This window comes from Vigna unguiculata, chromosome 6 (assembly GCF_037176805.1).
Source record: "Vigna unguiculata cultivar grain cowpea cultivar isolate G323 ecotype 2 chromosome 6, ASM3717680v1, whole genome shotgun sequence".
NCBI classification, from domain to species: Eukaryota; Viridiplantae; Streptophyta; class Magnoliopsida; order Fabales; family Fabaceae; genus Vigna; species Vigna unguiculata.
In genome coordinates this window covers 32,920,493-32,978,042 of record NC_140797.1, presented here as the reverse complement: position 1 = coordinate 32,978,042, position 57,550 = coordinate 32,920,493, and the positions used below count along the sequence as shown (strand labels likewise).

The following is a 57,550-nucleotide window of genomic DNA, read 5'->3' as shown; positions in this document are numbered from 1 at the left end:
TTTTATATAGTTTTTCAGTGTTTTTATTCTAATTTTTGTATAATTTGATTTTATTTTGGAAATTTATTCCATAAAAGTATTTCATGTTATGAAAGTTCTGTTTCGAAAGTCCTGATTCAGAATTTTCCGGAACATGTAATTAGAAGTCACTTTTACACAGGATGAAATAGTCATTTTAGAAATTTTAGGGTGTGCATGAAGAAATTGTGGAAGTGTAGGAAGTAAAAGTCTGATTATGATCAAAGCCTTGCAGAAGCTTCTAAATAAAGAGGGTGTGGATAGCAATATAATGACATTATCTACAGCCACGAGAGTGTGAGAGGTTCACATGTCAAACGCATTTAAAATATTATTTACAATATAATTGCTTTTACTTATCTCTCGTTTTTAAAAAAAATATTAACTATATATATATTTTTTTATCAAATCTTTAACTGGTTTAGATTTATGTATTTATATAAAGTAAAAATGAAAATGGATAGAATAGAAAACATCATAGTTACTATACCAGGATCAAGAAATTTCTTCATAATGACTATAATCTATGTCAAAGTGGAATATATTATTATGATCTTCAAATTTTTTATCTTTGAAATTCTAAATGTTTATTGAAAAAAATGTCTAACATGTTAGACTGTGTTTCGGTAGCTTACCTTTTTCCTACGAAATTAATCAAATTCTTCTCTATTAGAAAAAAAAAAAAAGAAGGTAAGATTGAATGACTTTAATCAACTTCTTCAAATGGTGTTAATTTGATAATTTTTAATTTATGTTTTAATCCAGAAAGAGTTTTAATTAAATTAACTAGCTTAACTATTTAAAGTAGTTCAATCATCACGGGTAAGGCACTAAAAATATTTAATATAAAGGTCTTTCAAACACAATGTGTTTGGAAGTAATTAAGTTTAATTTAAATATGTTTACATACCTTTTAATAAGGGTTACAATAATTAAAACTAAAACAATAACCGTGACGATTTCAAAAATTTTAGAACTCAGTTAATTATATTTGCAAGATTTATGCCTTAATTAATGCTTTTGGTTTTAAAACTTAATTCAGAAATTACAATTGTTCAGAGAGTTATTGATTTATTTATTTTTTTCTTTTTAGTACAGAACTATCACTTTACGTTAAGTGTAAAACAAATTTTATTTTTATCAAAGATTTTTATTTATTTATTAATTAAAATATCCATATACATTACTTATTAATTGATCTTTTTTAATCTATATTTTCTACCATAATTAGTACATTAACATTTTTCTCATAATTAAATTGATTTAGAGATATAATTATTATTTTTTTCTATGAGGATGTTTTGGAATTAGTGTATCCTTTAACATGATTTAGTAGTGCAGTTTTTGATTTGTAAGAAAATTAGGGTCATGTAAAAAACAATGCCACAATTTGGAAAATTAATACATAAGAGGCATATTCTTACATCTTTGTACCCATAAAAAAATCTTAAGATTGTAAAATTTAAAAGTAAAAAGTAAATTTTAGATTATATAATTTAGAGGTTAAACATAACTTCGAGATTTTGTAATATAGAAGTATTTTTTTTCAAAAAAAAAAATCAAATTACATAATTTAGAAATTCAAAATAACTTTAACATTGTATAATCTTAGAAGTCAAATAACTAATTCGAAAACTAAATACCTTTTAAATTATACAATTCGAAAGTTATTTTTATCACAGCACTCTCCCATGTATCAGTCAAATTTAAAATATTAAGATTAATTAAGGTCAAATTTAGAATTTTATTAAATTTTATAAGTTTATGAAAATTAATTGATTTTGTATTAATAAAATGCTTAAACTGTCTCCTCATAAACTGGTATTTCATTCAAATTCAATCTTTTTAAACATCATAGGAATATCATTAAACCTGGATAGAAAATTGGACTGAGTATTGTTAATTTTCTCTTCAATCTTGAAATACATGTTTAATATTAATCATCATTTTTAATTTCTATTTATTAATTTTAACTCTCAAATTCTCGAGTCTAAATCTTTATTTTGATTAATTACTCTGATTATCCTTTAAAACTGGTTTCAATTTTTGAAGGCAGTTAAGAACTGAAAGTCTAGTTATCATCACCATCACACATTATTTATCTTTCATTATTAATTACGTAAAACTATAATAACACGTAAAATATATTTCATTCATTAATAAATGTATATCTAGACAAAATATTAAATAATAAAGGGAAATCCAATGTTAAAAACTAATTAATATTTTATTAAATAACCGATATATATTAATAAAAATTAAATATGATAGTGCTGCATTTTAACTTATTATTTAAAATTTTATATTCAATAAGATTTTCTTTTTCTACGAATATATGGTGAAATTTAAAAAAAAAATGTAAGAAACTTCGTAGCATTTCATACAAATCTCTCTGTAAAAAATCGGCATAATTTATTTTACTAGATATGAAAAATTCGACTCCATTACAAACCAAAATCAACAAATAAAAGAAGTTGTGTAAATTAAAAAAAAAAATCATTATTACGTTCATCTTATTTAAAGAAATCATTTTAAAATTGAAAACCTAGGGATATATAATCATAATACTTTTTTTGCGTTGTTTTCTATAAGATTTGGAGTTTTATTTCCACGTATTAAAAAAATCATTACACAAATTACTAAAGATAAATATTCCAAATCTTGTTGGAAAGTGACACAAAAAACAATTATATGATATTTTCTGTAAATTTTGTTTTATTAAATGCCTTTTGTTAAATTGATATTTCTTGAACCTTTTTTAAAATCAAGAAGAACTAAAATGTAATAGTAGAATTAAATTATATTAAATGACTTTTTTGTATTTTACTCATATTTAAGTTGGTAGGTTGAAACATTTTCTTCCTTTTGCAAAAGGAAAAGAGAGGTATATCCTACATTTTCGGTGGTGAGTTATTGAATTGCAATCAAATAAATGTTGATTCTCAATATTTATGATGGTTAGGTCATTTTGATGCCTTCGAATTATGGTTTTCATAAATATGGCTCCACATTAACTTTTTCACGTTTTGCTGTTCAATCCTTTTCACGTGCTTCCAACAAATATTTTTTAATATTGAAGATGTTGGATATTAGGTTTTTTGTGATAACTTTATTTGCATGCTTTATATCAAACTTTATCTTATCTATTTTATCGTGAGAGTAGAATTACAATTATTTTGGTTTGAAATTGTGATACCTCTCCATTTGAAACATTTCAAAATAGTTAAAATATGAACTCTGAAATATATGGCTACACAATATTCTATATGATAAAAAAAAAATTGATGCCCCATTTTAAAATGTCATTCATTTTTCTATTGCAAAACCGGCAAAAGATTGAACATAAATGTTTTTTTGGTATTATTTCTATTTAAAATTGAAATTATATTTTAAAAGTTTAAGATCAAGACATACTACAAAAATGGAACTTGGAGAGCAACAGTTATATGTTAAAAAGTACATGTAATTTTATTTTTATAGACAAACATTAATAATAACATTAAAGTCAAAGAAAACGGTCCATTCAGTTAGTTGCCTTTAATGACCACATTTATTCTTCCTCTTTTTCTTTTTTCTGTCTGTCATTTTCCTTTGCATCCTCTATTTTCTTTTCTCCCCAACTTTCTTTCGCTCGTGAAAAAACGAAAGCAAAAGGAATGAATTTTATATTTTGATAAGTTTCCTCACGAGAAAAACAAATAAATATATTTTTCTATAAATTAAAATTAGTTTGTACACAAATTAAAATCACTACAATAAAAATAACTTTAGACAACCATATAAAATCGTGATATAAAAATTAGACCACAGTTTCTTAGGCGTAGTATAAGTGAGTGTAGCTATAGGTAATAGATAACGATTTTTAGTACAATACTTTTAAAACCGTTATTTAAAATTCTCACGATAGACAACATATTTTCAAGGTTGATTTTTAGACCTTACCATATAGTTTAAAGTAACAATTATATAATCATAGGCTTTCATGATATTTATACAACATTTATAAAAAATGTAGTTTATTATATGTTTAGGCCACATTTATTCAACCGTTGTCTAATTTAGTGTAGTCTAGTCTAAACTATAAAATGTTATAATGAATTTATTTTAAATTTCTCTGTTCACTTATTTACCTCCAAGAAATTTGTGAAGAAATCTAAATAAACCGTTATTAAAAAGTAAGAAATATATCGTTGGGTATACGTATTCTTAGAAAATACATTCTCGCAATTTAAATGGTTGTATCTCAATAAGAAAAGAAAGTGTGTATTTCATATTGCACTATTATTTACAATAGTTGTACACTTTTACCTTACATTCTTCTACAATTTATCTCTGTTGTCAACTCTTTTTTTTTATTTTTAAATTACTTAGTATTAATAGAACACATATATGGAAATAATATTCCAGATAGATGGATACGGTCTCGAAAGTTTCCAAATAATGTACCAAAAAATTTCATGTATTTCATGTTACAACAACGATTGTGTTTTAAACTATTTTTCTTTATGTACGTTCAAAAGTCTAATCTCATATAGTTTAAGAATTAAGGTTACTTAAGTACTATTTAGGAATTATATACTGAAATTATGTTAGAAGACGTTAATCAAATATATATATATATATATATATATATATATATATATATATATATATATATATATATATAATGGATTTTGTTTTCATTTTCTCTTTTGATTGAGACATATGCATGCAATTTCAGCACTGTGTTTGGTTCCTTCATGAACAAAATAAGAGCAGAAGAAGTAGAAGTGTGGAGAAGACAAACACTGATTAAACAAAAAGTTATTAATATTCGATTTAAGAGTTATTTCCCTTTGACACATAAATGGCTGAAACAAACGACACAATCAACGCAAACATATATTAAAGTTACATTTTATGCTATTAAGCCAAAGATAAGAAGAATAGCCATGTGTGTGTTCATGCAAACTTTTCAACGAAATCCACCTCCGGCACCAGCTCCTCCGCCAAATCCTCCTCCGGCGCCACCGCCAACTCCACCGCCAGCACCACCGCCACCTCCAAACCCTCCTCCGCCACCTCCTCCGAGGCCACCACCAGCACCAGCACCACCTCCAAACCCAGACCCTCCTCCGAAACCAGCTCCTCCACCGGCTCCACCGCCGCCGCCAAATCCTCCACCACCACCGCCCCCGAAGCCTCCTCCGGCTCCACCACCGGCACCTCCACCTGCACCACCACCAGCACCAAAGCCTCCTCCGGAGCCACCACCTAACCCTCCTCCTCCACCACCACCAAAACCACCCCCTCCTCCTCCTCCTACACCTCCTCCAAACCCTGGACGGTGAAAGAAGTTCTTCTCATCCCTAAAACCACCCTTCTCACTCCCAAGCTTCCTTGCATCAATGGTGCAAACAAGCGCACCAAGAACCGCAAAAAGAAGAACCCTAGAAACCATCTTCTTCTCTCTCAAAGCCAAGCAATCACTTGCAAACAAGATGGCTATTATTGGTGAGGACTACAAGTGAAGGAACTAGGGTTTATATAGCAATGCCCCTAAGGCAAATGCTATAGGTCCAAACAATTATCATCATCATTATCATTATTATCACTATTTCATAAAACAATACCTTTCTACGTAGTTTAGTTAGGTTTATGTGTTTTTCTTTTTCGTAAATATTATAAAAAAAAAAGTGAAGGGTGTTGACAATGGAGATGAATTATTGCAGATGTATACGAACATGCTTTAAATTGGATCATCTTCTTAACCATGCAAACGCGTTGTTGTTCATAAATGCTTGCAACTGCCACTGTTTGAAAAAAAGAGAAAAAGCTGAACCACTCATCATCTTGAAGGACCCACTGCCTTGTCAGAGAAGGATATTCACGTTACTCGGACTCTTCTTTTCATCTGTTTCTGCATGGGCCTCCCTGCAACATGCACCTTTTCACTCTCAACATTCTTTATCTATTCAATACAACTCTCTTATCTCAAATTCTATATAAATATATGTATGACATATATATATCATAGGTTTCTAGTGACATCGTTATAATATAATAGTATCAGTTTTTTTGTGATCCACAAATATTGTTGTGTAGCACAAAGTTTTAGGGTTTCAAAGTCTCTCAACTACAAAATATGCTTGAGATTATATGAGGTCATGGACTTGACTGGGAATATACCCTTTTTTTACCCCAAAGAGAGGGTAGGGTAGCTTTTAGTTTTGGAGAAACCTTCAAAAGATATTACAGTTTGAGGGGAAAAAAATGATTAATATGACATTTTGGGGAATGTTTGGAATGTCTCTTTAGATTTTCAACTTGACTTTTTCTTGTTTACATATACTTGTGAAAAATGGAGATTGGGGATTTGTCACTGTTTAGCTCTTGTAGAGAGAAAAAATTATTGTAAAGTTCAAGAAACTTATTATACAAGTTAAAGTTAAATATGTTTTTATCCCTTAACTTTCAATGAATTTTAAAATTAGTCAACTTCAAAACTTTGGACCAATTTAGTCCTTCATCTTTCGAAATACATGACTTAATATTTTTAATTAAATTTTGTTAAGTTTATTTGATATTTCAAATGTATTTCATAATAGTATTTGACTTAATATTAAGACAAAAATGTGTCAAACGGTATAAATAACTCAAATACAATCTTGAAATACGTACAAAACATCAAATAAACCTAACAAAATCTGATTAAAAGAACTAAATTCACGTATTTCAAAAAATGAAAGACTAAATTGGTCCAAAATTTTGAAATAGAATAATTTCAAAATTCACTTAAAATTAAGGGATAAAAACATATTTAATCATATTATATATGAGGAAAAGAATGGATTATCTTGCTGTAAAAAAAGATATTGGTGTAACTTACTCTCTTTATATATATATATATATATATATATATATATATATATATATATATATATATATGAATGATTTTGAAATTGGATCTGATAACGAAAGTTTGTGTGAGATGGATCATGACTTTTGTATATAATATTATTTTTCTCTTATCTTTTATTTTTAAGAATGAGATTCTTTGAATAACTGAGTAATGATATATTCAGTCTCTTACCATTTATATTATCATTTTACAACTATTTAAGAGTATAATAGTTAGGAGTATAAAAGTAAGTCGATCGGTTTAAACCGAATGAATTAAATTTAAGTTATTTAACCTGTTTCATGTAATGAATTAAAAATTTTATAATCTGACTCATCTAACCTCATAGTTTTGTGAATTGATCGACTTAAGAATTTTTTTTTTTTAAGTTATTTTATATATTTATTATAATACAACCAAGGGAATAAATTTGGTTTATCTACGATCAAAATATTCACCTATTTAACCACAAATTATTATAAAAATATTAATTAAAAATTATAATATATAATTTGTCAAAAAAGAAATTAAAATTTAAACTATTAAAATATCATTGAATATCATATCCTTAAAAGGATTGAATTATTAACTTATATAAATATAAAATAGTCATAATAAAAAATTATAAAAATAAAATAAAAATAATAACAAATTATTGTTAATGAATTATATGTTAATTCAGTCCTAATCCGACTCAAAAATATTTAATTCGTAAATTAAGTAATAAAATTCAATTTAACCCATATTTTAATTATTATTATTTTTAATTCAACCCATCTCAAATATGAGATATGTGGTTGACTTTAAACTAATTTTGAGACTTCCAACAACAATTAATGAACAAAGTAACATGTGTATGCTCTTTTATTCAACTGAAACCGTTGTTATTATAACGTTATAAGTGAACAACTAATATCTTATGTTGTTATTTCTGCCAACATAAGCAACATAATTAGTATCTTAGAACAATCCATCTAAAACACATACAAGTAAGAATGGGATTCAGAGTTCTAATCCTTTAAAACTATCGGTTATGCTTTTAAATTTTTTTTAGCTGCTTATTGTTTCCCTTCAAATTACTATTACCAAGTATTGAAATCATGCTAAAAATATGGAGAGAAAACTGATTTTCGACTTGAAAACCCTATTCAAAACTAGGTCAAAATTAGTTTGGTTTGGGAGCTATGACACTTTGATTATTCAAATTTCAAATAAATAAAAAATTGAATTAATTCAATGATTTTTAAATCATGATTTTCATTCTATTTTTTTTTACACATTTAAAAAAAAAATATATATATATATATATAGTGTAATTTTATTTTTGTTTTATTTTGTCAATGAACCTTACTTTGGAATATTTTTATTTTGTTTATGAATTTTAATTTGTAACGTTGTAATTCAATTTTGTATTTTGGACCTTGATGACCTTTTTAGTGTAGGTCACAATTTCCTACACCTAAAGTAACTTGACAAGCAATACCTTTTTAGTGCTGGTTTGAATTTTTTTTTTTTTTTTTTTTAAGTGCATGAAAAAACATCATGATAATAAAAAGATCAACAGATCAGAAAGACTGTGTCACTTTGACTACTCTCGTTATAACTTTATTAAAAAGTAATTTACATTTTTTTCTAATTTTCTTTCTTCTGTTTTTGTGTTTTTATGCTGGATGATCCATGAAAAGTTAAACAGTTTTAGGGAGAGTTAATCAAAGATTAGTGTTGTATTATTGTGGGTTCTAACTATTCTTTAACACTTTCTAACCGTGGTATAAGCACAAGACCCTTTACGCAGTTTATAAATTTGTATACAAGCAAATAAGGTTATAGATTCACAATTGTCTATTAGCTTTAGTAATCGTGTACAAATATAACCTAACATAAATTGCAACTTTGTTTATGTTAATAGGATTGCTTGCCATTAAAAAAAATGTGATCGGTGATAATAAAAAACATAAAGAAATACTTTATCTGATAAGGAAAAATGTATCTTTGAACTCATGATTTAGAAAAATGTATCTAAGGAATTTAGTCTAGTACACCTAAAAAATCAACTCATTTATTTCATTCTACATTCCACATTATCCTTTCATTCCGAAAGAAAGCAATCATTTCCTTGCTGCACCCCATCAATTTTTTGAGTTTCACTTCTACCCTTCTTTGTTTATTTGAAGTTGTGTGTTGTGGTCTAGTTTCTCCGGAAGTTTTTGGTGTAGGTGCTTGTAAGGAGCTAGTGAAGAAGTATTGAGGAAGTGCTGGTGATACAGGCAAAGCCACAACGGGTTGAAATATGGGATGGTTGAAGTATGGAATGTGTTTTCATGATCTCGAGAAATTGAAATTTGAAATATAAATTTACATACAATCCCAAATTCTGAATTGTCTTCCAAATTTTTGTAATCAAATTGTATATCCAAAATATATTTACATTATAAATCATATAATTCACATTTAATATTGTCTTCAAGATTTACATTTCAAATCGTACAATTTGAAATTTCAGTTTATCTTTAAGTTATGGATTGTACAATTTAAATTATAAATTATATAATTTAAAAAATATTTGCGTTCTCAATTATCTTCCAGATTATATAATTTAAAAAACAATTTACTTTCTTAATTATCTTCCAAATTTGAATTACATACCATTAATTTCAATAGAAGTATAATTGTAACTTTAGAAAGTATAAGTGTGCAGGAAGAAGACATGGTGGAGGAAGAAATTTGCAACATGATTTGCAGATGCAACAATGAATAAACACTTTCATTATTTTGACTGATCATCCGTGTACAAGCCCAACCCAAGAAGCAAAACTGAACAAGAAATTGAGTGTGGGTATAATTGGGGCATTTCATAATACATTAAAATTTACTATTTACTAATGAAGACACGGAAAAAGAATAAATTAATTAATGTACAGTTATCCGGCAGGAGGAAAGGGTGGAGAAAAGAAGAAAAGGTGAACTTGGTCTAAATAACTGTCCAATCACTTTCGACAAGGTATAGGTTTCCAGGCTTAGGAGGCTTTTTTGAAAATAAAGATGACTTGCTGTTGTCAAAGAAACTTGAGAAAGAATGTCGAACCAGTTTTATTTCATCGGTTACCTCTTCTTTCCAGACAGACTTGCTCGATGCTTTATCTTTGCCACCAAACATATGGCTAAGTTGCTTTAACCGCTGCTTTGGTTCACCAGTAGACATCCGCCGTTTTGGTACACTACCACTCATACTTGATTCTTCCATCATCTTCACTATCTTCACTGCCTCGTCTGGATTCACCATCATTTTCTCCACCATTTCATACATCTACAGAGGGACATAATTAATATTTTTTATTTCTTGGATTGGAGTTACTATTAAACAATTGCTATCAATATGATCAGTCTACATTCCAAACTAACTAATTTTTCATCCTCGGGTGAACAGATCCGCGTCAACACATTGAACCCAAACACTAAAAAGAGGCAAATTAAATAATCCCATTAGGTCAAGAGTAAGGGTGTAAAGTCTTACAGAACTTTATCAGTCCCAAGTTTCACTTTATCTATAGTTAACGACACCTTCAAATTGATGGATGGAGCAATATTCGAGTTAACTCACCGGATACATTTTGACAATTCCCTTGTGGGGTAAATTTTCGGTACTTATTACCTCAGAAATTCCCAGTACCACCTACTCTTACAACTAATTTATAAGTTTAGAAATTTTCTTCATTTTATTTTAAAAAATAAATCAGGGAAAAATTAACCATATGAAGTCAGGTGAAGTGGGAGGGAGGAGTATGTACTACAGGAAGACTACAAAGAATTCCCTTTTAAAGGTAAGAATATTAGAGATTCTCAAGGATATCGGGAGCTACAACGAAAGTTTATAAATTAGTCACTTTAGTGTATTGGTACCAACCTGAATAAGCTCGTCGAGTTTCTCATCGAATCTGTTGCTTTGACAAGCGGTAACTATGTAGTCCTTGCAGTCATTTAACGATTTTGAAATGTCAAGATCACCAGATAGCATATTTTCAGCAATTGCAAATCCTGAACCGAGCTGTATAGTTAAGACCAGAAATTATTATCAGAAAGGCATGCCAATGTTGTAATCATTGATGAATAGTTTACTTTTTCACTACCATCTGCCCTTGATATCTAGTCAACGAAACACGAGCTGAACTGTATAATTTTTCATTTAATCAATTAGCTGATATATACTACATTTTTTTTAAGTAACGTACAAATTAAGAGCAATTAAATAATTATATCAAAAGGTTATGATAAAGATAAGAGCAAATGGTTTAATCTTTTCATGCACCTCAAATGGGACCATCCAAGTCCATTATAAGAAGCAATTCTGTCTTACTTTAATCACCAACAAAGTTCTGCTAAACGTTGGTCCATTTTTCATGATTTCTACATAACAAAAATAACTCATGTGGGATAAAAGAAACGAGAGGAAGATAGAACTAACAAGAGAAACAAACAGTTGTTCAAAAAGCTCCGAAGGTGGGATGTCTTCAAATGCATCTAGAATACCCTCCCTGCAAATGAATAAAAATCTTAATTGAGTGAGACGGTTTCACAAGGGAGATATCCAAGTTCATAAAAATGGTTTATTTAGACTTACACTGCCAAATCCTCATCATAGAGAGGTGCCTGTTTAACAGCTGGAACTGGTTTAGACGTTTCCCATAATTCACGCCACAAATTACCTACCATCAACATGTAATGGAGAATTCAGCAAAGTTTCTGTAGAACATACAAAAAGAAATAAAGTGGCCAAAAAAATGTTCATGTTTCTTACAAAACGTCATAATGCAACTGCGCTAACGGTCAGGATTCACTTATCTAGACATCTTTTACCCGATATATACGATATTCAAAATAGGCATTATAAACGCTATGAAGATGGAGAGACAGAAACGTGACAATCCATATAAATCTAATGAAAGTATAAAATACTATACATCAAACAACTTTTAAAATTATAAAAGATGGCACAAACACTAACAGTTTTTGAACCTTGTAATCATGATAAGCATGAAGGCAAAAAGAAGTCCAAGAAGAGAAATTAGTGAACCAAAAAAATAAACAGGATTGCATAGCCTTAGAGTACTTGGAGAAAACATGAAGACAAAGAACTACTCTTTCATTTAGATAAGGAGCATTATAGAAGAGTTCAACAGTGGCTCAACCAGACCTCAGCCGTATTCATAAATGCTCAACAGTATATTGTGATTACATATAACAATACGTATGCTTCACTATAGATCCTGGGGTATGAGAGAGATTTTCTTTTTTCTTTATAGGATCTTTTAAATCACAAAAGTTCCCTCACTGCTTAAATAATTTCTGCTATATACAGTTTGGATTTTATTCATTCCTTCCACACACCTCAGAACAGAAAACTACAACCTCAAAATCCAAGTGAATAAACATAAATGATTGGCATTGAAAATTACCAAAAGTTTTTCACAACTGGTTATGAGATACAGGGAATCAATTATTTTTGTTGCAGGCCAAATCAGATCCATGTGGCCAGATAACATAGATATTGATCATAAAAATGAGATGGATTATCAATGACCATTGGCAAGATGCTAGTACACCTACCTTCCTTTTGCATACGTAGACTTAGTTGACCTTTGGTAGACATTGACTCTCCACAATAAGAAGAGTCTTTATCCTCAGTACTTCCCTCACTTTCAGTCCAGTCAGGCGGAGAGTACCATCTCACAAAATCTTCCAAAATGCAACCAGGATTTGCAGCCTAAAACATTATCACAAAAAGAACTAACTTAGAACATCATTACATTAGACGAATTTCAAAAGAATTAAGAACACCAGAAAGGAAAGTTCTCTTGAAGGGAAAGACTGACCTTGAAAGCCTGCATGTCAGAGAGGAGTTGAGAGCATCCAGCACCAACACTGACCATACAAGGTAAAGAAAATTATCAAGAAATGCCAACCCAACTATAATAAGTCTAGAACTTATTAGATCATAGATGCATATATGCAGTAAAATGAAGATGTCATTTTCATATCAGACACGAAGAAAAAAGCAGTCATCAATATATAGCAAAGATAAATTTCGTGAATATTTGTGGATCAACTAGTCCATCAGCTCAAACTCAAGAAAGAGGGGCAGGGGAGGAAGACCACAGTAAACATCTACACCATTAGTGCATGTTTGGAAATCATTCATTCTGGGGAAATAAAAGCTCTCTTAAAAAGCTCACTACAAAAGCAGTTATATCTGGATAGTTTACACACCTTCCTGTCCGGAGCACAAACTCCTCTGTCTCTTTGATCAAATCTTCTGTAAGCAAGGGTCCCTCCTAAACGAAATTGTCAGTACTTATGACACATCAAATACTGAAGCAAGTTCAAATATGTAACACTAAAGGACAAATAGCTATCAAACCTGGGTCACAGGAGAGAATGCAGGCTCGCCTGTTTCAAGTAACATCAGATCTCCAGATGGGCAATCAGCCCCAAGTCGAAGAACAAGCTCTCCAGTTCTTAACCTTGCATGTAATAAAGGGATTGCAGGAATATTGTCCGCGTACTTTGCTGGTTCTAATGTATTTAAATTGGCTTCCACCATCATAGAATTTAGTGATTCAGTGGCAATAATATAGCGCCTTTTCCGAGAAATGCAACAATTAATTACTTGAAATTTTTGATACAGAAGACAATATTTCAGATCTGGAATGTCATCTTGCGGGACTCCAGGTAAGTATTTCTCTTTGGACCAATGTTTTCTCAGCTGCATAAGTAAAAAATTCAATGCACACTCGTTTAGCTAGACATTAAGAAAGAAAATAACTTGCTGACATTACTCTGGCCTACTTCAGTCCTGGTTACAAATTTTTGACTGTAAATTTAAGTAGGATTTCTTTCCATGAACAGGTAATTGTAACATTATAAACTTAGGTAAATAAATGACGATAATTCATAAGTTTTGAAGGACTCTAAAAGTGTTAGGTTTACAAAGGGAGTTTCACTGGGGAGATACAATACCAATAAGACCTGAGCCCAACCACATAAGGAATTGACATCACTCTCAACCCAAAACCTTAAGGCAATGGGTTTATGGGTCTTCATCCTTATATGGTGTTCTACTTTCTCATTTCTACCCAATTTGGGACTTAAACTCACACTTAGATTCCTAACAATAAAGCGTATGAGTAGTTTACAGCTTTTCTATCCTCTTTCTTTTTTGGTTCTTTTAAATTATTTCCTCAATGAAAGAAATTGCATAATATTAAAAATAGAAATTCTTAGTGAGTTAGACTTACTTCAGCAACAACCCTGCACCAAAAAAGAGCCATTTCTTGGAGCGTCTTGAAGTTTCCAATTACTTCAGCTAGCTTAGCAACTAAGCTTTCAGGAGGAGCACCATGAATATCTCTTGGCAAAGATGATATGGAAGTTTCCTCTGGATCAGAGTTGATCTTCCTTCTAAGGAACCTTCCCTCTGCAAATATCTTAAAAGATTACAAAGGATGTGGAAGGTCATCACAGAATAATGCACCCAAAAATTAAAAGTATAGATATAAAAAAAGGTTTGTTCGTGAAATTATATCATCACTGAGCAATCTAAATTTCATATACCTGGATCAAACAATGAATTAATCAAATACAGAACTTTTTCATCACTACTGAACTCAGAGGTAAGTTTGGCTTCCTTTTCACGCAACACTAAAGCCTTCATCGAAGAGAGACTTAAGCCTGCCCTCTCTTTGGCAGGTGATGAACCTCTTGATGAAGCTACAAAATCTTTCATTGAGTTTGTTCTCTTTCCAGCCCTAGTCAAAAGGCCCAAAACTTTAAGAGGCTAGTCGAATTTAAGCTGAAAATCTTTCTGAATAACAAAAACAAGAATCTTAATATTTAAGGTCTCTTGCTTTAGCCATTATGAAGAAAATTTTAACAGCTATTACTGTTAGGTTTAAAAAAATGCATTAAACAACTGAGAGTAAGAAATAGGGCTTTTAGTTTCCAGAATTCGGTTAAAGAATCTAGCCTATTCAAAACAATCTTAAAGCAATCAATGGATTGCCAGGAAAAAGGTGAGCATAACTTACTCAAAAGCTATAGCCAACTGCTTCAGGACAGACGATGGAGGGATGGGGTGTTCAGTCGCAGCAGCTAAGCCTTCAACCTAGGGAATTGATTCAGAAGCCTAAAGTAAATTTTTTTCATCACACGTCATTAAAAATATGTTCAGTTTACTGGAAACAGTTATCGGGCAGTTAACCATGAGATTATCAAGCAGTTAACCATGAGATTATCAAGCATCTAGTAACTTGTCACACACAACTATGTACCATGCATGCATTAAATATTTTCCTAGCTTATGAGCAATCACACTGATGCAGTCGAAAATGTTCGTGGCTGACAACTGGCATACATTATCAGATTTTCCTAATATATTGGACAACTGCTTGGAAACTTCAATTGGAAGATAAAATCATCGAATAACCCAAATCTTCTTACCTTGGCAATAAGATCATTCTGCTCATTGAGAATGTACGAATGTTCATCATAAAACGGAGCGGAGGCCATGTTTATGTTGCCAACTTTATCTGTTACTTCAACTTCTTTTCTCCCTTTTCGAATGTTGTTTATTCTATCTTGCCAATCCTGCTTTGTTCCTATATGCGGAGGTCTCCACTTTATATGCTTCAGTTCATTGAGAAACTACACCATTCAATTACAAAAGTGTCAGTTATGCAGGTAATTTTACACTCATACCAGACATAACACAAGCAAACATGAGATCTTGTGCTGATCATGTCAACGCAAAAAGAAACCTAGAACCATAACACCTGTATGGTTTGAGGACAAAACAGATCCTATCTTTCACAAATAATTACAAAAACATCACTTTATTTTTTATTCTATTTCCTATTTTCAAACAGTTATAAAAAAGTAATTAAAATTAAAATGCTTTCACAAATAACTATTGCAAATTTTCATTTGTTACATAAAGTGACAAACTTCCACATATCAAACATAGAACCTAGTATACGTGTACACTTGGACTAACTTATTTTTTCAGCCCAAAAATAAATCAGAATTACAACCAACAACCTCTAAAATAAGCTAATCCAAACAATCACAGCATCTTAATTTTCATTTCGAAACTTTAGCTTCAATTAAAACGAAAATAAATATAATCCCATTTCATAATTACAAAAAAAAAAACATAACAAATATAGTTCCATTTCATAATTTAAGGAGAAAAAATTTAAGCACCCACAGAAGTGAAATAAATCAGTACTTCACACATTTCACCATGACATCCCGTAAACGCAAATATACAAATTAGATTAAAAAATAAAATTAAACTCAAAATCTATGTTTTCAAAAACACTAATTACACACACAAAAAATACACAATCCACGAATTACAGCAAGGGCACGCATCTTCAAACCTTGGACTCGTGCTCGTTCCGAGCAGATTCATCGCCCTGCCGCCTCCCTAACTCGTCGTGAAACTGCTTATCGGAATCTTCACCGATCAAAATACCGCGTCAATGCTAATTCTCCGAAATTCAAACAAAAAACAGAACAATCGAAAATTCCAAAAAAGAAAAAGAAAAAAACGGATCGCATTCCAACGCAATAACGAAAGAGAAAAGAACGTTCCACACGCACTCACCTCGATCGGTTTTTAAGTCCAACAGAACACGCTCCGCCTTCGCAGCAGCGGAATGGATCGCGATGCGCGCCTTGGACACGAAAGAAGTCGTGTGAGACTCCATTTCCTACACCAGGGGTGCGCACACTAAGTTACAGCACAACAGAACACGGTTTTTTTCTTCTCGGCTACCACAAGAAGAAGCATAGATAAATAGTTAAATAGATCGAGAAAGAGAGTGCAATTGTAGAGTGAATTGTGAAAGAAACAGAACAAGTCTAACTCTAATCCAAAGATAAAGATAAAGAAGAAGAAGAAGACTAAGTACAAGAATAAGAAGAAAGTGATGACCAGGTTAATGCTTAAGCCTGCTTCAAAACTTTCAATTTTTTATCCAGGAATATAAAATGTCATAAAATATTTATTTTATTTTAAAATAATAGTATTTTCAAATTTTCATATGTTAACTAAGAGATTTTTAATTAGTATAAATTTAGTCAAAAAAAAGTATTATTAATTTGTTAACTATTTTGGTTTATTTATGATGTTAATGGTATGGCATTATTGATTAATATTAATAATCATATATAGAAGCATTATTTGAAAAGATAACTTAAGAGAATTATAGTGGCAATATTTTCTGTGATATTTTTGTTTTTTATATTTGGTAAATATGGATATAGTTTTTACTTATTGATCTGGTTTTCCGCACCAAAAAGTCAGAGACTTTTAATTGCTTATTTATATAGAAAAGCGGAAAACGGATAAAGCAGCGTTTGTTGAGGCCCACAGACAAACAAAACGTTAAAATCGTAAATGATATATACGTTCGAGAAAAAATAATTATACTATTTTTTTTTTATGATTTGCTACTTGCTAGCTATAAATTATGTTCATTAAGACGGTGATTAATAAAATAATTAAATATTGTGTAGCTCATTAACAACGTGGTCAGTGACATCTAAATAACTTAAAATATGTTGAGAAGAAACTGTATTGGCCTATTGACACAGAGCCTTCTACTAATGGAATTATTCAATGACTTTGTCTTGAAAGGAGAAGTTTAATTTTAATGCATTATTATTAATATAAAATTTTTTAATTATTATGGTTGTAATATAGTGACAATAATAGCTATTAGGAATAGAGTGTGTACGGTAAATTTACATTTTTTTTAATATTTGTAAAAAAAAATGTACAAAACTAAATGTTAAATTTTGCGTTATTATTACGAATAAATAATGTATCGGATTTATAATATGTATTTTAAAAATTGTTTAATTATTTTGTGATTATTAATAGAATGAAATCTATTTGAAATATTGTAAACTTTTGTATGTAGACAATAAAATATCGATGAAACTCTATTGTTTTAATAATTATATATACATATATTAAGTAATATATTTTATTTATTTATGTTAAATATTATTTTACATTGATTGTGTATTGAAATAAAACTGTATACTGTTAATTAGGATGACAAAAAATAAATATTTAATTTTACAAAAGTCAGTATTCGGTGCCAGTTAATCGTATCTCAGGTTATTATATTATTTAATGAATTTAGCTTACTTACAATAAGGAATATAGATTATCAAAAAAGACAACGGGAAGATACATTTTATAGATAAACGAAATAATAATTATAACAGAAAAAGTAATTTGCTTAATTTAAGAGAATTGCTGGTTAGGGAGTTAAACGTTGTGCCAATTGTCTAATCAAGAATAATAACATTTTTCTTTATTAAAAAAAGTTTGATTCACTTACGTTAGTTTTTCATCACTATTAGAAAAACTCTATGGTGTGTTTGAATAAATCAATTTAAGAAAGTATTAATTTATTTATTTAAATAATTTGAAATTATTTTAATGACATATTATGGGATGAAAAAATTAGAAATAAAATTGAAATTAAAGAATTTTAATAAAGTATTTCAAATAATTAAAATAGTAGAATTTAAAATTGATTCAAAGAAACAAAGAAGAAGAAAATTAGAATTTTCAAGTTATGGAATTGGTTATTGGTTAGGACATAAAAATTCACATATCTTAAAAGTCAAGTCGACTCGGACCAGGACAAGGGTTGAGACAGCTCGGATCGAATCGATGGTCGAGTCGGACTGGGCGGTCCGAAGGTCAAGTCATGTTGGTCTGAGCCGAAACTTTAGTCCGATCGGATCGGGTCAATGGTCGAGTCAAGTCGGCTAATGTTGAAGGTTGGTCGGGTTGGGCCAAACCAAATGTCTAGTTAAGCCAGCGCATGACAAAGGTCGAGATGAGTCGACATTGGACGAAGGTCATGTTAATTCGACTCGGACAAAAGGCTAAGTCAAGTCGATTCAAGCCCTAAGTCGAGTTGAGTCGACCCCAGTCGAAATTCAAGCTTTGAGCCAAGTCAACCCGAACCAAAGGTCGAATTGGATTGACTTGACCGAAGGTCGAACCAAGTCTGTCCAAATTGAAGTTTGAGCCTGGTTGGCCTAGGACGAAGGTTGACCTTTGACTCAGATCGACCTAGAATGAATGTTAAGACGACTCAAGTTGGGTTGAAGGTCGAACTGATGATCGAGCCGAATCGGTCCAAAATGAAGGTCAAGATGGTCCGGATCAAGTTAAATGTGAAGCCAAGACAATTCCAATTAGAGATCAAACTAAATTAAATTAGTCTAAAAAATAAAGTTAAATTTATCGTAAAATAAATATTAAATTATTTTATAAAAAATAAAATTTTAAATATCTCAATTACCTCATTCTCGTTAGTAAGGAATTTTGCTTCAAACAACGGAAATAATAAATAAATAAGTACAATAACCCTTACTTAATAAAATTAGGGAAGAAGTCAAATTTATGTTTGCACGTGTACATGAATGCGTCCAAAGAAGATGAATAAAATTTTTAGGTGGATGATATATGGATACTCAAGTTTTTATTCTAAAATTACTTAATATTAATAAAATTATATTTTATTTTTAAATATGAAATAATTTAAAAAGAATTAAATAGAAAATAAAAAAATAACTTTTATCAGATGTTAAATTAAGGTAAACAAAGTCGAGTAGTGTTCGTATAGAATTTTTGTTTCGTAAAAATTAAAAAATTCTTCCAATTAACACTTTGGAAATTTATTTTCCGGAATAACATCAAGTTATAGTAAGTAAAAATTTGATTTTTTTTTTGTGATCGAAATTTTTATCTACTATTTGTATCACAATGATAAAATTCATTTAGAATTCAACACTAAGAAGCTGAATTCTGGTAATAATTTTAACAATCCAAAGCGTCACATAAAGTTGGTACTGGGTTAGAATTCGCTGATCTTGAAATAGAATTTTGACCACTAACCACAAAATGTTTTGACAAATGAAAGAAAATAATTCAAAATCCTCTTACAATTCAGTTCGTACTAAGTTTTAAGTACAAAAAACAAGTTAGAAGTTTAATCTTTGGAAAACCAAAACTTGGTAAAATATAAACTTGTAAATAGTTCATCTGAAAATAAATTTATTAAAATAGTATCATTGATGGATTTTTCTTTTAGAAATTATATATATATATATATATATATATATATATATATATAATTTATCTCGTCATTTTATGAGAAGAAATTAGGAGAAAATGTTGATAATGAAATTAGCAGAATGAGTGAAAAAGGATAATGATGAGCTAATTGGTGACAAAGTGTTGTTGGGTTACCTACCATTCATCAAGTGATCCATGATTAGTCAAATTGATTATTCAAGAACGCGTGACGTTAAATAATTAAACATTCAGGTACATTTATATTTTATTAAATAATTAAATATTAAATTAAATTTATCATACTTTTCTTGCTTTTTTTATATTTTAATTTTTATTTATTTATGTTCCCAAAACCAACTTTTTAAGTTATATGGAAAAATTGCAGATGATAATTATGAAATCTCATTTAATAATTTAATAATATAATATTACTAAATGATGTTTCATATAGCTGATAATCCTCAAACAGTTAGAAATGGACACGTAATTATACTATTACAATTATCCGTAATAACCATACCAGCATATAAGAGGAGGTTCTATATCAACAACTTTAATAAACTTAAATTAACCAAAAACTACAAAGCTTTCAAAATATAGGAACTAAACTTAATTTTTATGATCATATATTTATACAGTTGCATTAACATCTTTCTTCCGAAACAACCCCACATATATTTTCTCATCTGCTCACACCGGTAAAGGTGATCATTATAAAAGAAGAACGATCAACACAGGAAACATAAGCACAAGAGAGTGTAAGGTAATTTATAAAATAAATAATCATATAACCGTTAAACTGATTACATCGTAAAATAGCACATTCCAAACATTCATAAAAAATATCAAACATACAATTACTGACTTTTTAGACTCAGTTATCTGAGTCTAGACATTAATGTATAATTCTTGGTGATTTTTACAATTGTGGTAATAAAAAGAATATTGCTCGACATGAGTTGTTCTACCTGAGTTGATAAACACAAATTTATTTCTTTTAACCATTGTTCTTAATGACATGAATTTCTGCACCTCTCAACACATAACTCATATCAGTGTACAAGAGTCTTTAATGTGTATTAGAATATTTGAATAAACCTCAAATACTCACTCCTTATATTAATGCATACACTAAAAAACGTCATCATTAAATTTTTCTACAAGATTCATAGAATTACGCCAAACTCATATGAATCGTATTGATTCACATATTTTTGACAATGTTACGAAACTTTTGAAAATGTTAAATTTTTAACCTTTAGACTATTTGAGGTTGTGAAAAATAGGTTGTTTTCGTCGTCGGTTGTGCATAATTTTCTACTGAATGAGAATTCACCTAAGAAATCTCAATCGAATAGCAAGTGACTAATTTACAATTTAAAAGCTATGCTTTAACTAACAAACTTGCTCTATTTTATGATGATAGATTATATTAATTTATATATTGTTGGAAATGTTTCTGTATATATGAAGTTGATCTATGTGAGAATAAAATTTTGAAAGTGAAATTAACTGTGAGTCATACTTCATATTAATTTTTTTAAAAGATACTTATACCATATTTTGTATTTATAGAATTGAGATATTTAGACTAATAATTTTGAAATAAATAATATAAACTAGTATTTGATATAAATTAAATTTATTTAAGATTATATATATTTATAAACATATGATTTGTTTTTAATTGTCATAGTTATTTTTGGAGTTAACCAAAAATATATTGTAACCGTAAGTGGGTTATTATTAGCCAAGATAATGGTGTTTTATCCACCTAAAATCACCTTGCAAAGAAAAACATTACAGGTCCACCAAGGTTAGACGGCAGAAGTCAAAGAAACGGCGTGCCAATTCCCGTGGTTGGCCACGCGGCAGAATCTGATAGGATAAAGCGTCGTGGCTGCCCAAGGGGTTTCTGGTACCCAACGGAGATTGCACCAAAACATTTTTGGTGCAAGTCTCAACCTTTTTTTCTGTTCGGAACAAAGCAAGAAACCAAGGGAAGAACCAAAAAGATGTGGGTTTCGCATCATCCATTGTTTCTTCTCTACATTCTTTGTGGCCTCTGTTTTTCCCTGCAGTTCACAAGGGTATATATCTTCAATCTCACCTACTTCATACACTAATCATGTAGTTATAAAACAAAAATGATCCTTTTATGTGCTTTTGTTAGTTTTTTCGAATTTTTGCAAATACCCATTTTCCTTCTGGGAGGGATTTTGCTGAATTTAATCATTGGCTGTTTGGTTTTGCGTGAATTTCGATTATTCTTGACTCAGAATGGAGATCCAAGCGATTGAGGATCCTTGGTTCTTTCTCTGCACAAATCAATAGGTTCTTGTATGATTTTTCTACTTTTTCTACTTGAGGAATGGGAATTGAGCATTGCATGCTGTGTTTCTTACTTTCATAACGTGGTTACCTCCTCTTTTTGCTGAAAGTTTCATTTTGTTGCCGTGGACTATTTGGGATCGCTTGAATTTGGATTGCTATAGAAGGGAGTTGTGTTGTGATGTGTAAGGAATTAGTCCAGTTTCTGTTCATGCTGTGTTTTTGTTCTTATTTTCTAGCTACCTTTCTTTTGGCTGTTAAAATTGATCGGCATATTTTTCGTGTGAATCACCGTAGAAGTAGGAACTTTTTAAATTAGTATTGTGAGCCGTTTTTTGCAATCATCTTCAGCAGCTAAGTTAGATCCTGGTTTTGGTTTGTTTATTTTAGTTCCAATTTCCAAAACTCGTGCAGTTATTTTTTCTAATTTCATAACGGTATAAAAATAAATATTCAATTGTTTCTTTGTACAGGGTTATGCAGATTCAAGTGCTGAAAGGTGAGTGAGCTTTAAACTTTGAGTATTTTGAACCAGAAGAACACAATTTTTAGCTTTCATTTTGGAATTAACTGCCTCACTTCGTGGTTATCCGGTTATTGATAAGGGCAAGGAATTAAATAACTAAAATGGTGTATGATTCGTAGTTGATAAACTTTTGTCGTTTGTTCGACGTCAAGAATTAGTATAATTTGTTTTATTTGTTTCCTTCTTTTACTTTCTTTTGGTCTATCTCTGTGCCTTTCTTGCATCTTGATCCAAGATTCAGGAATTGGTGTGGCTAATATATGATGTAGCTGTTCAGAATTTTGAATCAGGTGGATGGTGATCATCAAATACATTGCTCTAGAGAAAGAAGTAGAACAGCTTGGAAGATCATTCAAGAGGTATTAGAATATAGCCAAACAAATAACTCCCGTTGATATTAGGGTACATTCTCCTGATATATGATTTTTTCTGCAGTATTTGATGCCCTTTGTGGAGAAAGAAAAATATCATATCCCAAAACGGTGTAGGTTTCACCCTGACAATGACATATACAGAGATCAGGAGCAGCACAAGTTTCATATAGATATAAATGAATGGCAATGTGGGTACTGTAAGAAAAGTTTTTATGAAGAGAAACATCTTGATCATCATTTTGACAACAGGCACTCCAATTTGCTTAATTTGGTAGATAATTCTTCTTCAATACTATCTTTTATTCTTCTGTTAATGGAAAACTGTCTAAAATATCTCTGATAAGGTACAAATTGGGTTGGAATGAATAATCAAAATGCCTTCAGTCATTATTTAGTTAATGAATATTGTATTTTGTGACATTATTATGGTCATCTCATGAGGAACGTGGAGTTGTAATAGGGCCAAACTGAACTCCAGTACTGCTTACCGTTGCCCTGTGTTGATCAAGCTGTACATCATGCTTGTTTCGGCCTTGTCTAAATTTTAAGCCGAGCCTAACATATAAGAATGGACTCAATTCATGTCCAGGACAAAGTAAAATACTGAGTTTCTTTAAGCTCTCTCTATGTTTTGAGAGTTATCCCCTCTTGACCTAGAAACACAACAAAATATGTAGTGTTAGGTACCCCCATTAGTAATTAGTTGGTCATTTGTCAATTATATTTGTGACTGGGATAATTATAGTCATAAAGCATGTTTGCCTATAAATATGAAGAGGGATTGAGAGAAGGAATTAGTTGATGTATGGAGAGTCTTGGATCTCTCTCAAATATCCAGGGAATTTACTATTTTCTCTGTGTAGTTTCAATTATCGGTAATCTACCCACATCTGGGAAGGGATTGCAAAGTAGGTTTCATCGATAAAGATTCATATTTTTATTCACAAATCTGATCCAGTTTTATCATTTAGGAAGTAAATACTTGTTGGATTGATTTGTATGATCATTCCTCGTCAAAAGTAAATGATATTTCAGAGAACTTTCATATTTCAGTAATATGTTACTATGTTTAGCTTTGAAAATTTTGTAATAGTAACCCAAAAGATGAGAATTTTGGTAGCCTTCTCTGCTCAATCTGTGATGCAGTTGCATTAATTACTGAAATGAGATAGCTGTGTTGAATCCAGAATGAAAGCCACTGCTTAGCAGATGTATGTGGTGCACTGCACTGTGACCATGAATTGAATTCTGGTTCAAAAAAATCAAAGTGCAATCCTGCCGCTGCTTCTAGGAATAAACATCTATGTGAGGTGTGCTTTGGTCTATCCCTTGTTTTACAATAATAAAATGTAACTATTTTTTGTGTGTTTCTAATGTACCTTTTTTCATAGAGCTTAGCCAACAGTTGTTTTCCAATTAATGAGGGTCCTGTGGCAAGCCGACTTCATGGTATTACAATATTTCTTCATTCTTGCAAAATATTGTGCATTTATGGTGGTTTGTGAAACTGCTTTCTCATGTGAACACTTTGACAGAATTGTTCTTGCACCAATTCTGTGAGGCACACAGCTGCATTGGAAGTAGTCAACCTTTCTCAAGAGGGCGCAGGGTAATTCTGAAATCTATAATTGGTCTTATTTTCTTCAAATCATTTCTTACTTTTTGTATGCCTATGATACCTGTCCAACTATATACAATTTCTTGTATGAGTGATATACTGATACTCAATTTTCGTTAACTAATTTCTTGACATGTGCAGAAGAAGACAAATGTGTTCTACATCTTTCTGTCTATTTTGCTTGTGATACTGCTGCTACTATACTATCTCTACATTTACTTATATCAGAGGTATTTACTTCAAAGCTTCTCACTCAACCTTAATTTTACTAAATTTTAAGGGCTCCAATTAATGTTGGTCCTTTGTATTACAGAGGAATGAAAAAGGAAACCCAAGTGCTGAAGCGCATCTCACAAACCGGCAGAAAGAAAAAGCCATCCTAATTGATTGTTCTTTCCACAAAGAAGTTATCAATCAACATTTTCAGAAAGTGAAGGAGTCACTAATGGATGCAGTGTGAAGTGCACTTGATTCCCACCTACATTTTCAGAGAGCAAAAGTGTGACTGATGGATAAAGTATGAACTGCTCTTGAAATCCAGTTTACACCAATCTGCTATTTCCGGCAGAAAGAGATTACTAACTTCGAATGACCTCTATGTGTTTTGCTAATCTGTAAGCCAGATTCTTGTAAACTTTCTGAACACAAAATGGGCCTGCATGGCTCAGTCTGCCTTGCATGGCTTCTTGCATTTGATTGTGCGTGACAACACTAACGAAAGGAATAACATGAACCCAGAATGTATTCTTATTTTGTTTTCTGACTTGATTGGAATTTAATGTGTAAACCTTTATTTATCATCTACAGTGATTTACTTTATATGGCTTTTTTTTTTCGGAGAAATTCCTTCTGAAATTCTGTCAGTATCGTTGTGCTGAGGAAATAAAAATAAGGTTTCATTTTATCCTTCATGTCAGAAATTAGATGACATAAACTATGTAGTGGTGAACACAAACTTAATTTTTAGCTTAGAGTTATTGTACATCTATGTTAATTACTTTTGCGGAGGTGTTGGCTTTGGGAATTGTTACATGAAGAATTCCATCTTTGACCTGTGCCTTAATCTTATCAAACTCAATGTTTTCTGGGAGGGCTATTCTATGGTTATATCTACCATAGCTATTGGCAGGCCAATCTTCTTCATATTTTGTACTTATTTCTTCATTACTGTTTGCTTGAGCTTCATGGTGCTCTCTAAGTGTCTTCTCGGCCTTCACCACCAGCATGTTCTCCTCTACCCATATCTTGACGTCATCCTTGTTCATTCCTGGCATGTTGAATCTCATTCTGTAATCTTTCTGGCCTTCCTTTATTGCCCAAGGAATCTTTCCCTTACTGTATTCATCATCTCCTGCAACTATCCAAGGTGAAGTGCTATCATAAACTAAGGGATTCTCCACCATCCTCTCCATTGTGTCCATCATTTGCTGCACAGTCCTTGCTACTGGAAATTGGTTCAACAGCACTGCATAAAGAGTAATCATTTGTCATTTGTCAAAATCACTATCTTCAATGTCTAGTGAAGGAATAAAAAGAAATTATGAATTATTACTGTTTAATTACCTTTAGGTGAAGCTTGTGGCACCCTCATCTTTGGCTGCAATTGCTGCTGCTGCTGCTGCTTTAACTTCTGCAAACTTGCTTCACCTCCTGCCTTAGCCTTTACATTATTGCAGAAAGTTCTATTCCCTGTGCTTGACAATGGTAGCAATTTGACACTGGAGAATTTGTTTATTCTAGTAGGTGAAGTGTGGGCATAGAAACTCATATTTGGTACTACAGTTGAGGCCATTTTTCTTTTAGGCAAAGATGCTAAGGGGATGTCAATGCTAATGATAAGACAAAGGACATTGAGAAACTGATGTTTGCATTTAAATTTATAGGATGCATTGGACATTTCTGGACCCAGATGATAAAAAATCTGATCTTTTGTGATTGTGACTTTGGTTCTGGTGAGATCTGGAGTTCTCTACACAATTCTGCAGCTGCTATCCTATTTACATATTTGGATGGGGATTTGAAAACATATTCCATATTCCAATTTCTTTGTCCTTATCTAGCTTAAATCTAATTCAGCTTGTAGCAAATTATCGCGAATTCCTATTGTGGCCCACTTTTGTCATCTGGACCACAAGAAAAGAAGGGGAACAAAGGTAAAGAAATTACCTCTGCATCCTCATTTTCTTCTAACACTACTCTTTCACTTCTCTTATCATTTCAGAATTTATTTTTCGGAATACAGTAAACAATTTTTTTTTTCTAGAAACTAATCCCCTCTTGTTTTAGGAAAAACATTTTTCAGAAGCTTTTGATAGAGTATAAAGTAAAGTTTTATGGAGTACAGGAAGCTTTAGCCAAAGACAAATCCTTCCTTCTTCCAACCCAAAAAGATTAATGTTTCTCACTCTCTCTGTTTAGGTGTAAAATAAGCTATATTTACACCTCGAGAGTTTTGTAGGTATAAGATGTGAATAATTAGTGTTCAAATTGTCCATTCTAATTTATTATGGGAAAGCTATTTTTATTTTTCTAATCTTATAAATATTTGAAACACTTATAAAGAGAGAGATAAAGCAAAAGTGAAGTATAAAGATACAAGTAAAGTTCTAATTTAATCCTCGAAAGATATACAAGGTATCATTCCCGGATTTTCAAAGATTGGTTGCACCAATTTGGTCTTATAAAGTAAACTAATTATCATCTTAAGGGATCAAATTATTCAAATATATAACAGAAGACTTATTTTAAAGCTAATTATATTCAGTACCGTTAAAATAGCTTATTTTGAAGAAATATTTACCTTTTTCTGTTGGCTTCTTGATAGAGAATAAAAAAAACTGATACCTTTTCTACTCCCAATCATGTTCATTGTGCCTTGTAAAGTTTTTATAATATAAGTTTTCACAGCGGAAAGATGAGCATTATAAGGGTTTTGGCATAATCACCAAACACCAGGAAAAAATGGGTTTTTCCATTAAAGTCCATAATATTTTTCAGATCACTTTGCAGGTAAGTCAAAAGAATTTTAAAGATTACAGATTTTAATAGATGAATATGAGTAAAGAAGAAGAATAAAGAAGCAAGGTACAGTAATTAAAATACAACAAGATCTAAAATGGAATCAAGAGCTCTCTAGAAAATACAGAACTGCCTTCGCAGATTATCCTTTCCTCACAAAAAAACAAGAACCGGAAAGGATGGAAAACCTTCCTTTATTCCCCTCTCTTCTCCAATAGTATTGATATCCATAATTCACCATTCATTGAACTCAAACCCTTCAACAAATGAAGCTATCAGAGTGCCATGCTGATATTTGACAACTGCCACCAAATCTCAAGCTATATTTGGGTGGTTAAACTAAAGTCTGCATCATTTCCTTCCTCTTGGATCCCTACTAAGTCCATGCTTCTTCAAAGTTTTAATGTAATTTCTCATAAGGGTAAACTTGTTGCTCCCCAGATGATAAAAATAGTCCCAGGAATAAATACCAGTCTTATGCAAGTCATCAAAATTGAACCTGAACCAGCCAAATTCAACAATCATGCATTGCAGTCTAGTTCAGACGGACAATAAAACAAGGACTCTGAAATTTAGAACCAATGCCAAAGCTTGTTGTGTTACCTCACCCCATAGTTTCCCACTGGTTCTGCAGACATGATTCCTACATGGCGTCTCCCAGATATCACCTGGTTCAAGTTCATCAAAGGAAGCATAACTAGAAAGGAACCAATAGAATTCAATTCAAAATCTCAAAATCGATTATATTAGAAAGGACATTGTTATTGGGCGCATTTGGGTAAATAGCTTGATTAAGTGCTCTTATAGAATAAGACCCTGTTTGGATAAGAAGGAAAATGAACTAACTCACGGCTTCAACTTTGTAGAAGTTCTTTCATCTAACGATTGTAGAACTAACTCACATGCATAAGTGGTTTTAATAATAAAGAAGGAAATAGGATTAAACTGATTTCCTATAAATTGTAGCTGTTTTCATAAGCTATCCTGTGGAGTTAACTGAAATAATCTGAAAACAGCGTAGAGACAAATCATGAGCTACTTTCACAATCTGCTGCCTCAACCACTTAAAACAAGTGCTTCTCATTATAAGCCCAAATATATATGCAAAGAAACTTTTCCAAACACATCCTAATTCAACCATTAAATGCTGAGAAGCTCCCAAAACCTCTGCTACGAGTAGTACCTTTTCACCTCCAATTGACCTAATCTTCCCATCAACTGCGGGACTATTTATTCTGAGAAATTCAGCTGATAACTTGAACATTCTACCATCGCCAAATTCCACCTCTACCTGAAACAAAAACAAAAATTTTAAAACAAGAAACCGTGATCATTATTACTTATGGAAGACATAACAGTTCCATCAATTCTATTTACAAATTTCAACCTTGCAATAAATCTGAAAATTTTCATCAATTGACGCATGCTCAAAAGATATTAACCCAATCTATTGCAACCTAAACGATTAAATATAGTTAAGGAAAAATACCAATAGAAGGGTGGGTATGAAGACAATAGAGAGAAAAAGTAACTAACGTGTTTTGGGGCATGAAGAGAGAATCTGGTTATGCGCGCAGTTTCTCCGGCCACTGTCGTCATTCTCCGAATCGCCGCCAGCATGGTTCCAAGGTAGTTCTCCAAACACAGGTTTTGTTCACTTCAGTAGTTTCATTCTTACTTCATCTGCACTGTGGAATATAGTAAGAGTTTAATATTTATATATTTTCATAAATATTATATATACTATATAACTTAAACAATTATTATAAAAACCAACAAATTTTTCATATGTATAAATATAACAGTTTATAATTAAATAATAAAATAAAATCTTACAAAAAATACTTAATTTAAGATAAGAGTAATGTGGAAATTGAATCATTCTCGATGAATGTCAAAATGTTCTAAGATTTTCTCATTGTAGTTTGGTCTAGATGATTAAATACTGAAGTCTTACAGAATGTTTCTTTATCTGTGTGTGGCTTTCATCAATGGTCACAAGAGGATATGCAGAATCGAAAGAACAACATCAATGGGTGTGTAAATTGTTTAACCAAGAAGACACAGAAACATGTCTACTGAATGATTGAAGATGAAACGTAAGAGTACATCCCATGCCATCGATTTGTGGGAGATAAATGCTCTTAGAACATCACATACCTGTGCATGATCATTAGAAGTAGATTAGTCCCACACTGAAAAATTCAGGTAATGTAAGGGATTGGACGAGCTATAAAATTTAAGCTTTGGCAACGTTAATACTCACTTACCTGGGTGGGGTCAATAGACGATCAATAAGGTCTATGGCCTAGGGTACTGACCTCCATTGCACATGGGAGGGGCATTACTCTAAGGTCTGTCCTATGGACAGAACCTACATCATAATTTGTGGTAGTGGGGGCTTGCGTCCGCGCAGCCCTCTCCTATTCCTAATTCAATATTTATCTATGTTAACTAACTAATGTTGTCTGTTTTCTACTTGGTTTTAGTTTTTGTTTATTAATAAACATTGTTTTCTGTTTTCTACTTGGTTCTAGTTTTTGTTTATTAATTAACATTTTTTTTATAAGTTTACTAATCAATGTATTCTGTTTTCTACTTGGTTAGTTTTTGTTTATAAGTTTAACAATCTTTTGTTTATAAGTTCACTAATCAATGTTTTCTGTTTTCTACCTGGTTCTAGTTTTTGTTTATAAGTTCAACAACCTTCCTGTTTTCTTTTTACTACTTTGGTTCTAGTTTCTGTTTGTAAGTTTAACAATCTCCGTATACTAAATCTATGCAAAGTTTAATTGAATATGGAATTTAATCATTTAGTTTGGTAATGATAAAGTTCCAATAGTTTTAGATTCGGTTTTGTATTTAATTTAATGAATGATAAATTGATTATAGAAATGGTTTCCAGAACTGGAAAAATCATAGGGTAGCTTTGCTTAAGAATGGATCTATATATATATATATATATATATATATATATATCGCACAATGAAATACACCAGTGGATATATAGAAATCCAAATCTGTCATTCATATTATGATCTACATTTTAGGTCTTCTTGTTTCTTCATCTGATTCATGTTCTTCGTGTAACATTCAAATTGAATGACTATATAAAGTTGCATCACTACTTTCACATGGTACGATTAACGTTGAAGATATTTCTTTTTTTCTCGGAAAATCTCTAGAATTACCACAACTTAATTTTCAATTAGTCCCTGACCAATCAAATGAAATATAAATAACCTGCCCTCCCTTATTTAAAACAAAGGGTGAAACTGTTGAAATGTGGTAAATTGAGAGTTACTTTTGAAAGCTCAATGCAAAATAGATTTTGCACTAGTTAGCTTTCCAAACTTACTTGAAGCACAATTTGAGAAAATGCACATATATTAAATTTATGTGGTTGGTTCAGTGTCGGAAAAAAATTGTTCTCATTCAACATATAAATCTTTATCTTTTAATTAAATTTGGAAATTAAATAAATACATAAATTTATTATCTTTCAATTGATTTTGGAAACTAAACACATATTAATTCTATGTTAGAAAATTAATTTTACAGGCCTTTTATAAAGAAACAAATGCCAAACAAAAACCTCCGATGTTTGAAGTATGGTATGCAGAAGAGTCCCACATCAAAAATGATAGCGAAAACAAATTGGAGGATGAAGTATAAGATTGAAAGTAAGTGAGTGAAAACTTACATACCTGGATGGGGTCAATGGACGATCAAGAAGGTCCATGGCCTAGATCAGCGGCTTTCATTGCACTTGGAACGCCCCTGCTCTAAGGTCTACAATATTGTAGTACCTACATCGTAATTTGTGGGTGTGGCCCTGCGTTTTGCGCGGCCCTTATATAACTGTATTGAAGACTTCTATTCTATGAGTTCAAATATGTAGATATGTATGGAAAATGGTAGTTGTTAATTTGTCTAATACTTTTAAAAGTTTATTGTAAACGTGTTTTTATGAATCAAAACTAATTTAATTAACTTTTCAAAACCGATTTTCTTGAAATAATATTAATTTAAAATATGTTATAAAACTGATTTTCATAGTGTGTTTGGTTTCACTTACAAACTTGTTTATTGGCATAAAACTGTTTTTACACTTACAGATTTTACTCCTCCTTGTTTCTTAGCTATCGTGCTTTCTCATCCAGCAATTCTGTGATCCCTTACGATAATTTCTATCCATGTTCTTGGATCACAAGATCAATTCAATCAAACTAACTACTTAGTTTTGTGTTGCATTGCCATGTTTCATATCGAAAGTTCACAATAACCACAGAAAGAACAGAGTATAAACTCCCCACTGTACTCAACAAAACAAGTATTATTGAATGTAATATGTCAACAAACAGGTTAAAGTTTCTCAGAATCTGAACCAATAATACACATAATTAAATGACAATGGTGTGGTCATCTTTAGTACATAACCTTTGTAATATTTTTTCATTATACTTGAGACTTTATTTAAGAAGACTGAATTCTGATATTACTGGAACTGATAACATTAAGAAGCAAAGGTTTAGTGCTATTGGTGTGAATCCTTTAAACAATAATCTATTTTTCCTTTCTCTATTCTGTTGTTGTTTCATAACAAGTAACCCCAGAAAAAAAGTGGTAGATTACAAAGGGTAATCACTGATTTTCCAATTCAGATAGCCAATAGCTGTTCCATATTAATAGGAGATATGAATTTTGAAGGTCCTTTGAATATTTCATCCACAAATATGCGAGAAGCTGCCTCTGTCGGATGGAATGCATCCCAGAAAACATGGTCTTGTCTGTTGGAACAAATGCTTGACACTGGTAGACATGGAATTTGTGCATTCAACTCACCAAGTCCACAACAAGCACCTTTTACATTAACAAATCCTGAAAATGGAATACACACTTTGGTGAACATCTTCTCATCTCAATCTAAGTAATTTTCTACAAATCACATACTTTTCGACATGTAAGTTTTTATTACATGTTTTGTAAAGTTTGTGATGGAAGATTTGATACTACGAGTCTTCCTATTTATATACTAGTTTTTTTTTTTTTTATTCGATGCGGGACTTTTAATTCATTTTAAACGCTTATAATGATTATGAACTTGTTATGAATCATTTTGAAAAGGTGTATATGAAAAAATTTGTCTGAGGCATGGTGGTGACCTAATATCCAATATCTACACCAATAATAATGTAAAGGTAAAAAGGGTAATATGTTAATACCATAAGAAGTTGGATTGTGAATGAGGTCTTGGAGGGCAGCATAAGTATCAAAATAGGAATAATTTATGTCTTTTTTCTCCAACTTCCATTCCTTTAACATGTATTGAAGAGCTTCATTGTATTTGGCTGACAAATCATTTGCTGCAGAAGCACATTCTGTTTTGTTCTTAAGCCTGTATGCAGGGCAGCACCCAATTGGACCAACACCAGCAATCTCAAATTTCTTTGCACCATTGTTGTATAATCTCTGCCAAACCAAAATAAAGTATGTGTTTAGATCCATTTTTGGTTACCTAAAGTTACATTGAAATATCCATCAACATGGTTTTAGACAAATGTTCATGAAGTTTGCAAGCACAAGTTAATGTTAGGTCTTTAGAGGAGGAAGATTCACTGGAGAGATATAATACCAATAATACCCGAGTCCAACCACATAATTAACATTATTCTCAATCCAAAACCTTTAAGACAATGGGTCTATGAGTTTTTATCCTTATAAGGTGTTCAACTTCTTGGTTGTTACTCAATGTAAAATTTAGACTCATAATTGAATTTTCAACTGTTCAATCACACACCAAGTTGTTGCTTACTTTTTACAACCATGTCATTTACCTGTAGTTGAAGTTTCAATGTGGAAGCCATGGAATCTGCATACTGTTGAGGAGTGTTTTTATTTTGAAGATCCTTTGAGTCAAAATAACCAAAGACATCGTTGCCACCAATCACCACAATGAAAATAGACTTTGAAAGGTGTTTCTCAAGAGAAGATGCTTCTATTTGCTGTCTAAGTGTTTCATGCACTTGTGAGTAGTAGTCCACTTGTTTCTGCAAAGGAATTGATTGCATCTGCAAGAAATGTCTCATAAGAGATAACTCATTTGGGGAAGATTTTCTTATTATTTTGAGGTGCTTCTTAAGGGTCATTTTGCTCTTTTACTTTTGTTTTTTTTTTCTTGGTATAGTAATTCCTGTTATATTATAATCTCCTAAATATGATGAATAAAAGTAATAGTAGAGAAAATTGTACTTACAAAACCTTTATCTGAGGCATTAAATATTCCAGCACCTCCAGAGGCAAAGTTAACACCATTCAGAAAAGATATGTTTTTGTTGGAATTGTGAACTTTTGAGAGAAGGGAGAGATAAGGTGGTGAAGTGGGTAGACCCAATTTTTCAGCTGTCACCCAACAATTCATTTCATGCCAATATTAGCAAAACACAATTTGTAACTTTGTGCTACTATTATCAATATGCATGCAAAAACAACAACAAATAAAACAATCATATTAACTTTTTTCTATTTTTTATGTCCAATACAAGTTTTCATTGCCCCTAATAAAAAAGAAAATGTCTTTCTTTTATTTACCACATTGCTATAAAGAAAGTGCCTTTGGTTTCCCTACATTCCATGTTTAAACTATAATTTTCTTTCTGAAGTCAATACAAAAAAAAATATACTTTTTTTATTCCCATGTTGATGACCCTTTTAGGACTTTTGGAAGTTATCCCATCATCCATGATTTTCTTACAAAAGAAAATATATGAAGAAATCAATGAGTAATAGGTTAAAGTGTTGCCCTCTGATCCTTGTCCATGTTAGATATTTATTGAAAAATTATACTTTGACTCCTATTTTTTGATGTGATTTAGTATAAATCATTGATTCTTTCAGAAAAAGAGATAATAATATATTAATCAATGACCCACACTAAGTCATATTAGAAAATAGAGGGTGAAAATAAAAAAAATACGAGTCATATTTATTTGTATAGAAAAATATTATCCAATTGAAACTTTTTAATTCTAGTAAACGATTTTTTGACACATAAATAGTTATTTGACAACCCATTTTTAAGGTAAAATAATTATTAAAAAGTAAACTTTTATATTTATAAAGAAAGAAGGTAAAATAATGGATGTAAAGTGAGTGTAAAAATTTGGTTGGTAACACAGCAACATAAGACTTCTAACTTACTACACATGCAGCAGAAGAGAAACATGCAGAAACTATAAGAAATAAACAGGAGAATAGAAAGATTTCAATGATGTAAGTTAAAGATTGTTCATCTTCAAATACTATGAAAAAACGCATAAAGTTTTGATTTGATGACCCAAATCACAGAGTAAATCAATCTTGAATCACTCACCAATTAAATCTGCAGCATTTTTGCCATTGGTGAATCTGCCGGTGGGTTTCTTAGTAGGAAAATCAATGCCATAGTGAGGAAGAATGGCCTTTTCAATGGATAAAGGCAAGTAATTGTTGTTGCCAACATCAACAATTGAGTCTCCAAACACATAAACTGCAGGAGCCTTTTGAGCCTCCAAGTGTTCTAAGCTGAAGAAGATGAAGAAACAGAGAAAGAGAAGAGAATTTGTGATCACAGTTCTGTTTCCCATGTTGGAATGATCCTTCTGAGAATTGGTGTGTGGAAACAGACAGAGATTTAAAGATGGAAAAATCAGAAAGTTGATGAGTGTGAAAAGGAGAATTGAGTCACAGAAATTGAACCGAAGTGTAGTCTCAGATATTGAATGTGAACCCAATCTAGTTCATATCGTGTCTTTGATTTGTAATAAATTGGTGTTTGGTGATGGCAGAACCACACATTTAAATTGTCTTTGTCTCTCAGGAATATTGAAGTCACTAACTTCTAAATTTTCATAGACACAGTGTGTGTATATGCATACAGTCCTTTTATCTCATTTTGAATTCATTAGTTAGATAAATGAAATAATAGTTGTGTTTGATTCTTTTTTAGAAAATCAATAATATCTCTTATTTAAATTTTTCCTCTTTCCTCTCTATTAACATCCATTTTGACAATTATTTCAGTATAAAATTATTTGGGTTAAGTAAATTTGTAATTCTTAAAATGTGAGAGGAAATTAGAATTTATTTCTCTCAAACTTTAATTTAGTTTATCTTTAAACTTTCAAAATAAATACATTTGGTGGACTTAACCTAAATTACTTATATTTTTTTGTGCTAAACAAAATTTATGGTTGAATTAATATTTAAGTTGTGTATACTATTTGATCGACTTAAATGTCAATTTTGAACAATATTTAACAAATAAAAAAAATTAATTTGTTTAGTTAAAAAGATTGAATCAATTCATTTTTTAATTTTAAAGACTAAAATGTATCCAAAATTTAAAACATGAATGAATTCTAATTTTACATCTAACTTTAAATATTAGAAATATATTTAATCCAAATTATTTATATAAAAAGTCTTATATATTTAATATTTAATTGGATATAATCAAATTATAATTATAATTGCAATTAAATATATTTGGATGTGACTACTTGCAACATTAACATTATAATTTATACTATTTATAATAATTAAATATAAAAAATTTATATAATGTTATAAATTTATTAAAACTATTAACTTTCATAATATTTATTTATATTTTAGTTAATTTTTAATAATATAAATTTGTTCTTTTATAATATAAATTTATAGATAATTATATACTAAATGTTAAAGCATATATTTATATCATTAATTTTAAATTCATAATTTTTATTTCTATTAAACATGTATTATAAGTAATATAAATACATTTAAATGTTTACTTAAAATATAATTCAAATCAAAATAAAGATTTGTTTAATATATTTTATAGAAAAGGAATATTTTTATTTTTTATTTTTTCTAATTGAGTACGAATATATTTAATTTTTTAATTATTTTAATTCAAAATTATAAGGTACTTTTATTTTTATATTTTTTTAATAATTAATAAAATATAATATTTTATTCACAGATTTTTTTTGTAAAATATTATTATACTTGTAAAATACTTAAGTTATATATATATATATATATATATATATATATATATATATATCAATTTATATTTTATTATTTAGTATATAATTATCTATAAAATTAATGAATATTTTAAAGAATTGAAATTTATTATTAAAACTTTAATTTTAGATTATTAAAACATTTTTTGAAACATAAATAAATATTGCAAAAGTTAATAATTTTCATAAACTTACAATACAATATTAGATTTTTATATTTAATTATTATAACTAGTATCATTTATAATTGGAAAATAATTTTTTGACTACTAAATTTTGACAACTTTTTCTTACAACCTTAGGTGTTATCTTTTATGTGGTTTTTTATTTCTCCTTTTTCTCATTTTCAATATTCAAAAACCATTTAGAATATGACACCTCATATTGTAAAAAACGTTGTCAAAGTTTAATAGTCAAAATATCATTCTTTTTTATAATTTTAAGTTTATAAATAGGTCATCAGAATATAATTAATCATGATATTATTGTAGTTAAATTTTAAAAGATCATTAATGTATTATAAAATAATGTAATTTTTTCATAATTTTTTTTTTTTGGAATGTCTCTCGTTAAAGAATGTTTTCATATATATATATATATATATATATATATATATATATATATATATATATATATATATATATATATATATATATATATATATTGGTTATTAATGTGATGATTGTCTCCGATAACTGATAACTACTTGATAATCACCTTTTAGTATACACACTATTTTACTCTTATTAATTAACATAACTTAGTTTATTAATTATTTGATGTTTAATTTTGTAATTTAAAAAAAAATTATAAATTTAATATTTTTATTTTGATAATAATTAGAAGAATTAATTTTATATTTTTATTGTTACAAAGTAAAAATTAACATGCAATAAAAATTATTTTTGGAATAAGTATATCATTATTTTGTATATATAAAGGAGATTCTCCTTTTTTTTATGTTCACAATTTAAAATACCAATTTTACTTTTTAAATATAATAATTTTTTAAATTTTTTAAAATTGACAGTTACTTTTACCAGTTTTTTATAAAATCGACTATCTTTCCTTCTTTTCTTCTTCTTTATTTATCAATGGTTATTCTTTCATCTATTTTGATATATTTCATTTCATTTTTAATAAATATAATTTAGTTTATATATTACCTTAATAATATTACAATATTATCACCTATTAATATAATATCACACATATTTAAAAAATGTATACACAGATTATGTTAGTATTATCTATATATATATACACATGGAGAGAGAGAAAAGTACGAGTTTGAAAGAAAACGACTAATAACCTTATTATATTGAAATTTTAAATTAAAAATAATATTATAATTTTTTTTTTCTATCTTGTATGAATTAATTTATAACCAATTGAAGTGGAACATATTGAATATCTTGAAAGACCCACACACACCATTTATTGGCAAAGAAAAAAAAAATCCATGAAGAAGGTTGATGCTGCAATCAATTCCTAATATGAACACAGCAAACATCAATGATGAGGCTTTTGTTAACATTAATTTCAAAGGAATTAGTTCATTGAAATGCGAAGTGATGATCTAAAATCTCAGAAAATTTGAAAAAAAAAAAGGTTTTTTCAAGAACTAAAATTTGACTTCCCCTGGAAGGTATGGTCTTGTTCTTTTATTATTCATGTTTTCAGATAAAGTTGGACAAATTTTAAGCCTCACACATCATAACTTTAAAACCAAACCAAACCAAAGGAAACGGTTTCAAAACAAAATTTGCCGACAACTCAGTCTCTGTCTTTATTTCCACGCGGCATCGTTAATGCTATTTCAACTACTTATTAAAACAAACTTTTAAATTTTAAAATTTTATATATAAAAGAAATTGTTATAATTTGATACTTGTCTATTTCAAATTATCTGTAATTATAATTTTTATATATAGATTAATAATAATAATTTTATTAATTATTGTTATTATAAAAAAGTGAACATATATACGTATTTTACTAGTTCATATTAAAAAATGTAATATTATTTTGAGAAAATAATTATTTTATTCTTTTTAATTAGAAGTACTTCTTTTTCACAGTTCATATTTAATTTGATAAGATTAGTGAACATTTGATGTCATTCTATTAACTCTAACTCGTGTTTAATTTGATGTTTTTTTCATAGTAAAAGGCATTTAATATTCTATTAGCTATGATTTGAATTTGAAATTGTAGGATTTTAAGTACATGTCAAATTTATATTGTTCTCAAGCAAAATTTGTCTGTCTTAAAAGATACTTATGCTAAGTATAACAAATAAGTTAATTATTAATTTTCACGTTATTTGGTGGGCGCCGTAAAAAGATGTATGACGTGGCTCATTATTTTTAGTTAAATATAATACTTCAAGGTTTTTTTATTTAATTGTTATTATTTAACTATTAAAATAATTCATTCATAATTCTAATAAGAATAAAAAATAAGAATAAAGCCTTAGCTTATACTGTGTAAAGTGAGTTTTGATCCTTCAAAGTTTTAGTTTCTTTAAAAAAAAAAATCTCAAAAATTTAGTAAATTTTAGTCTATTAGTAAATGAAGAAATAAAAACTTACTAAGGTTTTATAGAGAATAAAACTCAAACTTAGAAAGATCTCACCTATTTACCCCTTAAATCCCCCAAAGAAAATTAGTCTTTATATTTAACTGGTGATAAGTAAAAAGATAAAACCGACATTAAAAAGTATTAATCTACATGCATGCTGTAACAAAGTAAATGTATTTACCTAACATAATTCTTTGATTTTCTCTCATTTATTCTGAAATGGAATTTCCGCGATATTAAAAAATTGTATTTCAATACAAGTAGAAGCTAGTCAAAGAAATATTTGAGTTAGGAGAAGAAATTTGCCAAAGACCTTTAACCCAAACCTCACTCTATATGTCGAGAAAAATCATATTCCATTCAAACAAGTCTTATCTGTTAAAGTTGAATTGAAGTGGACTTATACAAACATAGTTTTATTTCCCATTCTTTTTTTTATATATTAATACATTACTTTCTGTCATTAGTATTTCAATTTTAAGATTAATTATAATTTAACAAAATTAATAATGATCGAATCGTAAATTATTATATAATTAAAAATGGTCCATTTTTAATAATAATATTTTTTATGAAATTAATACAATCTCACTATAACGAATTTGAAAAGAAAAAAAAAATGCTTAGAATACCACATAGATAAATAAAAACTGTTAACTAACTTTCAAAATACATTTATACACAATTCCCTATTGACAAACTTCTCTCCCTAGTTATATAAAAAAAAATGAATAATTTCTATTTTTTTCATTATGTTTTACATAAGATGTTTATCCTTTAAAAAATTTATAGTAGCTACTCTAATGTTTTCTTTCTTTTTAGTTGATATGGAAATTATGAAAAATGATAATAATCACTTAAAATGACATTGAAATTTGAAACATCAAGTTTGGCTTCACCATCTAGTACATCTAAAAAACCTTGTTGACCTACAAGACTGTCTTTAATAGTCCTAATATGAAATATTTAATTTGAGTGATATCCAACATCAATGTAATTTAATTTGTTGTGAAATTAACCATAAATTCATTGGAGCAAATCCAAAGTAGAAGAAAAAAAAAACAATAGAAGGCATATAATTACTCATAAACTTATTATTCAATATATGTATCAGATTTTGAATAACATATTTTTTATTATTATATTTTAATTTAAAAGATGAAAAGAAAACATATTTTTTTAATAAAAAAAATAGAATTAGTGTAAAATTAATTCAAATCAAATTGTATAAATTGGTTTATTCATTGAAGGATATATATATATATATATATATATATATATATATATATATATATATATATATATATATTAAAAAAGTCATGACAAATTTAGAGAATCCGAGAAGTAGATAATAGACTTCTATTACATATTTGAATGCTGTGCTAATGTTAACAAATTTTTTAACTTGTATAATTATAATGATAATTTTTAAAACAATTATTACTAATCGAAACTAAGCTTTCAACTTAATTATATAATATTGCAAATCACATTATAACATTTAGTAAATCGAAATTCAGCATAATATTTAATTAAGTATAGTGAAAGATGTTATAACTTGTCGCACCACGTCGCAACAATCACTATCAATCCGTTGGATACAAGTCACTATTATATCTTAAACAGCTTCAACTTATTATTATCATAACTTGTGTTGAGATATCTACAAAGAAAAAAAAAAAGGAAATTGTGATATTTGTGACCTTATTGATGCTCTATTTGGCTCTGTCCCAATCGAAAATTTATGAGTTTAATAATAACACGTTACCCTCCGTTTTGTTTGAGTTCATGGCAAGCATATAAAAAAAAATTATTGGTTCATAAGTAAACAAGGGAAAGAAATAGTGTGAAGTTAACATTTAGTTATGATATTTTGTTGTTTGCTTGTTTCAATATATTTATAAGTCTTTCATAATATTAATACCTAAAATTCAATAATTCTATAGTTTCTGATAGTTCAATTATTTTATGTAACTTTTAGTTCAACACATTGTGTGGTGGTGGTATTCAAAGAAACTACAAAATTACCCTATAAAGACTAATTTTAGGGGATTCGTTAGATTGGCAAGGACTAATCCTTCCAAAGATTCTTTGAGCACTTGTTTTCTTGATTCTAATGAAAACCTATGCGTGATGCTGTGATGCTATTATTCTTGTTTTGAAGAATAAAAATCCATTTTATAGATGAAACTCTCTTCAAATCTAGACATTATCTACCTTTTGGATCATGCAGGGTCCTATTACAGGTTAATCAAGAATCAGATCAATCATTTACACAAAGATTGCACTAGGTGGAATCTACTTTTGAGGTCTGGAAGGATCTCAGGGAAAGATATATCAAGGAGATCTGTTCTGAATTGTTGAATTACATGAAAAGGTTGTTCACTTTCAAACAAGAAAGATGATTAGATTATGATGCCGATTTTATGGATTTGAACTCTACCTCATCCTCTTCTACATCATGAGATGGGAAAGAACAATCTAATTACTGAAATAAGAATTACTCTACAAATGATACCTGTCGTTTGGTAATTTCAAAGACTAAGATAATATTTTCAAAACTTTAGAAACTAAATTGACTAATACTAAGAATTTCATATGCTAAATTGATAAAAAGTAAAATCCGGTCTTGAAAAAACAATCACTCTACTCAATTTGGTCCTTAAAGAAAAAGTAACTAAATATTCCTCAAGATTATAAATCAGAGATACTTTAATTGTTCCATCATTCACCCTTTGTGCCTAGTACATTATCAGTCTCTGAAAAACAATAAGTATCAACTTTATTGGTCCCTTGCGTAATTCGGGGGAAAAAAACCATCAACTATATAAAAGTAACCAGGACCAGTGACATAGGATAGGACTAATGTGCCGGAGGCCATTCTAATTTTAAATGGTCCTTCAGAAATTTCTTAAAGCTATCCTCTGTGCTTCCACTATAGGGTAGAATCTTCAAAACAGAACAGAGAACAAAAACTCTAAATGGATACAATTGCTTAAGAATTTCAGGGTCCCTATCATAATCCTGCCAAGAAGAAATAATGATTTGATTCCAGAGGCTAAGAAATATATGTAACTCAATACTACATACACTACACACAACAAAATGTATATGGGAAGTATGACTACTTACCTTTTCAGTTATTACAACAACTGGTTTGGAACCAAACTTCTCCTCTAGTTCTCTAAGTTTGGCTCTGATTATCTCAATATCCTGGATTAATTGAAAATATACAATAAAGTAGCATCTTAGTCAGTGTCTAACTAAACCACATAAGAAAATTCAAAATAAATTAATAAAATAGAAGTAGACAAGGCTCAATATGATCCTCGTGCAGTTATCTTACAAACCATTGTCCATTTTAACAGCACAGCACAGCATCCAAAAAAGCACAACAGGTTTAAATGGTGTTTTCAATTAACATGGTATGCCGTCAGTCAACAAATTATTTCTTCCAAATTCAGGAGAAAAGTGTACCTTGGCATGGAATATGTGGTGATCACTGAAATCTATTCGATCAACATAAAGTGCTCGCATCTGCATCAGCATCAAGTTATCTGCAGTTTAGAGATCAAATAATAAATACAGACAAAAGTAAGGAGAAAAGAAAGTGAAAATCCACTTAAAATCTATACAGCGTTGTGACAAGAATGCCACCCACTTAGTTAAGCATTTCATTAAATAGTATTGAGTTATTTTACTTCTAATACATCCGAAAGTTAAGAAATTTTACAATTATATGATTTTAGATAAAATGGTAAAATGGTAGATAAGTCTTAGGATGTTAAAACGAAACAGTCAATTAATATGTTTGTGTCTAGATATAAATAAATTTCATTAGGATAAGGAGTAACTAGTACGGAGGAATACCTTTTGAATCTGCTTCACAAAAGGCTCCGCAGAACCAATAGCAGAAACACATAATACAGTAGTTTCATGAAGAGCCGTCAATGGTATTTTGGCATTGATAGTTCCCACCTCAAATAAGTAAGTTGGATCCATTTTTGTAAAGAAAATAGAAACAGACCTTTTAATCCTTAAGATCATTGATTCAATATCCTTGAGAGTATGCTCAGAAACCTGTTCTACCAAAGTACAATTTTCAGTAATATGACAAGCTTTTAAAATTCAGCAAAACCAAAATTGCTCATGCAAACAGCAAAACTACACTGATGAAAGAAAGCTTGCCAAAAAGGTAAGCAATTTTTTCTTAAAAGGGAACTACATATATCATTTTTATCATACCAAATCGGCATGATGGATTACAACTGCATCTGCTCGCCTAAGTGCAGTCAACGGCTCCCTTAGCGGTCCACGCGGCAATAGTTGAAGGTTACCCCAAAGAGTTAATCCATTAACCATTACAATATCCAAATCTCGCCACAAGCTCCAATGCTACCTTACATGTAGATAATACGGTTTAGACCAAATGCCACGTCAAGGCAAAAGATAAAATCTTAATTTCAAGCATTTGTGTCACTAGCAGCGAAGCAGATCACAATTGGGGAACAAGGTACTTTCAGGATATCATTAGCAACAAAATCATGAGGTAGTAAATCAACAAAGTGAGGAAAATAAACAAGTGGGGAGAGGAGTTGCATTACCTGCATAGCATCGTCAAGAACTACAACCCCAATTTTTTCTGAATCAAGACAATCATGAACCTTTTGTTCAAGGTATTGTTTTTCATGCCATGAAGTCTTACAAATATCAATGTAGCCATATTTTTGGATAAATTGCCTTGCAACAGCAGCTCGGTTAGCACCAACACCAATCTTGGTTGGTGTCCCAAGTAAATGCCTCCTAAGCATGTTGACTTCATCCCCACCGCCATAACCCTGCCAGACATTGACCGCTTCAGTTTAAACTTAAGAGCACGAAAATCAAGAAAAACGGTCATAAGTTCATAGCCAAGTGTCATTATTTTACATGGAAGTAAATACTAAAGGTATTGCAAAACAACACACACATCAGCAACTGTAACATTTAATTATTAACCAATTACCAAACTACGTCAATAATTTATGCACTTATAATCATAGTTATCTAGGCCAGTTCAGACTAGCAAGTCAAACTGGTCTGATTGGGAAACCAATGATACACATAGTGTGATTGAAAAGGTTACATACAATTATTTTCTCTCATATCTTTGCTTATCCAGGAGCCTTTTGGCATCAGGATAAGTAAGATTTTTGTTTTAGTAAGAAATTTAGCAGCCATGAATCTTTATAACTAGTTCATTGATCTGACCAGTGACTGGGTTAAAACACTACTCGGATACACCATTCAACAAACACTTCTTCAAAAAATAAATAAATAAGATTCTCTCTTAAGTTAAAATTAGTTTAAATATTAGCTAATTTGTATAAATTACTTCATTTAGCTTCTTTAATTACTTAATTTCAACAAACATAAGAAGCTTGAGTGTTCATAAGAAAGTTTACATGAACATGTCTAAGGGGTCTGATAAAATATATTTTCCATAAACACTTTTAGAAGAAAAAAATAAGAAGAAAAAATAAAATCAGCTTTTCCATAACCTAGAATCAGCTTATGTATAAACTAAATTATAAAAGTTATTTCACATTAGTTTTTTTTTTTTAATTTATGTATAAGCTTATGAAAAACTAATTTCATTTTTTTTTTGTTACACTAGAAGTGTTTAATAATCAATTAATAAATAAGCACTAAGAAAACGAACAATTTATCTAATTAAATTAATCATTTATGCTTTTTCTGCTAACTGTGAAAAACAAAATCACTAGTCTACAAAAATTGAACCAAGAAGAGACCCTAACGGCTATTATTTCGGGGAATGAAAAAGGAAATACCCTGGAAAGAACTAGAGGTGAAATTCCGTAACGCGAAAAGCAGAGAGCGATGAACTCCACCATCGGCGTCTTCCCATTGCCTCCCCAACTCAAATTACCAACACTGATCACACGAACCGGCAAACTACATACAAAACAACACCACCGAAAACACGGTTAGTTAGTGAACTTAAGGATTTGTTTGGATAAAGATTAGAAACGCGATTTCATGAATTTCAATTTCCCAAATTCGAAAGCGCAAACTGAAAAGGAAAAATTTACCGTTGGACTTGAAAGAAACGGTGTTGGTAAAGTGAGCGACGAAGTGAGAGGACGAGTTTGTAGAGTGTGGAAGAAATGGAAAGGAAAGGGAGCAGAGAGCGGTGAAATGGAGTAAGGTGAGAGAGAGTGTGAGCGTAGGCTATTTCATTCACTGCACTTCTCAGTTTCTCCATCAATTTTCTTACTTTCTTTTCTTCTCCTTCTTCTTCTTCTTCTTCTTCATGTAACCCTTTCGCCACACCCTAACTCAACACACCAATTAATTTTCAATTGTTTATTATAATACAAAAATTATTTTCCTAATAAATTATGCAAATATTTTCTGATAAATATAGAAACTTATCGAAAGTTTATATTCAGAAGTTATTTTCCTAAGATCTTTAAAATATAAAAACAAAACTAGTTGTATGGAGAATTAAATGCCTTTAATTAAATCATTTTAATATGATAAATAAGTTTGTCTTTACATTAAATCCATACACTATTATTATTTTTCTTTTGTATTATACAAGATCTTCTTGATCTTCTTATAGAATACTCCTTCTAATTTTTAGAGTGTGTTTTCATGAGTTGAAAGATTTAAAGAAGATGGATATAATTGATTAAAGTGGATTTGAGGATGAAATTTGTATTGTTTTTTTTAAGTGATTTAGAAATGATATTGAAATAGATTTGAGAGTAAACTCTGTAAAAGTTTGTATAAGATGTGACTGATATAATAAATAAAAAATCAAATTTAATTTATGAAAAAATTAAATTATTAAATTATCATTGGTATTAAATATAATATAAAATGGTAATTAAATAAATTGTAATTAATTTTGAATTTTTTCTACATAAATTAAAATATTAAAAATATTTATTAATTAAATAAAATGTATCCATATACAAAACAACATCAACTTCCTGCCATAACATAACAACAATAAAAAAATAAAACACAAGACTTATCTAAATACAAGATTAAAGCACTTGAAATCGGATATATCAATAATGAGATCGGGTAAGTGGAAAAAAAGGAAACAAGTTGAAATCATATACAAGTAGAGTGTAATGTATCCATTCCATTACTTCTTCGTATCTCCATGAAAATTCTGTAAATTTTGGGTATCATATGAAAAATCAAACCGACCAACATAGAAAAAAAGAGAAGTAGAATAAATGAAACATCTTGTTTTTTATGCAGACCTTCAACCTATGAGTACAGTTTTAGCGATACAAATACTATATTTTTCATATAATAACAAAGGATAAAATAATAAATTTACAAAATTATCTTGTAAATCTTTTCAAAACAACAAGATCAAAATTACAATATAATCTCACAAATCATCGTCTATTATTTACTTTTCATTGAAAACGAACAACATTAATTACAAGAAATCTGTCCATAAAAAGACTGACGTCCTTTAGTGCAATAAAATATTACGTTGATAATAGTCATAACAAAAAACTAATGAGCAATGTTATTTAAGAAAATTGTACTACACTAAATTGATTAAGATACTGAAAGTTAAATCGATATTGATTAAATTATCTTAATAACTAAAAATATACAACATAATGTTAAAATACAATATTATAGTTGTATACATCCTTCTATTTTAAACAAAATTTTAAAACTGAGTTTTTATCGATTGATTGATTTTACCAGTTTGATATCGATTTTATATTTCATGGATTTTGCATTAGTTTTTTTTTTTAGCGATAAAACGTGTGGGTCCCGTTCAGTTATGGAGAAGCAGTTGATGAGTTTAATGTTTTAATTTAATTTAATGTTAATAATTAATTGCAAATGTTGATGATACTTATTTATTTTATAATTAATTAATTTAATGTTTTAATTTATCTTATATATATATAATACCATTTTTATCTATATATTTTTATATACAATTTTATTTTTATAATAATAATAATAATATTTTTCATTTTATAATCATTTACTTTTAATGTTATAATAGACCATAAAATATCATTTTTTATGTTATTATATATATATATATATATATATATATATATATATATATATATATATATATATATATGTGTGTGTGTGTGTGTGAATGAGAACAAAATTCATCAATAAATTGTATAACAAATTGTTTATCACACATATTTTTAGATTAACATAGTCAGTTTTATCAATTTCATCACTTATTTACAAGAATACTTGCTCTAAATTACTTAAAATTATTCACATAATGTATAATTTTATCTGTAAATGTATAATGAAAAAATGTGTCATGAATAGAAGTAATTATAATTAGAGATGGCAAATAAATCTGTCCTCGTGGGTATTGTCCGAACTCGTCTCCGTTTTGAAGGGGAATCCCCGCATTGACTGGGTATGGGTATGGGTATGGGGAATCCCCGACTTTTTCAGTTGGGTATGAGGATGGGTATGGGGATGTACATATACCCGCCATAATACCCGTCCCCGCCATATCTTCATTCTCGTTTAAATTATTAAAATATTCACAATTAATCAAATAACTCCTATATATATATATATATATATATATATTTTTTTTTTTTCTTTTAATTATTTCATTTGTCATGAAACTCATTCTCATCTCTAATATATTTTTTATCTTATGATAACTTTTATGTAATTATGTTAAAATGATGTATGTTAATAAAAAAAAATATTATGCCTCACATTTGAATATTTATATTATTTTTTAATATTTTTATTTATTATAAATTTTCCTTTCACATGAGAATGTTTATACTCTCAATTTAAGGTAATATAAAAAAAATTCTTTACTTATTATTATTATTATTAATTTTTATTTAATTTGAAGAACTCTTTTGTTTCATTAAAATATTTTTCGTTATTTTTCAACCATTAAGTATATATGTTGATATTTGAAAAGTTTTCTTAGTTCTCTAAGATATTTTTCGTCTTATCATACCTTAGTTATACATTTGATTTCCTTTGTGTGATTTTTTTCGATAGTCTCTCAAATTATTTTTAAAACACACATTTGTTAGTTTTTTAATATTTTTATTTATTGTTTTTATTTTTATCATGTAGAATAATATTTCGATATATTCTATCTAATTATTTTTTATTTTATAACTCATTATTAATCATAATGTAATTTTTTCACTTTAAATTCTGTTTGAAGTGGTTAAAATTATATATATATATATATATATATATATATATATATATATATATATATATATATAATGATATTTAGGAATACTATATGATAATTCACTACAAGAAAAACATGAAATGGTGACTGATTTAGTCAGTAACTCATATCAGTCACTATTTTTCGTCATTGGTGGTAGTAGTTGATTTATTATCTGAATCAATGACTAAATTAGTGACTGATTCAATGATCGAATCGATACTTGATTTAGTGACCAATTTAATTACTAATTTATTTGTAATTTAATGACAAATTTTTTGGTCACTAATGATATTTCTATTTAATTTTAACCACTTCAAACGTAATTTAATAATTAGTTATCTAAGGTATTTTTCATTTTATCATACCTTAATTATACATTTGATTTCCTTTGTGCGGTTTCTTTCGATAGTCTCTCAAATTATTTCTAAAACACACATTTGTTAGTTTTTTAATATTTTTATTTATTGTTTATTTTCACCATGTAGAATAATATTTCGATATATTCTATCTAATTATTTGTTATTTTATAACTCACTATTAATCATACTGTAATTTTTTTCACTTTAATTGTATAAATAACTTTTATTTACTACAATATAAAAATTTAATGTAATTGCTATGAATATTTTTTTGTCACTATCCAACATATATTGAAGTTCAAAAGATACAAAATCTATGTCAAAATTTTATTATTATGTTTATTATTTGTTCTTTGTGTCATTTTGATCAAGTGATGTATTATAACTTTTATTAGTGTATAAAAAAGAGATTTATTATAATTTAAAAAAATTGAAGTAAACAAACATTTAAAATATATTTTAATTTGAATATTTGTTTTTCTTTTATTATTATGTTTATTATTTGTTCTTTGTGTCATTTTGATCAAGTGATATACTATAACTTTTATTAGTGTATAAAAAAGGGATTCATTAGAATTTAAAAAATTGAAGTAAACGAACATTTAAAATATATTTTAATTTGAATATTTGTTTTCCTTTTACATTTTTTTTGAAATATTTTTTAATTTTATCAACTAAGTTCATCAATGTTGTAGTTTGCAAATTTAATAAATGTTTTAGTTCACATGAAATTTTATTTGGTATTCTAATATAAAATGTAAATAATTATAATTTATTTTAAGGTATTTGGCATCGAAGAAAATCCTCCTAATATTGAATATTTCAGAATATTATGTTTTCTTTACCGTAATTTTTTTTCTTTTATAAAAATTAATATTGAAGTAGTTAGAACACGGGTACGGGTATGGGTACGAGATTATACCCGTTACCCGGTGGGGATGGGGATGAGAAAAAAGTTTGATACCCGTTGGGTTTGGGTATGAGGATAAGGATGAATTTTTTATGCGGGGATGGATATGGGATAGCGAAACTCGTCCCCACCCCGCCCCGTTGCCTTCCCTAATTATAACAACCCATTTAGTAGTATAATTACTGAACAAAATATTTAATATCAATAAAGCCTATAGTATTAAAATGTAATTGTCATATTAAACTTATCCAAAAACTAAACTGAAATACAATTTATACGTGATATTTTAAAGAGATTGAAATTCTTTCATGTTTTAAAGAGACCGAAATTCTTCAAAAAGAAGGTATATGCATAAGGAGTCTAAACATTAGCTAGACACCTACATCATTCACTCATTAAAGAGGTTAAACTACAACGTCTTCATTTGTTTACACCAATTAAGTGATCATTATAAATAAGAATAAAACACAAGACAAAACAAATCTAATGGGAAGGATAAACTAATGTACAAAAGACTTAATCATATAAAAGAATAGAATCAATTAATGATACATAGTCAATCATGAATCAATATCATTCTATTTCACACAAAAACCCCAACAATGACTCAATTATTTGAAAACATGCATTGATATTAGATAATGGTAAGTTGTGCACTTGTGTACGTCTCTACTGCTCCGCAGAACCATTATCAATTGGTTTCATCCTGCCACACACAAAGATTAGTCTGTTAACATCTTTGGCCAATGTAAAACTCCCAAATTAAGACCTCCTGCTCTTCTCATCACATGTCCCATCCTTCTCTACTTGAGAATTAGACGGTCATTAGAGTGTCATGATAACTTTCAACTGGATCCGTATACCAATACATACACTATTATTATAAATAACCATTCATCCTCCTTAGATTAGTATCAACAATTTACATTTTAATTTCATACATCATTCCTTTTCATGAATAATGCTTCACATTAGTCACAAAACATCCAAAATCTATAATAGATCAAAGACTTATAATACACTTGCTCAGTGAAACTATCCTCTTGCTAGACAAAAAGTGCACAAAAGCTCACTCATCTAACAACCAAATGGCTTTCTTAGTGAGTGAACCACTGAAACTCTGGGAGGAAAATTCTTCCATAATTTGCTCAATGAGAATATTCTCGACCAATGATAACAAAGTTAATAAGCTTTGTGACTTTTGATTCGCTCAACGACTCCTAAATTAATGAATCTTTGACTTTGTATTCCTGAACAAATTCGTTCTTAATCAACGAGTCTGCATATTTCTTCGGAACATGATTATAACACCTTTCCAACAACCCAGTTAATACACTTTCTTATGAGTTCTTTTTAGGCCTCATATGCTGAATTTAATTTTACTCGGACAATCCATTATACCACTATTTTTAATATTTATTGGTTACCTTTTAATTTTTAGTAACTCAAATTAAAACATATTTAACATCACAAAACTAAAGCCATTACCATTTCATTATAAAATAATATATAAACATTATACAATGTGAGGATTATAAAAAAAGACTCAATGGAATTGTATTTTAAATTGAAAAAAATTATAAAATTAAAGAATAAGTCTAATTAATATTTATTATGTCAACTAAATTAATTAAAGTGATTTGTTTAATATGCAACATTTAAAAAAAAATAAATAAACCACTACAAATTATAATTATATAGTAATATATTTTTTTATCTAAAAACATAAATTTTATTAATTATTAGAACTTATACATATGTTTTTTATTTTATATTTTTAATTAATTTATAATTTAATAATAACTTTATCAATTAAAAACATATAAATTAGAATCTTAATCAATAAAAAAATGTGTTAAAAGATGGTGTGTTATATAAGATTGATAACACCTAACTGCAGGTGGAGTGGAGGAACTAAAAACAATTTAATTCTAAAACACTTTTTTTTCTTTTCACAATACATTACTCATTATTATAAAAACTAAAAAATACTTTCAAAACTTTATTCTAAAAGAATCTCCAAAGCCTCGGCATTGAAAAAAAGACAAAGTAAAAAAGTGCGCGTGGGGTTTACGCGTCACGAGAGAGAGGAAGCTCAGGTGGAAACTTGAAAGACAAAAAAAAAAACGAAATGATGAAAATTCGGGCAGCAAGCAAAAGGGCCACGCAGGGCCGTCCGGGCAGCGGGCAGCACTAAGCGCCGTTTTCAGAGTTCAGACCCTTGAGACGAAAGAAGGAGCCATCATTTATTATTAGGTACTGCCCCACTCACCCGAGCCTCAGCTTCGCAAGTGAGAAGCTCAGCCTCGGACACGAGTCTCCAAAAGAGTCCAAACCTGTGCCCCTCGAAAACTCCACGGAAAGGGAGAACTAACGAAGCAAGGGAAGAGAGAGAAAAAAAGAACGCGTTTCTAGAGAGATAAAGACAGGGCGGAAAAAAGAACGAACCGATTAGAGAGAGAGAGCAGTGGGTCTCTAGAGAGAAAGGAGCCAAGGGCGCGCGCGATGGTTCAGATCGCAAGGAGGAAGAAGGGACGGCCGTCAAAGGCGGATCTGGCGCGCCGCTCCGGTGAGTCTCCGGCAGCCGCGTCGCAGCCCGATCTCCGGCGAAGCCACCGGCGCCGGAGCGTGAGGTACAACATCATCGACTACGATGGCGACTACCTAGACGACGAGGAGGACGAGAGGAGGCGCGAGAAGAAGAAGCTCAAGCTCATGGCGAAGCTGAACCAGGATGGCGAAGAAGAGCGTGAAGAAGAAAACGACATGACGCCAAGCCGCACTTGCGCTGATACGCCGGCGGAAGATTACGAGGACGACGAAAACGAACAAGAGGAAGAGCAAGAACATGAGCAAGAGGAAGAGCAAGAAGAAGACGCAGATGGCGTGGTAATGCATTATTTTGAAATTGCGGTTGCGTTTTTGTTGCGATCTTTGATGTTACTGGAAATTGCGGATAAATGCGGCCACGAGTACATTGTCAACGCTAACAATCTTGACGTTTCAGCAGAATTCGTGTTAGTGTCACTGAGATTCTTCTTCGGTGTAATAACCGATTGGTCCATGGAATTTATCTCAATTTCTCTCTCTAAATTTCTCTCTGTTCGTGTGGGAATCTAGAGAGAGATTAACTAACAAGTCAACTGTAAAAAACTAAAACACAGAATCTGATCTCTCTATATATACATAAACTCTCTCTCTATATATACTCTCTTTCTCTCTCCACAGGCTCTCTCTCTCTATATATAGATATACATAGCTGTCTCTGTCTATTATTTGTGTCTCTGTCGCACTCTCTATTATAAATATAAGTGATGAGTGAAGTATTTAGCCTTTGGACGCTATTAATTGTGTGCGTGTGTTTCTAATGATGACAGGTAAAGGGCAGAAAAGTAGAATCGAAAGGGCTCCACTCTATTTCTGTTTCAGGTTCGTGTGATTTTAATTGGGGTACTTGCTATGGTTGTGGGTATGGTTTTTTAGTTTTTATATATATATGGATAATTGAAAAGGAAAAAAGTGATGACTGCTCAAAGGGTATCAGTGGTTTTGTTTCTGCATCGTCCTTTGTGTGCTTTCATCAATTTGCCCTTTTTTGTTTTTGTTTTATTTTACTGTCAGGAACTCCGGTTATTCTTCAATCTGGGATTCCGTTACCTGATAAGAGGACTCTGGAATTGATCCTTGACAAGCTTCAGAAGTATGTGTTTCCTTTTCCATTTTTCAGTGTTTGAGGGATTTGTGGGGGTGTATGTTTTTGGGTACTATTTTTGTTTTCTGACTTCGAACTATTGCGGGGTCTGGATGATTGCAGGAAGGACACTTACGGTGTGTTTGCGGAGCCTGTTGATCCAGAAGAGGTGTGTCAAATTTTCTTCCTGTGAGTTAGTAATCTTGCTTTTCGAAGACACCCCTGACTTGGAAGTTCGAATTCTGTTTTGACTCGCAGCTACCTGATTATCATGATGTGATCGACCATCCCATGGACTTTGCCACTGTGAGGCAGAAGTTGGCAGCTGGATCTTATACTACTTTAGAACAATTTGAGGTGTGCAAACATGTTTCAGCTGCTCATGATTGGAGGTGTTTGCTGTTTTGTATTGAATTTTTAATTGTTTGGTACTGGATTTTGATGTTGATTGTGTCTGCTCTTCTAGATATTATTTGTTGGTGTTTGAACTTGACATACTTTAGGCAAAACATAACTTGCTGTCTTTTCTATAAAGAATTCAGCAATGATGACTATTATCAATGATGTATAGACTATCAGTGAAATAGTTGGGTTGTTAGCAAGAGTCAGCCGATGTGGAGTGCTTACCATGCAAGGAAAGCATTCGGAATGACTAGTTTCTTGACTTATTCAGGATATTTTCAATTTTGAACTGGTCTTTCTGTAGTAACAGTGTTGCTTAAGGATGGTTATTGCATCATTTTAGTAGGCAACTATTGGCCGCATATTTTAATTTCTCATTCGTTGGTGCATCATCCCATGTTTATTGTATTGTTAACTGAAGTATGTCGGTATTTTGTTAACACATTCTGAAAATGGCATGATGCTAAACAGTTGTTGCTCGTGTGCTTTTTGATGGGTTTTAATGGGTGATGATTGTTGCAGTATAATATGAATGGGATCGAATGAGACTTGGTGTTTATTTGATTGTGTTTTATACCCATGAGATACATGTCTTTCAACCTGCTGATTAATTGGATTTGGGCAATAATGAAGGATCTATCCACAGAGCAGGCAGGAAAATCTTTTTATTTTTGTTTAACTCGTACCTGTTTGATTGGCAATGAATCGTGATAGTCTAACTCTAACCACACCCTCACTTGGTGTTAATGTTATAGTTTAACTCTCACGGATGTGGAACTTCAAAACATTTCATCCTCATCATATGATTTGATTTTGATCGTGCTTAAACTATCTTGTGAGCACAAATTCTCTGTTTCTTCCTAGACCTTTTCTGGACAAAAGGGTTGTTTAATATTGTCAATAACACCATCTCCCTCTAATTATTGATTTTGTTGTCTATTGCTTCCCTTTTTATCATTAGTCAGAAGTATAAGAAGTAAGTAATATTTGCACGTGGTTTCTGTTTCTGGCTTCCTGTTCTTCATGGGTATTTCTCAGATGGCAAATGCTAATGCCTCATTAGGTGTTGGATTGGTAGTCTTGTTTTTCTAGGAAAACTGAGGCAGTATCTTTGGTATACATACATCAATGTTATTTTTAGTTAGAAACTGTTGCTGAAGATTTCTCTGAGATAATGGTTCTTGCTTAATTTATTCTGGGAAGGAGAAGTTGTTTTTCTTAAAGTTGTTTATCTCTCTGATAAACTCGGGCGGCTTTTTTTTTGTAATGACAATTTGTAGATACAGAGTCAGGTGAGGGGGACGTGGTCCCTTCGCAAACTAATTCCAGTGCATTAAATTATAAAAATCATTTTAGGCCTCCCAAAAATTTATAAAAATAATTATTAAATTTTTTTGTGGAAATTTCCAAGTGGAGGATTGATTTGGAGTATTTGGAGAGAAAGTGAAGTGATTTGGTTTAATGGAAAGATAGTGGATTTGACTTGAAAGTTTATTGGTATATATGATGGATTTGATTGGATATTCAAGAAACGCGTGAGAAGCAAATAGATCCCTATATGAGATGAAAGTCCAAAATGTTTTTCTCTCCAGTATTATCTTAACCGTGCATTGATTTTTATCTTTATAATCGAGTAAAAGTTGGTAGACAAGGTTATACTCTAATTGCACTGACTTGTGAATGGAATCGTTGGATGCAGAGTGATATATTTTTAATTTGCTCAAACGCAATGCAATACAATGCAGCGGAGACTATATACCACAAACAGGTATACAGTTCGATGCTTCACTGTGTTTCCCTCCCAAATTCTACGTCAATGATTGCTTTATTCTGCTTACTGTGTGACTCCTATATTTGTCACAGGCACGATCAATACAAGAACTTGGACGGAAGAAGTTTGAGAAGTTAAGGATTGGCTTTGAACGGTCTCAGATGGAGCAGAAATCAGAGCAAAAGGCAGGATCTAATTATTTGGTTAAGAAGCAACTGAAGAAGCCTTTAGTACGTACTTCACTGGAACCTGTTGGCTCTGATTTCTGTTCAGGAGCGACTCTTGCTACTATTGCAGATTTACAGCCAACTTCCCATCCGATGCAAGGTGGTAGATGTGAGAGGCCTGGCAATATTGATGGTATTTTGGAGGCAAATGCTTTCTGGATTGATGCAAATCAAGAGAAAGCTGAAGACGTTTTATCAGGTATTTCAGTAAAGAGATCATGCTATTATCTTTATCCTGTTACAGTTGTCTTTATTATTCCTGAACATACTTTTAAAGGAGAATTCTTATGTCAAAATGTAGTTAATAATTTTGATTGTGTTGCTTTATTCTTTCAGGGAAGGGCCTTCACTCCAAGTGGGGAAGGAAGTCCGTTGTGCTTGATGAAAGTCGGCGTGCATCTTATAACATGTCCAATCAACCAATTGGTCGTTCAGAATCAATCTTTATGACTTTTGACAGTGAAATGAAGCAGCTGGTTGCTGTATGTATCATAAGCAACGAAATATTTTTCTCGAATTGTTCGTTTTCTTTTTCTCATTGTCAAAACATATAACGTTACAATTGTAATTTTTGGATACAGGTTGGGCTTCATGCAGAGTATTCCTACGCTAGAAGTTTGGCTCGATTTAGTGCATCTCTTGGACCTATTGCTTGGAAAATTGCTTCCCACAGGATTCAGCAGGCTCTGCCACCTGGCTTTAAATATGGTCGTGGTTGGGTTGGAGAGTATGAACAGCTTCCAACCCCAATATTAATGGTTAATAATGAGGTCCATAAAGGAACTAGTTTGGCCATGAAGTCGCATTCAACTATTGAATTACCAAAGGGTGACAAAAATTGTAAGAATGTGGAATCCAGCATTGAGCATCCTGTAAATAGGCAGATGCTAGACGGAAAACATCCTTTGATGCCTGATGTTGAAGGAAAACCTTTCTTTGGTTCTGCTGGAGAAAGGCTATGTGCTCCGGCCAACATCCTAAATCAGGAGCAGAACAACCAATCCAGGAAAATCGGCAAACCCGAGAAGAAGGGTTTGAAACAAGAAGAGTTGAATTCTTTATCCTCAAGTAAGCAGAATAACAATGTCCTGGTTGCAAAGTTTACTAGTAACACTCCTGCAGCAGAGTCCAAGCCCAGAGAGATGGTGCCAAGGAACATGTTCAAGCAGCCAGATGTTAGTGGAGAGTTGCCTAATGGAAAAGTCACAGATACAAGTTTGAACAGACAAGTGACTGGTCCATCACCTGAAAGTACATCAAACCAATCAAGCAGGGAGGGTCCTGTTGTCCATGGGAAGGAGCTGGGTGTTAGTGACCCAGTTCATGTGATGGGAATGTTTGCTGAAAGGGCTCAAAAGCAACAGAATTCCAATCATTCGGTT

At 30.3% G+C, this 57,550-nt stretch overlaps 8 protein-coding genes and 2 non-coding genes across 12 annotated transcripts in view; 4 read left to right on the top strand and 6 right to left on the bottom strand.

Annotated features, from left to right (window-relative positions):
• Positions 1-4,809: 4,809 nt before the first annotated feature.
• On the bottom strand, positions 4,810-5,551 carry GRP5 (glycine-rich protein 5). The gene has a single exon (XM_028077576.2). The coding sequence runs from the start codon at positions 5,456-5,458 to the stop codon at positions 4,973-4,975; it is 486 nt and encodes a 161-aa protein (XP_027933377.2). The 5' UTR covers positions 5,459-5,551; the 3' UTR covers positions 4,810-4,972.
• Positions 5,552-9,633: 4,082 nt separating this feature from the next.
• On the bottom strand, positions 9,634-16,878 carry LOC114188264 (uncharacterized). 2 transcript variants are annotated; one of them, XM_028076848.2, is made up of 14 exons: positions 16,560-16,878; positions 16,333-16,409; positions 15,392-15,595; positions 14,980-15,056; positions 14,507-14,700; positions 14,191-14,369; positions 13,314-13,658; positions 13,163-13,227; positions 12,769-12,817; positions 12,503-12,659; positions 11,517-11,601; positions 11,361-11,430; positions 10,803-10,943; positions 9,634-10,205 (listed from the first exon to the last, which is right to left on the bottom strand). In XM_028076848.2, the coding sequence occupies exons 1-14, from the start codon at positions 16,660-16,662 to the stop codon at positions 9,870-9,872; spliced, it is 2,082 nt and encodes a 693-aa protein (XP_027932649.1). In that variant the 5' UTR covers positions 16,663-16,878; the 3' UTR covers positions 9,634-9,869. The 2 variants fall into 2 exon arrangements, with proteins under 2 accessions (XP_027932649.1, XP_027932650.1); XM_028076849.2 differs by lacking the exon at positions 16,333-16,409 and having other exon boundaries at positions 16,560-16,876.
• A 4,981-nt stretch (positions 16,879-21,859) lies between these two features.
• Positions 21,860-25,712, top strand: LOC114188042 (uncharacterized). Of its 2 annotated transcripts, none has more exons than XM_085674853.1 (9): positions 21,860-22,153; positions 22,868-22,893; positions 23,198-23,279; positions 23,356-23,565; positions 24,482-24,604; positions 24,693-24,743; positions 24,830-24,903; positions 25,054-25,142; positions 25,226-25,712. In XM_085674853.1, the coding sequence occupies exons 1-8, from the start codon at positions 22,079-22,081 to the stop codon at positions 25,097-25,099; spliced, it is 687 nt and encodes a 228-aa protein (XP_085530979.1). In that variant the 5' UTR covers positions 21,860-22,078; the 3' UTR covers positions 25,100-25,142; positions 25,226-25,712. The 2 variants fall into 2 exon arrangements, with proteins under 2 accessions (XP_085530979.1, XP_027932329.1); XM_028076528.2 differs by having other exon boundaries at positions 21,861-22,153; positions 24,686-24,743.
• A 47-nt stretch (positions 25,713-25,759) lies between these two features.
• Positions 25,760-26,767, bottom strand: LOC114188041 (small heat shock protein, chloroplastic-like). Its single transcript, XM_028076527.2, has 2 exons — positions 26,476-26,767; positions 25,760-26,377 (listed from the first exon to the last, which is right to left on the bottom strand). Exons 1-2 carry the CDS (start codon positions 26,702-26,704, stop codon positions 25,887-25,889), a joined length of 720 nt encoding a protein of 239 aa, XP_027932328.2. The 5' UTR covers positions 26,705-26,767; the 3' UTR covers positions 25,760-25,886.
• Positions 26,768-27,865: 1,098 nt separating this feature from the next.
• Positions 27,866-29,905, bottom strand: LOC114188733 (Myb domain protein). The gene is made up of 5 exons (XM_028077362.2): positions 29,888-29,905; positions 29,467-29,618; positions 29,114-29,221; positions 28,534-28,598; positions 27,866-28,429 (listed from the first exon to the last, which is right to left on the bottom strand). Exons 2-5 carry the CDS (start codon positions 29,548-29,550, stop codon positions 28,282-28,284), a joined length of 405 nt encoding a protein of 134 aa, XP_027933163.1. The 5' UTR covers positions 29,551-29,618; positions 29,888-29,905; the 3' UTR covers positions 27,866-28,281.
• Positions 29,906-30,192: 287 nt separating this feature from the next.
• LOC114189357 (U1 spliceosomal RNA) lies at positions 30,193-30,353 on the top strand. The gene has a single exon (XR_003605660.2). It is a non-coding gene; the product is annotated as a U1 spliceosomal RNA (small nuclear RNA).
• Positions 30,354-31,629: 1,276 nt separating this feature from the next.
• LOC114189364 (U1 spliceosomal RNA) lies at positions 31,630-31,787 on the top strand. The gene has a single exon (XR_003605667.2). It is a non-coding gene; the product is annotated as a U1 spliceosomal RNA (small nuclear RNA).
• A 459-nt stretch (positions 31,788-32,246) lies between these two features.
• LOC114187381 (GDSL esterase/lipase At5g55050) lies at positions 32,247-35,851 on the bottom strand. The gene is made up of 5 exons (XM_028075626.2): positions 35,303-35,851; positions 34,187-34,332; positions 33,768-34,001; positions 33,156-33,402; positions 32,247-32,811 (listed from the first exon to the last, which is right to left on the bottom strand). The coding sequence occupies exons 1-5, from the start codon at positions 35,553-35,555 to the stop codon at positions 32,591-32,593; spliced, it is 1,101 nt and encodes a 366-aa protein (XP_027931427.2). The 5' UTR covers positions 35,556-35,851; the 3' UTR covers positions 32,247-32,590.
• Positions 35,852-42,221: 6,370 nt separating this feature from the next.
• LPXK (tetraacyldisaccharide 4'-kinase family protein) lies at positions 42,222-45,918 on the bottom strand. The gene is made up of 8 exons (XM_028075388.2): positions 45,660-45,918; positions 45,399-45,522; positions 44,172-44,405; positions 43,813-43,962; positions 43,438-43,647; positions 43,045-43,104; positions 42,700-42,780; positions 42,222-42,591 (listed from the first exon to the last, which is right to left on the bottom strand). The coding sequence occupies exons 1-8, from the start codon at positions 45,830-45,832 to the stop codon at positions 42,430-42,432; spliced, it is 1,194 nt and encodes a 397-aa protein (XP_027931189.1). The 5' UTR covers positions 45,833-45,918; the 3' UTR covers positions 42,222-42,429.
• Positions 45,919-52,410: 6,492 nt separating this feature from the next.
• The window catches only part of LOC114186538 (uncharacterized), a 6,196-nt gene continuing 1,056 nt past the window's right edge, over positions 52,411-57,550 (top strand). The window contains exons 1-9 of the mRNA XM_028074473.2: positions 52,411-52,966; positions 53,455-53,506; positions 53,699-53,777; positions 53,892-53,937; positions 54,027-54,125; positions 55,870-55,938; positions 56,034-56,367; positions 56,505-56,650; positions 56,750-57,550. The exon at positions 56,750-57,550 is cut by the window's right edge and continues 1,056 nt beyond it. Coding sequence (XP_027930274.1) covers positions 52,583-52,966; positions 53,455-53,506; positions 53,699-53,777; positions 53,892-53,937; positions 54,027-54,125; positions 55,870-55,938; positions 56,034-56,367; positions 56,505-56,650; positions 56,750-57,550 — 2,010 coding nt within the window. The 5' untranslated portion in view covers positions 52,411-52,582. The remainder of the gene's footprint in view (positions 52,967-53,454; positions 53,507-53,698; positions 53,778-53,891; positions 53,938-54,026; positions 54,126-55,869; positions 55,939-56,033; positions 56,368-56,504; positions 56,651-56,749) is intronic.

Excerpts from the sequence above, each read along its gene's own strand:
- LOC114187381 (XM_028075626.2), bottom strand. The coding sequence starts at position 35,555 with ATGGGAAACAGAACTGTGATCACAAATTCTCTTCTCTTTCTCTGTTTC. Across the intron at positions 34,002-34,186 it reads ATGCCTCAGATAAAGGTTTT|ATGCAATCAATTCCTTTGCA; the intron begins GTAAGTACAATT and ends CATTTCTTGCAG. Across the intron at positions 32,812-33,155 it reads TCACAATCCAACTTCTTATG|GATTTGTTAATGTAAAAGGT; the intron begins GTATTAACATAT and ends TTCCATTTTCAG.
- LOC114188041 (XM_028076527.2), bottom strand. The coding sequence starts at position 26,704 with ATGGCCTCAACTGTAGTACCAAATATGAGTTTCTATGCCCACACTTCA. Across the intron at positions 26,378-26,475 it reads GCCACAAGCTTCACCTAAAG|TGCTGTTGAACCAATTTCCA; the intron begins GTAATTAAACAG and ends CTCTTTATGCAG.
- LOC114188264 (XM_028076848.2), bottom strand. The coding sequence starts at position 16,662 with ATGGAGTCTCACACGACTTCTTTCGTGTCCAAGGCGCGCATCGCGATC. Across the intron at positions 13,659-14,190 it reads GGTGCAGGGTTGTTGCTGAA|CTGAGAAAACATTGGTCCAA; the intron begins GTAAGTCTAACT and ends TTACTTATGCAG. Across the intron at positions 12,818-13,162 it reads TTTGTGCTCCGGACAGGAAG|TGTTGGTGCTGGATGCTCTC; the intron begins GTGTGTAAACTA and ends TTGTATGGTCAG.
- GRP5 (XM_028077576.2), bottom strand. The coding sequence starts at position 5,458 with ATGGTTTCTAGGGTTCTTCTTTTTGCGGTTCTTGGTGCGCTTGTTTGC.
- LOC114188733 (XM_028077362.2), bottom strand. The coding sequence starts at position 29,550 with ATGCTGGCGGCGATTCGGAGAATGACGACAGTGGCCGGAGAAACTGCG. Across the intron at positions 29,222-29,466 it reads CTCTTCATGCCCCAAAACAC|GTAGAGGTGGAATTTGGCGA; the intron begins GTTAGTTACTTT and ends TTTTTGTTTCAG. Across the intron at positions 28,599-29,113 it reads GGTCAATTGGAGGTGAAAAG|GTGATATCTGGGAGACGCCA; the intron begins GTACTACTCGTA and ends AACTTGAACCAG.
- LPXK (XM_028075388.2), bottom strand. The coding sequence starts at position 45,832 with ATGGAGAAACTGAGAAGTGCAGTGAATGAAATAGCCTACGCTCACACT. Across the intron at positions 43,963-44,171 it reads TTCTTGACGATGCTATGCAG|CATTGGAGCTTGTGGCGAGA; the intron begins GTAATGCAACTC and ends CATGTAAGGTAG. Across the intron at positions 43,648-43,812 it reads TAATCCATCATGCCGATTTG|GTTTCTGAGCATACTCTCAA; the intron begins GTATGATAAAAA and ends TTGGTAGAACAG.
- LOC114188042 (XM_028076528.2), top strand. The coding sequence starts at position 22,079 with ATGTGGGTTTCGCATCATCCATTGTTTCTTCTCTACATTCTTTGTGGC. Across the intron at positions 22,154-22,867 it reads TTTCCCTGCAGTTCACAAGG|GGTTATGCAGATTCAAGTGC; the intron begins GTATATATCTTC and ends TTCTTTGTACAG. Across the intron at positions 24,605-24,685 it reads GGAATAAACATCTATGTGAG|AGCTTAGCCAACAGTTGTTT; the intron begins GTGTGCTTTGGT and ends CTTTTTTCATAG.